General features: G+C 38.4%; 3 protein-coding genes across 4 annotated transcripts in view; 2 read left to right on the top strand and 1 right to left on the bottom strand.

The window, feature by feature from the left end:
• LOC127630882 (sterile alpha motif domain-containing protein 10-like) overlaps positions 1 to 11,753 on the top strand; it is a 17,754-nt gene extending 6,001 nt beyond the window's left edge. Inside the window, exons 3-5 of the mRNA XM_052108728.1 lie at positions 5,460 to 5,628; positions 7,388 to 7,528; positions 9,996 to 11,753. Coding sequence (XP_051964688.1) covers positions 5,460 to 5,628; positions 7,388 to 7,528; positions 9,996 to 10,018 — 333 coding nt within the window. The 3' untranslated portion in view covers positions 10,019 to 11,753. The remainder of the gene's footprint in view (positions 1 to 5,459; positions 5,629 to 7,387; positions 7,529 to 9,995) is intronic.
• A 1,988-nt stretch (positions 11,754 to 13,741) lies between these two features.
• uckl1a (uridine-cytidine kinase 1-like 1a) lies at positions 13,742 to 29,288 on the top strand. Its single transcript, XM_052108727.1, has 15 exons — positions 13,742 to 13,853; positions 17,985 to 18,169; positions 19,894 to 20,000; positions 20,567 to 20,737; positions 20,909 to 20,980; positions 22,309 to 22,498; positions 22,612 to 22,673; positions 23,050 to 23,066; positions 23,210 to 23,308; positions 26,209 to 26,302; positions 26,513 to 26,575; positions 26,672 to 26,794; positions 28,232 to 28,339; positions 28,539 to 28,695; positions 28,910 to 29,288. Exons 1-15 carry the CDS (start codon positions 13,816 to 13,818, stop codon positions 28,978 to 28,980), a joined length of 1,557 nt encoding a protein of 518 aa, XP_051964687.1. The 5' UTR covers positions 13,742 to 13,815; the 3' UTR covers positions 28,981 to 29,288.
• Positions 29,289 to 33,223: 3,935 nt separating this feature from the next.
• Positions 33,224 to 68,499, bottom strand: LOC127631191 (uncharacterized). Of its 2 annotated transcripts, none has more exons than XM_052109224.1 (7): positions 68,186 to 68,499; positions 48,871 to 49,124; positions 42,416 to 42,473; positions 41,479 to 41,566; positions 40,373 to 40,950; positions 37,319 to 37,453; positions 33,224 to 35,732 (listed from the first exon to the last, which is right to left on the bottom strand). In XM_052109224.1, the coding sequence occupies exons 2-7, from the start codon at positions 49,002 to 49,004 to the stop codon at positions 35,178 to 35,180; spliced, it is 1,548 nt and encodes a 515-aa protein (XP_051965184.1). In that variant the 5' UTR covers positions 49,005 to 49,124; positions 68,186 to 68,499; the 3' UTR covers positions 33,224 to 35,177. The 2 variants fall into 2 exon arrangements, with proteins under 2 accessions (XP_051965184.1, XP_051965185.1); XM_052109225.1 differs by having other exon boundaries at positions 41,533 to 41,566.
• Positions 68,500 to 72,089: the final 3,590 nt, after the last annotated feature.

Raw genomic sequence — 72,089 nt, 5'->3', positions numbered from 1 at the left:
CATCCATCTAAAATGTTTTTTACTTAGTTTACTAAAGAATGAGTTAGATGTTGTTAGGCCAGGGGGTAGAGCAGAGAGTGGCTTTAAAAAGCCTCAGTGGGCCTTAGGTCACATGAGCACATGGGCACTAGCTGAATGCTGATTTGAGCACTGAGAGCAGAGATATGGAGCGTAATGTGTGTATTCATCTTAATTTGATCTTCTACATTAGCATATTAATGAAGCGAGCGCTTCAAGTCTGGTTTGCAGAACCTTGTGGGTCAAAGTTAGTCTTGCCCAGCATAGTCGGTTTGCACTTGCTAATTAGGCCCAAACCTGATTCCGTTGAATTAAGATAAAATTATCTTAATGAGTTTGTGTTCTGTCTTATTAATTAATAAGATATTAATGTTATAAAAAAGGTAATTACTTAAGGCAAATCCAGTGTTCTGTGGTTATTTATATATTTATTTTATTTTATTTTTTTCTGGTTTAAATGAGTTTTTTATCCCCCTCAATGAAATTATCAGAGGTGCCGACCAGTTGGAAATTTTGTTTGTAGTGAAGGTTAATTATGAGGGTGAATTAAGATTTCTGAATTAAAATTTTACTAGCATTTTTGAAATGACGTTCTTTTCTCTGAAAATAATGGTTAGGATTTCTTTCTTAAACATGATCACACACAAAATCGACATTCTGCTTCGGAAGGATCATGTACTTTGAAATTGACCTGATTTTGCCGAATTACTGACAAGCGACATCCCCCAATAGACATTTTTGCATCAACTCAAATGTGTTCACATTTCCCCGTGGTGCTATTGATAATGTGTTGCATGAGCAATATGTGACACAAAGTTTCTATTCCAGTGTAAACCAGGAAGTAATAAACGATGATGAGTGTCATTCGGAGGTGATACACTCAAAAATCAAATATTTTACTACACTGACGGTTAGGTTTAGGGTTGTTGTTTGGGTTAGCGTAAATGGTTAATAAAATATGCATTCCTGTTGACTGGATTACATTGTGTACAACTAAAAATACTACTCACGTCTGGCACCACCTTGTGGATATTTCACCTCCTCAACAGCACTTCCAGCATCAGCCACCTGGGACAGTGATTCAAATATATGGTAAACAAACCAATTTGAGCAGCAGAATTTTCAAACTTGTGTTACCGAATTCAGAATGTGGCCAGTCTGAAAGGAATGTGTATGTGTTTAAGGAATGCATGGGAAGGAGGAAGCTGCGACTGGCTTGACAATCCACACGTCACATTTTCAGTGTGAGACACACAATAATGTTCACAAACACAGCTTTTCAGCATCATCAACATCGTCTCAAACACACACACACAGCTTTGTTGCATTTCTCGCTCCCCGTCTGCTACTGTCCTTAAACACTCCCACTGCCCCCTCACTGGAACGCAAGACCGGTGTAGTGCACAGATGTAACTTGTTCATATCTTCCGACCTCGCCCACATTGCCAAACTCCCCGGAGAGTTCCCAAGTCTGTGACTTACTTCCCTCAGTGTGACACACACAATAACATTCACAAACACTGCTTTTCAGCATCACCAACATTGTCGAACACACAAACACACACACACATTTGTTGCATCTCTCTCCCTGTCTACCACTGTCTCCTTTCTTTAAATATCCCCACTTCCCCTCTGTGGCGGTTTCCCAAGTCCCTGGCCGTTCAGAGGCTCATATCCCTTCTCTTTTCACACTTTCTCCCCGGCGCTCCACCGAGCGTTTGATCGCTTGGCTCACGGTTGGGACGCGGCTAGGGTCTTATCCAGACTGTCTCAAGGAGATAGACGTGTTTCAGATTATGCAATTGAGTTTCTCATCCTGGCTGCTTCTTGTGAGTGGAACGACCATGCCGTATGGGACCGATTTCTGCATGGTCTTTCCAGTCTGGTCCAGTTGTATGAACCTATCACCACCCATACCCTTAGTGTCACACCCCTGTCCATCATCACCCAGTCCACCAAGCCAGTCACCTTCATCTCCTGTAATCATTCGGAGCAGCTGTCCATTTACCTGGTCCAATCTCCATCGGCATCTGTAGTATCGGGGCATCCTTGGTTGGTAACGCACAACACACATATAGACTGGTCAACCAACACTGTTCTTGGTTGGAGTCCTTATTGATTGTCACACTGGCTTAATTCTGCTTGCTCCCCTGTCCAGTCTTGTGTTCCATTGCAGGATGAACCGGTATATTTATCCAGAGCCCCATTGACATGCCATGAATTGAGGGTGGTGTTCAACCGGTCCCACACCGTGACCCTTCCTCCTCATTGCCCATACAATTGTGTGATTGAATTGCTTCCGGGCACCTTGCCTCCTCGGGGATGGCTGTATTTGCTCTCGGCTCCCAAGAGGGAGGCCATGAACAGGTATATCAATGATTCTCTGACAGCTGGTCTCATCCGCCCATCCTCATCACCAGCAGGGGCGGATTCTTCTTCATGGAGAAGAAGGATTGCTCACTTAGACCCTGTATAGATTATCGGGGGCTGAATGGCATCACGGTGAAGAATTGCTATCCTTTGCCGTTGATGTCTTCAGCTTTCGAACTCTCACAGGGAGCGTCTGTCTTTATGAAGTTGGACCTACGCAATGCTTATCACCTTGTCCAAATTAGGGAGGGGGATGAGTGGAAGACATTTTAACACCCATATGGGGCACTTTGAATATTTGGTTATGCCTCTCGGATTGGTCAACACCCCCGCCATCTTTCAGGAGCTCGTATATGACGTGCTTAGAGACATGGTAGATTGTTTTGTGTTTGTTTCTCTTGATGATATTCTGATATTCTCCCAGAATATCCAGGACCATGTTCAGCACGTCAGGCAGATGCTCCAGTGACTGCTAGTTTATTGGTTGTTCGTCAAGTAGGATAAGTGCGCTTTTCATACACCGTCGTTTCCATTCCTGGGGTTCATTGTTTCATCCGAGGGAGTGCGCATGGACCCTGCTAAGGTCAGAGCCATCTCTAATTGGACAACCCCAGATTATTGCAAGGCATTGCAGATAATCTTTTATTGGAGGTTTATTACAAATGCCACACCTCTGGCTGATCTCACGTCCACCCGCACTGATTTTTGTTGGTCCCCATGGGCTGAGACAACGTTTTCTAAATTAAAGGAGCGATTTTCTACCTCACACATTCTGGTAACTCCTGACCCTGAAGTCAGTTCATGGCGGAGGTGGATGCATCTGTCGGTAACCGAGAATTGTTCACTGTCCTGTTGGCCTTGGGCAAGTGGCGTCATTGTTTAGAGGTTTCGTTGGTACCTTTCGTGGTCTGGACTAATCATAAGAACCTAGAGTACATCTGTAGCGCAAAATGCCTTAACACTAGACAGGCTCGCTAGGCATTATTTTTCACTCATTTTAACCTTTTCGTATCACCCAGGCTCTAAACACGTTAAGCCCGACTCATTGTCTCATTGTTTCTAAATCGAGGCCTCTACCGTTCCACCGGATACCATCCTGCCTGTCACTCGAGTGGTGGGCATGGTATCCTGGAAGGTGGAGGCTAAAGTCCATGCTGCGCTAAGAAACACAGCATCCCCTGCCATGTGCCCAGCGGGTCGGTTATTTGTTCTGCGATCAGTTTGGATGCACATCCTACAGTGGGTTCACTCATCCAACGTTGCTTGTCATACAGGGGTGAGTCACACCCAGACAGCTCATTAGACAGTGTTTCTGGTGGCCATTCCTTGCACAGGATGTATGCCGGTTCGTTACCGCTTTCACCATCTGCACAACTATTAACACCTTCTGTGATCCCCCAGCCAGGCTCCTCCAACGGCTGTCGGTTCTGTCGAGTCCCTGGTCGCACATAGCCATGGATTTTTTTATCTGCCCCTCCAATGGCAACACAGTCGTCTTGACTTTAGTGGACCTGTTCTTGAAGGCAGCTCATTTAATACCCCTCCCCAAATTACCCACAGTGAGGGAGACAATGGTAGCAGTCATTAACCACATTTTCCATTTTCATTGCCTCCCGGTCGATGTGGTTTCTGACAGAGGCCCCCAATTTGTGTCAAATTTTTAGGCAGAATTCTGTCAACAGCTGGGCGCTATTGTGAGTTTGTCTTTTTGGCTCCGGTGAGTTTCTCAGTTTCTTCTGTGTGTTTTGTTATTTTCTCTCCCTCATGTTTCGCAGGCAAAGCCTGCATGCATGATGAGTGTTTCCATGGGAACATTGATGGTGACGGAGGCTAACATTGGGATAGCCTAGCATCACATTTTGTGTTTGACAGGTCATCAGTTGAAACATTTCAAGCCACAAACAAGTGTAAAAATAGCAAGTCTATTATTTAAAGTAAGTGCAGTTTGCTAAAAAGATGTGCACCGTTTGACATTTTCTCAGGGTTTTTTGTCTGAATAGGGGTCCCACAGTCACGGTGACCTCTGTGTGCTCATGCTCTCCAGGAAGCATTAGAGACAAAGGGACAGCTACTAGGAAGATGTGCATCAATCCCAAGAATAGATGATTGGGACATTCTGTGATTTAGCCTATGTGTGCACACATGTATATGTGTATGTGCAAGTGTGAGAATGTATGGTTGATTTTTTTTTGCTGCTGCAAAAACACAGCAGTGAAATAAAGTAGAAAGTTTCCTCAGGAAGAGGGAAAGAAGGTGAAATGTGGCAAAACTGTGAAGGAGAATGGAAATTGAAGAGGGATGGGGTACAGATGGTGGCACATGGTTTAGAAGAAAAAACTTTTTATGGAAAAATGAGAAAATGGAGAGCTGTAATTAATGAAAGATAACACACGACAATGTGCAAAACGCAGTCACCAAAACAGAAGTAGTTAACTTAAATATTTTATGAGCAGTTATGATTCAGTCATGTAAATGTATGTAATAATAACAGTTTGTAGGTCACATACACATTAATCTCAGGTTCGTTAACTCATTATTTAAAGTGTCGCTGACACTAAATTGAAAATGATTTGCTAGAATTATTTATTTGTGAGCTTTCTAAATAATTAAAAAATAATTTGATATGACTGATCAAACTTACTTCAGTTGGGTTATACTAATGAAAGATATTTTGAAGGATCAGAGCTCACTAAAGGGATAGTTCACCCAAAAATGTACTCATGTTTACTCATAACATTGGACCTCTCAATGCAAGTTTACGGGTATCAAACGGAGGCTAACATTGGGATAGCCTAGCATCACCTTTTGTGTTTCAAAGAAAAAACAAAAGGGGGGTTGAGTGCAACATGAGGGTGAGTTAATGACAGAAGTCTTATTTTTGTGAGTTAAAAACCACACATGTTGCCTTTATAAAGTGTACAACTCCAGAAGGACAGAATGTAGTGCCATTTTGAGGTTGATTATCTAACCCTGTATTATCTATTTTTTGTTAAATGTATATTTTAATTATTTTATTTTTTCCTTTCTTACTGCCTCCTCTTTCCCATGCTTTATTTCTTTCTCCTTTGTAGTTACATTCAGGTGACTCTTACTCTGTTTACCACACCAGTCCCACGTTACCGTCTCTCTCCAGGCCAGTGGTTCTGTGGTCTCAGCAGGATGTATGCAGATGGCTAAAGAAACACTGTCCACACAACTACTTGACATTCGTGGAGGCCTTCTCCCACCATGCCATTACAGGTAGGCTATCCTATGTAATAGAGCCTTTATGACATAATAATAATGAATAATTACATTTCCATGAACTCATGTATTGCATATTAAAGAGAACAAAAGCAACAGGAAACTGCCATTATGACATCATTATGAAACAAAACACATGTATACCTCCACTGTGAAACATTCTATAACAGAAAACAACAGAACAAAACACAATAATAACAAATAATCCCAAGGCAATTCTTTTCGAAATAATTATTTTATGACATCACAATATGGGAAAGGCTATTCATAACAACTGATATACATTATCAACAATATAATAACAAGAGGCCAAGAGTTTGGCCCTATTGTTATTATATCATCATGACTGGAACATGTAAGTCACTATTCATATGAAAATATATAACCGTAAATGTGCAGAACAAAATCTTTCTGCATAGTAAAACATAGTAGAGACTACAGAGCTCAGATCAGCTGGAGAGCATATTTTAAAGGTACTGCATGCTCAGCAGTTAGACCAATCCCCTGACAATAACACAGATGACAGAAGCTATACCCTTTCAGTTGAAGGTTAGCAAACCTGTGCTCTTCTGCTGTCCCAAAAACATGCATCCACCCAGAGCGTTTACCATCACTTCTGGAGAATAACTTGAAAATTCTCTTAACATTTACGGTATGTATATGAACATATGTTAATGTGTACCAGCTCGAAGAGATGGGTTATTCCTTGCCCCTTTTGTCCTTGGCTTGAACACTGGGGTTTTGTAAGTCACTATTATTAGTAAGCACTATAAATTGACGGTTAAACCACTGTTTAACAACTCAATTAATTCCCAGTATTCTAGCAGAATGGCTCTGTTTTACCTAATAAGTTCTGCTTAAATTCTGAAGAATAAATAAATAAAAATCTCACAAATCGAATGTGTTAATGTGCTTTGTTTAAGTATAGTTAATCCACTTACTGGCATAACACATCCAATGACACTGCTCTAGGTGAAAAGTCAGAGGCAAAAGTTAAGTGCTCATTACAGCAGTATAGCATGAACCTTGATGATGTATTTCCATCTTAATTTAGGAGCCTAATTCTAGCAAACTTCAATTTTTGAATGTTTAATTTCATGTTCATTTATAACACTATACTTTGTAATATATTACTCTGCATACATTTAAAAAATATCACTGCTAAGGGGGTGTAGTCTGTGTGTAAAATTATAATGGATGTGTATATATGTCCATGTGTGTATGCTTGGACTGCTGCTCCATCCACGCTCACCTTGAGCTGTTTCCTGCCTCTCCTGCTCTCTGGGGACACTTGCTGCTTCCCATTACCAACTATAGCTAGACACAAAGCATCAAGATCACAGACATGCTGAGTGAGAGCCAGAGAGAGAGAAACAGTGAGAGATACAATACATTTATGTAGAATAGAAGAGATGGTATAGAATTAAATAAGACATACAGAGTCATTTTTTTCTGCAACGCTACAGATGTGTTTAGAGCCACAGTGTGAGGCTCAGTTGGACACAAAGTGGGGAAATAAACCAAGGGTGGCTTGTGCCTTAAGGCAGCAGTTCCACACAACACGTTACTATAGTCACACATTCCATCCTGCATGCTGAGATCACTGGGAACAGAGCGATAATAACCTTAGGGAGACTTGCGATGCTGTGACTTGTTTCTTGCTGCCAGCAAAACTGTATATACATAATGCAGAGAGTACAGAGCTCGTCTGTTTCCAAAGAGCACTTGCCTATTTATATCTTTGTCTCTCTGTTAGGTCGTGCTCTGTTGAGACTGAATGGTGAGAAATTAGAAAGGATGGGTTTGGTTCAAGAGACCCTGAGACAAGAGCTTCTCCAGCAGGTTCTGCAACTACAAATACAAGAGGAAGGGCGTAATTTACAGCTACGTAGTAGAGGTGTGTATACATATTTAGTTTGAGGACAACGTTGTTGTCAAAAGTTAGATAAATCTGACAAAACCAAAAACTGGAAAATCAATGCGTGAATGAAGCAAATGCTTTTATTTTATTCTAAAATAGATTTTTACTTGTAGGGTTGGGGTTAGTCTATAGTTTTAGTTTTTTTTTAAACAAAAGAAGTCCTCATTTAGATAGCTAAGTAAACTTGTTGGGCATGTTTTGTAAATTCCTATATCATCTACAGTATATTGTTGGGACCAGTCAAACAAGTGGAATATGATTACATAAGGGATAATGTACAGTCAGCCGGTTGTTATCACACAATAAACCCAGACAAGGTGATCAGGTCTTGTATTGCCTTGAGAGGGTTTATTTTGCAATAACAACTGGCTGACTGTACATTATACAGCTTATTACATGGCTACTAAGCATATCAATTCATGGAAATATAATTTTGATTTGCAATGAAATTATTTAATTTGAGAAGAAAGAAATCGCTGAACAGCTGAAATCAACCTCCCGATCTGTTGGTGTTTATTTTGTGAAAATGAGCATCTGACTTCTCATTATACCCTGCTAGATCCATTGTAGGTCGATCGTTCTGTTACGATGAGCAGGAAGGCAGACGAGGGGCGAGGCTCTAATTGCAGGTTCTTTTATTAAATAAACAAGAAAACACAGAATAAAACAAAACACTGCGAACAAACAAAACATCCACGAGGGTTAACAAAAATGTAAACATAAGAAACAAAAACACGGAGAACATACACAGGGAAACCGGCAAAACACGCATCCATATACATCGACGATCGACAAGGGAATGGAGAGCAAACAGGGTTTATATACACTGGAGACATGATGATGACAAACTACAATCAGGTGAGCACAATGACACAGGGCTGGCAGTGATGAGGGCCGGGGATCATTGGAAGTGTAACCAGGGCAGACAACAAGGGAATCGTGATAGATACGTGGATGTACGGTTGTTACAGAGCAATATCGGACCACTGGTTGATTCAATCAGAATCAAGTATTCCAGAGAGCCGTGCAATAAAAGTAGTTACTGTAATCCAAGGACACATTAATGCACAGGCTTTCCTGGACTTAAGCCTTGGCACCCAACTCCATTTAATTAGTCAGTAGTTAGTAGATAAAGTAATAGATAAACTTTTTAGTTAGCCAACACTACAACCACAGAGAAAACAGCTAAATAAAATTAAAAAATAGTGTTTTAATGAAAATGTTCATATTTGGCTTGTGTGAGGTTTAGGTGTAGGTGTAGGGTTTTACAGTTTAGAAAATTGAATTAGCTCAACAATGCAAGTCAATGGAATGTTTCCACTATGACTGAAAAAAAAATGTGTGAGCAAGATGTAGAACAAAAATGAGGGGGGTGAAATCTGAAAATCATTATCAGGAAAAAACATGGTGATGTGATGTAAATGCGAAAAAAGGGTCTCATTCATGACAAATTTTTGTGTAAAATGTTCGTAAAGCCGTTCTTATGCAAAATTATCGGATTCATGAAAGTTTTTGTGTTTTCAAAATGAACGAAATTTACACCTGCTATGACTACATTTTTAGAAAGTGAAATTAAATTATTAATTAAAAAAGTTACTTAATTAAATGAGGACACAATACAATGGTGAAAGAAGTTTTACAAATGATGCTGGCGATGCGTTCAATGTGGTGAACATCCTGCGTGAACTGAAATTTTCTTCATGTCAACCTCCTGGACTGGTTGTTTCACAAAAGTACCCCGATGGCAGCCAGAACATGCGATGACAGTTTCTCACTTTCCACATCAGCGTGTTTGCTAAATCAACATTTTGTGAATGAATGCACTTCATTTAAAAACCCTCTCTTTACCATTCTGCATATCCCAATTTGCATTTATTAGCGCATGTGATGCGCTCCTTATAGGGCGTTTTCATTGTCGTGGATTATGATAATTGTGAATGAACATGCACACACCTTTTATTTATGACTGTTGGAAATTCACTGAAATACACAACTTTAACTAACAAATCTGGTGTGCACGAAGTGTTATCGGGAAGGTCCGTACGTGCAAATTACTCCTAATTTACTCATATATTTATGGATGTTTCATGAATGAGGCCCAATGTAAGAAAACATACAATTGAATATTGTGAACGTCTTTTGCCTATAATTCTGTTACTGTCCCGTTATTGTTAGTTCATGTTTTTTATTTTTGTTCTTAATGCTGTAGTGTTTTATTGTGTGCATTTCTCTCTCTCTCTCTCTCTCTCTCTCTCTCTCTCTCTCTCTCTCTCTCTCTCTCTCTCTCTCTCTCTCTCTCTCTGTGTGTGTGTGTGTGTGTGTGTGTGTGTGTTTGTGCATGTATATGCAACCACTAGAGAACTATTCTGAGACATATTACATTAATTTAGAATGCCTCTTCTATCCAACTCTCACTCTTTTTCACTTTCCCCCTCTTCTCCAGGGCTATCTGGAAACTTGTCATAGCTTCAGCCATGCGTGTGGCAGTTCACCCAGGCTGGGTGCACTTGGGTTGAGGCCAGAAACATTTGACTGGAGCTGTCAGGGTCTGGGACACTTTGAGACACAGGGACAACTTTCAGTTATACTGTTCTACCCCCATATTCTTTTTACGCTTAAGAAATCTCAGACCAGATGAGACTTAAGGAGCTTTCCCACATGACTGTTGATTTACTGCATCTACCCTGTATCTGCTTCAAAATGCAAACATGATGTGCTAAGGAATCCTGAATCCTTATATCTGAGTTGGACCCAGTCTGGTGTACTAAAGCTCCCTGCAGATGACTCAATTTAAATTCTGCAAGACATTCTACAATGATCTGGATGAGTGATAGTCTTAACACACCATACAAAAACATTGTTCCACTGAAAACAGGTTTACAAACATTTTTCCTGTGGAATGTGATCTTGAAAGACATACCCTCAAACAGAAGACTGTGGTATTCATTTTCTTCATTAAACAACATCTTATGGAGTTTTTTGTTTCTTGCCACAGCCACCTTCGGTTGGCTCACTGGGGTTCTAAATACAATTATTATTTTATTAATTATTTTTATACAAGATTTACAATCATATTTAATCAAACTACACAATGATGACTAAGACATTATAGATATTACAGTTTCATTTTCTGCTAATGCATGATTTTCTGTAAAGCTGCTTTGAAACGATGTGTGTTGTGAAAAAGCGCTACAAAAAAAATGACGACTTGACTTGTGGTATTATATAAGCAAAATGTAATTGGAAGAATTCCTGCAGGTGTTGCAGGAATCGTTCTACATGAGAGATACACCCACTCAAACCTGGATTTCTACTGTGAACTCAGTCACATGACCTTAATTTTGAAGCCAATATATGGCATTAGGATGTACAGTTCTTAAAGGGAGCTTAGAATATATTTCTCTTGTAGCATTTAGTTACTTTTTAACTTAAGTTGATTCAGTTTCTGGGAACTAAGAGATAAAATGTGTCAGAACTAGTTCCCCACATGATGATGACAACAGCATTGGCATTGAAAGGATGAGTAACTTTGGCCACAAAAGGCTGTGATTATGCTGTGTAAATTACAAACCTCTGAGAATGGCAGATGACAGATTAAAGTTAAGGCAAACAGATGACGTGCTGCATCATTGTAACCTAAAAAAAAGACTCAGGTCTGGACATGCCAGAGAACCATTAAAATACCCCACCGTACATCAAAACGTCAAGATGACACAGTGTGAGGATTTTGCAAGCTGTACGAGACACACAAAAACTGTGTAAAACTGTATTTTGATGTGTTATATTGTGCAAAGTGAAAATGTGTTTTATTTAATGATGATTAAAATAATGATATGGGTCTCATTCCTCACACTATTTGGATTATAAAGTGTAGTAAAACTATAAACAATTTTTTATGAAAGTTATTATTGCAAACAAATATTGTTTTCAGTTTGTTGCAATAATAATAGCTTTGTCGAGAAAGAGTAAACAAACAAATGTTTCTTGGCCAATGATTAGATTACGCTATGTGTTTAACCCGAGGAAAGGATTGCATTGCAGCCAACAAAACATTGTACATTGCCAGAATGTTTTATGCCACGTAGAACACATTTTTCCATGAATAATTTGCATAATGCCACACATATTTGTATGGTTTCCAAACAGTTACAGACTGTTCTAACTGATCACAAATGTTACATACTTACTTCATTTGTGATAACAATTTAAAGCAATGATGTGCATATACATATTATTATACAGGTGAAACTCGAAAAATTAGAATATCGTGCAAAAGTTCATTAATTTCAGTAATTCAACTTAAAAGGTGAAACTAATATATTATATAGACTCATTACAAGCAAAGTAAGATATTTCAAGCCTTTATTTGATATAATTTTGATGATTATGGCTTACAGCTTATGAAAACCCCAAATTCAGAATCTCAGAAAATTAGAATATTGTGAAAAGGTTCAGTATTGTAGGCTCAAAGTGTCACACTCTAATCAGCTAATTAATCCAAAACGCCTGCAAAGGGTTCCTGAGCCTTTAAATGGTCTCTCAGTCTGGTTCAGTTGAATTCACAATCATGGGGAAGACTGCTGACCTGACAGTTGTGCAGAAAACCATCATTGACACCCTCCACAAGGAGGGAAAGCCTCAAAAGGTAATTGCAAAAGAAGTTGGATGTTCTCAAAGTGCTGTATCAAAGCACATTAATAGAAAGTTAAGTGGAAGGGAAAAGTGTGGAAGAAAAAGGTGCACAAGCAGCAGGGATGACCGTAGCCTGGAGAGGATTGTCAGGAAAAGGCCATTCAAATGTGTGGGGAGCTTCACAAGGAGTGGACTGAGGCTGGAGTTACTGCATCAAGAGCCACCACACACAGACGGGTCCTGGACATGGGCTTCAAATGTCAAACGTCTTACCTGGGCTAAAGAAAAAAGAACTGGTCTGTTGCTCAGTGGTCCAAAGTCCTCTTTTCTGATGAGAGCAAATTTTGCATCTCATTTGGAAACCAAGGTCCCAGAGTCTGGAGGAAGAATGGAGAGGCACACAATCCAAGATGCTTGAAGTCCAGTGTGAAGTTTCCACAGTCTGTGTTGGTTTGGGGAGCCATGTCATCGGCTGGTGTTGGTCCACTGTGCTTTATTAAGTCCAGAGTCAACGCAGCCGTCTACCGGGACATTTTAGAGCACTTCATGCTTCCTTCAGCAGACAAGCTTTATGGAGATGCTGACTTCATTTTCCAGCAGGACTTGGCACCTGCCCACACTGCCAAAAGTACCAAAACCTGGTTCAATGACCATGGTATTACTGTGCTTGATTGGCCAGCAAACTCGCCTGACCTGAACCCCATAGAGAATCTATGGGGCATTGCCAAGAGAAAGATGAGAGACATGAGACCAAACAATGCAGATGAGCTGAAGGCCGCTATTGAAGCATCTTGGTCTTCCATAACACCTCAGCAGTGCCACAGGCTGATAGCATCCATGCCACGCCGCATTGAGGCAGTAATTAATGCAAAAGGGGCCCAAACCAAGTACTGAGTACATATGCATGTATATACTTTTCAGAGGGCCGACATTTCTGTATTTAAAATCCTTTTTTTTTATTGATTTCATGTAATATTCTAATTCTCTGAGATTCTGAATTTGGGGTTTTCATAAGCTGTAAGCCATAATCATCAAAATTATATCAAATAAAGGCTTGAAATATCTTACTTTGCTTGTAATGAGTCTATATAATATATTAGTTTCACCTTTTAAGTTGAATTACTGAAATTAATGAACTTTTGCACGATATTCTAATTTTTCGAGTTTCACCTGTATATGTGCTCTCCATCCAAATGATTTAGCTTTTTTTCATTTTACATTAAAATTATTTCTAAGATATTATACATGACAGGTTGTTTAAGATCGCTTTGAAATCTGCTTTTTTCCCCTCCTTTTCTTTTAATATTTAAGCTACTTTTTTGTTTGTGTGTGAGAGAGAATTGGTGTGTTATATAGGAATTAGTTCTCTGATCACAATACTCAAAACAATTGTGACAATTCAGTTCGAGCTGTGTTTTTGTGCAGTTTTTGTTTATTAAAGAAAGCCTTTATAACTACTTTACGGTACATTTAAAAAGAATGTGTTTTAATGATGTGTTTGGATATTGAGACTAATAGGTAATAGAAGACAGAACATTTACTACATTTCCCATAATGCTGTTCTCGTGGAATTAACAGCTGATCGTCCTGATTCATGGCGCTGTTGGGTCGGAGTGGATATTGCTTGAAAGATGGAGTGCAGGAGGAAAAATTCAAGCCGATCAAACAGGTATCACAGTACAGATTTATCCTTTATCCTACGAAAATATATAATTAAAAGTAGGAAGAATATTAGTCGACGCGTCTTGACGCAGGTGCACCTGACCTGACGTCAACGCGCATCGTTTTCATTGTTGATAGGTTTTGGAGTGGAGGGATAGCGCAACCTTAAACCATAGAGGCCCTGATAGTCAAGGACCTTTGGGCACTGACCCAATTGGCCCAGTCGGTAATACATCCCTGCTCCTCCTGAGTCTACATTTATTGCAATTAGTGCACCCCAATATTACATGGAAGACTGAAGGAGATACTCCATCCTCACTGGTTATTACCACGCTGGATTTGACCTTTGAGAATGCCAATTTAGATAATCTGTTTTCTTTTTAAATAATTCTTTATATATATATATATATTGGGGTGAACTCTTTCGTTGATATCATGATTGTTTCTCAAAAGCCACTTTATGATTAAATAGAGAGCAAATGGAGTCTGTCGCTTAAGCCTCCCGCTTTATTTAGACTGAAAACAGTCAGTAATCTCATGTGTCTCCTCTTGCATTTTAGAAGAGATCTCAGTAATGTCACATACTTAATGTGCTCAAATTTGCCAAGATACCAGAACCTTGCTTAAAATGTCTGAGGTTTAAACATAAAATAAACATTCCTCATTAAATTCTTCCAAGAACAAAATGATCTGACCTATGCTATCCATACATTTTATAGCTCTTTTCTTATGTTGTATGTTAACAAATGTCTCTGTTTTTTTTTTTCTATATTTATTTTTTCAATAATTTTTCAAAGAAACATTTGAGACAACATTTAGAACATTTAAGCTTAAATGAAACATAACTAAGAGCTCCATTAAGTATTCTGGCCTATGAAAGAGCAAAATCTTGAGCAATAAAATTTGCCTTTGAGCTCTCTCTCTCTCACACACACACACACACACTTTCTCACTGTCTTTCCTGGTGCTATTAATACCTTGTCACCATTAGAGTTGATCCTCTTACTCGAACAAGCCCACACATTAGACAAATGAGTAGCCATAAATAAAAGTGTGAGAGTTCTGCTTCTTCTAGTCATTAAAAGCAATTGCGAAGACATTAGAGGACATTGAATGTTCACACATCAATTGTTATGCTGATAAAACTGAGGCTCAGATCCAGGTTGAGTCTGCAGATCTGACCAGTTATGCTGGTTTGGCTGCAGCAGGTGTGTATTTTTGTCCCGCTGTTCAGAGTGGTTTAATGTCTGACCTCTCCATGACCCAAGCTTTGTACTTCAGCTGTGATTATTAGCTGGTTTATCTGTGTTGGGCCATTTGAGATGCACTGAGAAAGTGACCTTTATTGCTCATATGGAAGGTGGTTGTCAGGATTTCTCAGGAGCTGATATGAGCACTCTTCTCGGGTATACAGGGGCCATAATTTCAGGCTGCTAGGCTCTGTGCACAAATGGAGGGTAAAATGCTCATTTATTTTGTAAAAGGTTAATTAAATGACATTTTCTCCACTTGTTTGAGTATAATCGGAACACATGCAGCTAAAGAGTAAATCATTTAAAACGGTTCAAAGAGATGAAGATGTTTTTTTGCCTCCAACCCTCTAACTGAAATCAGCTTATTAATGGGGCGACTGTGGCTCAGGTGGTAGATTGCAGGGTTGGTGGTTCGATTCCTGGCCCACACAACTGCACATGCCGAAGTGTCCTTGGGCAAGACACTGAACATCAAGTTGCTCCCAATGCGACAGCATTTGTGGCATAATATTGATTACCACAAAAATTTATTTTTACTCCCCCCCCCCTTTAAAAACAAAAGCACAAATCTGGGTTACAGTGAGGCACTCACAATGGAAGTGAATGGGGGACAATTTTTGAACATTAAAATATTCACTTTTTAAAAGTATAGCCAGAAGACATAAACAATATGCGTGGTCACATTATTTTAGTGTGATGAAACCACTTACTAACCTTTTTCTGCTTTACAACTTAGTTGCCACGACGATGTAATGTCAACAAACTAAAACCCTAAAATGACTGTAAAAACTTTACAGCTCAAATAATCAGGGGTGGAAAGAATACAGAAAAGTACTACTCAAGTAAAAGTACTGTTACTTCTTAAAAAATGTAGTATGAGTAGAGTAAAAGTACCTGTCCTAAAAACTACTCAAGAGTAAAAGAGTAGCTCATTTAAAAGTACTCACGAGTAGTGTTGCGAAAGCTATGCCCCTTTAAATTAAAACACTATTCTAAATGTTTCTATTTAAAAATGTTGCACACATACCGTACATTCCCTTTTATGACCGTTTGCCAGAAAGAATAAAAATATAGGTATTTTATAGGTGTTTTTGACTGACAACTTTTAAAATACATCACTTATCTATGATAATGTAAACACTACATGAATTTGATGGAAAAAAATACAAATAGAATTACGACGTGATTACAGAAATTAAAAGATGAAAAAGTTATTTTCAATACAATGATCCGCATTTTATATCATAATGTACGAAACAATTACATTCAAATCAGTTTATGTGTAATATCTAAATATACCTTAATGTCGACAGAGTTACTGTTGTGCATAAAACATGTTCAAAACAATGCAAGGAATGCAAAACAAATAAACACTAAAAAGTAGGGTCACTTGGCATGTCATGTCCAGTACAGGGGCCACATCGGGCTTCAAATAATCACATAACGTAAAAACGTAACCTCGGATATGAAACAAGTCATACGGGATGTGTTCATTAAATAAAACTTGTTGTCTTTCTTCGGCACTGTGGTTACACTGAAAAATCCAGTCTCTGAATTTGCATGCTCCAACTCCCTTATGCATTTGGGAGACAATTTTATCTAAAGCAACTCAGTGTATTCAAGCTACATTTGATCAGTTTCAGTACTACATTAAAAAAAAAAAAAAGGATTTTTGCATGTTGTTCAGTTAACTTAATAAAAAATGAACTATAAAGCAACACAATTCTGGATCATTTTGTCCTAAATTGATTTAATTACATTCTGTCCAATTACATTTGTAAAACTGAGGTTTACTTAATTTGAGTTAGGACTACATTAATACTTTTTGTAGCATTAATGAAACTGGGCAGGGGATTTCCATTTCCCAGCACGCTTTGCAGGTGACTGGATGGGGTGAGCAAATGTTGAAACTGAGGTTTATTTAATGGATTTTTGAGTAAGATAAGAATAGAAGGAGATTTGTTAATGGTTAATGTTTTTTTTTATAGTGACATTTACAAGGATTGTTTGTTAGGCTGGAATTTTTGGAGTTACCATTGTGGTGAAGATTGGCACTTGTTCTTAGATTGACAATGGACTTTCAGTGAAGTTTGATATGAGTGCTGCTTAGCTCATGTGCAGTTGCTGTCAAACTGACAGTGAATCAGTTTCACAAATGTTTCATTTGCTAACCCGGCATATACTAATGATTAATAAAATGAATTTAGTTGGATCAACTTTAGATAATTATTTAGATCTTATCTAGTTGGTCTGAAAAAATTAATTTAAGTTTGTAAAAGTAGAATAAGTCATTTCAAACCAATTCATGTTTGTTGGAAAAAAAATATTTAATTGGTTTAACTGGGTTTCTATCTAAATGATTTGCAATTTTAAAGCACATTTCTAAAAAAAAAAAAAAAAAAAAAAAATACATTTTTAAAACAAATATATTGTTTCAAATCAAATCACTTTATTGTCACACGACCATAAACACAAATGCAACAGTAGGTGAAAGTCTATAAAGCAACATAGCAGTCATGACAGTGACGAGACATATACCAATTACAATAAACAACATATTTACACAACAAAATTTACATATCAAATGTACACATAATTACACAATACAATAATAATATACAATGTACAGTAAACAATACACACAATATAGAATACACATACAATAAAAAAAATAAAGAGTAAATGAAAAAATATATATATACAGTAGATGTATTGTGGAGAATATAATTATGACAGTCCAATGTGAGATAATAAATGATCCATCACCAACCTCTAAAAAATCCACCTCCGCCTAGCACATCAACTTTTAAGCAGACAATGAGTTTATGTGCCTTTTACATTCAGGTTTTCTTTCTAATGTTTGAATATTGTTCTTTTTGGTGCAGTGGGAGTGGTGAAGACTCTCTGGACAGGCTCCTTCCTCCGGTCAGTGCCTATCGCAGAAAGAGCAGCACTTTGGGTAAAACAGAACCGCCACTGCTCCGCACAGGCACAAGAACCATCTACACAGCGGGTAGACCACCCTGGTACAATGAACATGGAGCCCAGTTTAAAGAGGCCTTTGTCATAGGTACGACTAGAGGGGGAATCCCCATACTGAAAAGATTAAATAAATCAAACATTCGAAAATAAACACAGCACTAAAAGCACTTCCTCACTATGTACAAACGTTAACACATTATTGTATGGTATCTTGTTTGAACTATGTGAATGATTAAATTAACTAATAATGTTACTGCAGATTCGAAAGGCCCAATTTCACACCCCACATGCACTCAGACCTTCACTTCACACAAACATTAACACCTCCTGCAACCCCCCCTCCTCCCCCCTCCTGCTACACAACCTGCACTCAAGATCTGTGAAGACGATGTGTGCCATGTCTTTCGGAAGCACAAGTCAAGGAAGGCTTCAGGCCCAGTGCCTGTACTAACCAACTGGCCCCCATCTTCACACAGATCTTCAATAGATCACTGGAGCAGTGTGAAGTCCCATGCTGCTTCAAACGCTCAATTATTGTCCCTGTCCCTAAGAAACCAAAAAGCACAGGACTTAATGACTACAGACCTGTCGCCCTGACATCTGTGGTCATGAAGTCATTTGAGAGACTGGTGTTGGCCCACCTGAAGGACATCACTGGACCCTTTCTAGATCCCCTTCAATTTGCTTATCGAGGAAACAAGTCTGTGGATGATGCAGTCAACATGGGATTGCATCATGTTCTGCAACATCTGGACAGACAGGGGACATATGCAAGGATCCTTTTTGTGGACTTCAGCTCGGCTTTCAACGCCATCATCCCAGCTATTGTCAGGACTAAATTAAACCAACTCCCTGTTCCCATGTCTATCTGTCAGTGGATTACCAGCTTTCTGACGGACAGGCAGCAGCTTGTGAGACAGGGAAAATTCACTTCCACCACCTGTACCATCAGCACTGGTGCCCCCAGGTATGTGTGCTCTCCCCACTACTCTTCTCCCCTACACCAATGACTGCACCACCAAGAATCCCTCTGTCAAGCTCCTGAAGTTTGCAGACGACACCACTGTCACTGGTCTCATCCGAGATCACGATGAGTCTGCCTATAGAAAGGAGGTTGAGCGGCTGGCTGTCTGGTGCAGTCAAAACAACCTGGAGCTGAACATGCTCAAAACGGTTGAGATGATTGTGGACTTTAGGAGGAACACCCCAACATTGTCCCCCTCACCATTCTAAACAGCACTGTGGCAGGAGTGGAGTCATTCAGGTTCCTGGGCACTACCATCTCACGGGACCTGAGACCCTCTCGGCGGGGTGCGCGAGACCCATGTGTAGGACCCCCAGCGCGCTCTCGCAGGTCACGTCGGCTACCTGGTTGATCCTGAGGAAGTTCAACCTGCCACAGGTGCTGCTGATACAGTTCTACACAGCAGTCATTGAGTTTGTCCTCTGCACTTCAATAACTGTCTGGTTTGCTGCAGCTACGAAATCAGACATCAGAAGACTACAGAGGACAGTTCGGACTGCTGAGAGGATTATTGGTTGCCCCCTGCCCCCCCTTCAAGAACTATCCACTTCCAGAGTGAGGAAAAAGGCTGGTAAAATCACTCTGGACCCCACTCACCCAGCCCACTAATTTTTTGAACTGTTGCCTTCTGGCCGACGCTTCAGAGCTCTGAGCACCAGAGCTCTGTTTTTATATTGGTTTTGTATTGGTGTACACTGGAAGCTCCTGTCACCAAGACAAATTCCTTGTATGTGTAAGCACACTCGGCAATAAAGCTGATTCTGATTCTGATTCTGGTGTTGTTGCAGGTCTGTGTGGTGGCAGTGCCTCTGGAAAAACTACTGTAGTCAATAAAATCATCGAAGCTTTGGATGTTCCCTGGGTGGTCCTGTTGTCAATGGACTCATTCTATAAGGTGAGATGTTTGTATTTGGAGAATGAGGCTGAACTTTTGGGTGTTTGTGTGTGTTAAGGTGAAGTCCGAATTAATTTCTGGTGTGACATCTGAAGTTAATCTTGTAAATCAAGTGCTTCTTCATAATCCCTCTCCTTCCTTCTTTATCTCTGTGTGCATCAATCCGTTCCAACACAAGACCACATGCACATACTGGACCTCCAGTAATTAATGCACTTATCAGTTCAGCCATTCACATTTCATTTGCACATACTCTATAACTACAAAATAGCTGCTGAGGAGATTTGTTTGTTCAGTGTTCAGCAATATCCATTCTCACATATTTTGTTTTCTTTAAGCTGCTGTGTGCAGTTTTGTTGATGTTAAAATACTTTCTCTTATTCCAGATTATTAGTTACCTATTCATGTCGGGTTCCCCCAAAAAGTGTGAACAACAGTTAAACAGTCATTTTTTTTTACATTTAAAAAACTAAAAAATTTTAACATACTGTACATTTACATAATTTAATTGCTATAAAAGCTCATCTGTCAATCAAACATGCAATCTTTATGTTACCCATCTACAGATTCTCTCTCCAGATGAACAAGCTCTGGCAGCTAGTAATGACTATAACTTTGACCATCCAGGGGCTTTTGACTTTGAACTGCTCGTGACCACACTACGGAAACTTAAACAGGGAAAAAGTGTAAAGATCCCAGTGTATGACTTCACTACACATGGACGCCAGAAAGACTGGGTCAGTATGTGAGGCAGATGTTTTACATATTTTCCAGAAGTACATTAAAAAAATATTTACCACAGGTACAGCGGTCATATTTTATAATAATCCCATGCAAAAGGCTTTTGCATAGGCAAAGTTTGTTTGATTGTCTTTGCTTTTTCACCCCACATTCCCAAACTCCTCCAGAAAAACGTCTATGGTGCCAGCGTCATTATCTTTGAAGGCATCTTATCTTTTGCAGACAAAGAGCTCTTGCAGGTATGATGGTTAATTGTTTCAGTTTCTAAGGTTCTCAATATTTTGTATATACTGGTAGACAGAAGTTCAGAAAACAATTAAAGAAGAAGTTTCTGTTATGAGACAAGGGAGAGGGACCATTTATCACAGTCCATCTTAGGGCACAGTCTGGAATCTCCAAAACACACAGCATCACAGTGCATTATAGTCAGATAGTGTAGATTAAAGGAACAGTTCACCTAAAAATTCAAATTTACTCATGCTCATGCCATCCCAGATGTGTATGACTTTCTTCTGGACACAAACAAAGATTTTTAGAAGAATAGTTCAGCTCTGTAGGCCCTCACAATGTAAGTGAATGGGTTCCAAAATGTTGATGCTCCAAAAGCATATAAAGGCAGCATAAAAGTAACCCATATGACTCTAGTGGTTAAATCCATATATTTTATATATATATATATATATATATATATATATGTCCTTTTTTACTATCAATCCCCACTTTCACATTCTTCTTTTGTTTTTGGCGATTCACATTCTTCATGCATATCGCCACCTGCTGGGCAGGGAGGAAAAGGATTTAAATATTGATCTGTCTCTCACCCACACCTATCATATAGCTTCTGAAGATATAGTTTACATTGTGAACTACATCTGCAAATCTGATATATTGTTTTAAAAATCTTTCTTTATGTTCAGCAGAAGAAAGTCATACACATCTCGGATGGCACGAGGATAAGTAAATGATTAGAGAATTTACATTTTTGTGTGAACTATAACTTTAAAGTTAGCAGAAAACCATTGTTTTTTTTATTTTTTTTATTTAATTCATTAATTTATTTTCAGGTGCTCTCAGTAATTTTAATGTTTGCCTTGCGCTTATGCAGACACCTAGCGGAGTGGAGGAAAAAGCATACATTTTCCGTGTACCAATTCCCATGTAAAAATTTGCTGTTCATAGTCAGCCATCATTATTTTATTTCACAAGTGAAAATGTCAGCTAAGAGATGGTTTACCAAGATAAAATTAGTAGTATTCTGCTGGTCATGAGATCTCAGCATGGCAGCCCTCATGAAGTGACCCGCTCCATGTACAATAAACCAGTTTTTATTAATCTACTGATATTATTGGAATCTGTATCTCTTGTGTACATGATTTTAAACATAGTTTTAAAAAGTACTATTCAGAAGTAAAACTTGAAATAAATTGGACCTTTTGCATTAGTGCAGTAGATGTAAAAATATCTTAAAGTGCATCACTAGATGTTAGAATTAACAACACACCACACCTTCTCTACTCAACTCAGTTTCCTGTTGAATATTTGTAATCATCATATGTTTTCCCTGCAGCTCATGGACATGAAGATTTTTGTAGATGCAGATTCAGATATTCGGCTGGTACGGAGGCTGAGGAGGGACATCACAGAGAGGGGACGGGACATTGAGGGTGTCATTAAACAGTACAATACGTTTGTAAAGCCAGCATTTGAGCAGTACATTGAACCAACCATGAGACTGGCAGACATTGTAGTGCCACGTGGTGAGATTTACGTTATGTAGAGATTCTACCATGAACATTGCAGTAATGATGTAAAGTGGACTGTCACTGTTGTTGTCATTTTCTCTTTCTCTCCTTCACACAAATACGCACAGGTGGAGGTAACATGGTAGCCATTGACCTGATCGTTCAACATGTTCACAGCAAGTTAGAAGAGGTGAGTGAAAAAGGGCATGTGGGAAAATGTGTCCTCTGAATTAACCCAAAGCAAATTAGCCAACCTTCAAATTTCCAAACACTACATAAAGAAACGGCGCCCTCTGCCTGTGAAGAGAGGTTGTGCAGATATTCTTGTTTTATTTAAATATATGTGGGGACAGTGAGGTGAACAATTATAAAATGACTTACATGTTGAAATTGTTAATGGCACTCCATACTTTTGTAGTTCGAGTATTTATACACTAGAAAGAAAACTTTTGCGCTTTTGGTATCACCTCTTATTCTTTCACTTTCTCTGACTTCTTATTCTTTCTTTTTCACTGGTTTTCGCTTACCTTTCATCTCTGTCCTGTTGCATGCTTTCTCTTTGGCAGCGTGAGCTTAGTGTCAGGTAGAGAAGCTTTGTTGTTCACCTGTGTTCTGTTGGAAATGTCATGTCCTTTTCAGGTGGTCTTAATTTGTATTTGAATCCTCTTTTTGTCTTTGACAGTGCTGATTTGCTTTATTTCTGCTTCTATGTTCACACACACACAGGGCGCTCCTGGCAACAGCTCATCAGTCCCAGCCTCTCCCTCAGACTCTCAGTGTGTTGGAGAGCACGCCACAGGTGCAAGGCCTTCACACTATCATGAGGTGAGCAGCAGCTCTCATAAAAAACGTACCTTAAAGCCAGGGGTTAAATTGGAATTTTGGAGGTGGGGAAGCCCTAAGATTGGGTGATAAAATAAGAAAGTTTGAAAAAAAATAAATAAATACTTGGTTGTCTAAATATGGACTTATTATTATGCCTGTATGGTATGTCATTCACAGAAGTTTTTTCTTTCAGAATAATACATTTTCCTGGAATGATGATTTGTCTGCCATTATTTATGCATGTCATTATTCAACTTGTGAATTGTGAAATTTGTGAACTTTTGAATTGTGAAAATATATAATTACATATAAAAGTTTAGTGTTTTACAATGTCAAAAAACTTGATTAAGAATGCCATCAAATATATTTTATACATTTAAAAAAACTCAGATGACAGCTTTGGATGCAAAGTGATTCCGGATTCAAAACCCCTTTGTGTATACAGTTTTTTAACATGTAATATTATAGTAACCATGTGTTTTTGGCATAAGCTATAGTTTTAATCAAATTAACCACAGTGTACATACAGTAACATACAGTAATATGGTTTTAAAGGAGTCATGACATACTCTTTATATATATATATATATATATATATATATATATATATATATATATATATATATATATATACTATTATTATCTTTGCTGAGATCCACTTATAATGTTAAAGTTTTTTTTTAACCAAAACAGTCCTAATTTAGTAATATATAATAATATATATATTTTAATAACTCTTCCTTTGCAAAGCTTGATTCATATATAAATACGCAGGTGTAATACAATCCATAATACAATGGTGATGTTTCATGCATCAACAAGCCAAAGCAGAAACGCTGGTCTTCACAGAAGCGACATCTCACACATTTTCCGTGTTTGTTTACACACAGAATTGCATGTGATTCTCCCAGTCAGTGGCAGCATCAGATTGAGACGAATTTTTGAAAAGTTGCGTACCGCTCTTAAAACGTGCCGCACATCACTGGAAACAAAAATAACCAAAGACATCCATATAATGCACATTTACAAAAGACTAACAATTAAAAATAGCACAAATGGGTGCAAAGAAATTGTCCAGGACGTCTTTAAAACAGCACAACAGAAAGACATTATTAAGAGTTCGTCTTTTTAAAACTGTGCAAAATGTATGATAATGCTCAAAGCCGTTCATCTAGTACATGTTTATGTAGATAGCATTTAAATCCAGATAGGCACATGAAGGTGTCCTGTGTAAGTCTCCATTGGATGAATCTCCCATGAGAGGCCCTCTGTCCCTCTCTCCTCTTCACCTGTGTGACTGACTGAGCACCAATGTGCGGGACCAAGGGTATACAATGACGAAAAATAGGTGTTGATGTCTTGCTGAAGAGGCAGTCAAATGCAATTGTAAAATAGTTAAATTAAACAAAATTGAAATCTCGTAATAATCAATAACAGTAATAATGTGTTATCAGGTTTCTTTTTAAATCATGGTGGTATTAACGAAAATTAACCACAGGTGCCTTTTACCGGCACTATAGCAGATCAGGAGCTGATTCTAATTGCAAGTGATCCTTCCTATGCCCTACTCGTTCCAAAGTGCGGAGCCCTTGAATTGGGTACTCTGAAGGGAACACGGAATTACTGTATGAAATTACTTCGTCTTGTGGATGGGCATATTCATGTTCTCACTTTTGTTTGGAACAAGCATTCAAGTGGCAACCCCTCCCTTAGCAGTGCCCTTTGAGGGAGCAAAAATTTTGTTTGGATTTCCCCCGAAAGCATCCAACTGGCGTCACGGGGAGTCAGCTGATTTTTTAATTCTGTTTTTGTTTCATGAATTTACAAATGCAACAGAAGATATCTGTTTACAGCAGATAAACTCTAAAAGCTTTTTTTCTCCAGATCATTACTTGATATTAATTTTCTATGTGAGTGAAATAATGTATTGTTTTCTACTTGCAAACTTTCCGATCGGCACAATAATTTGACCATATGTTTGAAAGTTTGTGTACAGTAAATAATCATATTTATTAAGTTATGGAAATGGAACACTTCTAATTTGTCAGCTAATTAAAAAGCATCTAAGAGTTGGTTATGTTGCCAATATTCATTGTAAAGTCTTTAAAACGACACCAATTTTGTGTTGAGGAGAGTAGTTATAAATTATTCTTTTTCAGCACAGAACATCAAAAGCATGCCAAAACATGTTTATGTATTATTATTTAAGCAACACAAGCGCAAGCATACAATAATTTTCTCATTTATTTTCTTGATGAATATGAATAAATAATATGTAAAAAAACAACATGTTAACATACTGTGAACTAATTTTTTTATACTACAATACTTTAATAAATACATTTGAATCCAGAAATTTAATTTCTTGCATTGCTTTTGGTTATTTATGAAACATAAAGTTAGCATTTTGGCTGTGTACTCACAGAACAACGCAGATACACCAACACAGAACTATAAATGCAAACCAACACAGGTCAGATAAAATGTCCACTCTATGTTATGTTGTAAGTTCATCAACAGATTTCTACTCATTACTGTCATAGTACTATATATAGATACCATGGTTTTACTATGACACAAGTCAAAAATACAGAATTATCACAGACCTTGCCTGAAAAAAAAGGTGTAAAATATGGTGCTTTTTGTTAGGAATGTAACAGAATAGGCTATTATTTGTCAAAAAGGAAATAATGGAAGAAAATTAAGTTCCAGAATGGCTAACAACTCTTCCACGCTTGTTGCTGAATGGTGCTGGCTGTTTTGGAATTCTTTCATGTGTCAGTGTGAATTCTCCACATGAAAGAATGCCTTGGTGTCATAAAATCAGGATAATGAGTCTGTTTGACCTTTTCTTTGCATCTCCTTTGCACTCCTCCTCAATTGTCTGTTTGTTTGTACAGGAACAAAGACACCAGCCGTGACGAGTTTATCTTCTACTCAAAGAGACTGATGAGGCTGCTTATTGAACACGCTCTGTCTTTCTTGCCCTCAAAGGTGTGTGTGTGAGTAGGTGATTTGTGTGTGCAAGATGTATGTGTGGTGCTCATTGGGATGCTTTTATCAAAGTTTTATATTATTTTGGAGGTCAAAGCAGATTTTGTTGTGCTTTAATTATATGTTCATGTTTGCTGCGTTTTCATTCATTGCACCTCAACATTTCCTCTTCAGCTTTACTATGTCATCACACAAATGTCTCTTTTACAGGTGTGCACTGTCCAGACACCACAAGGCCAAGAGTATGAGGGACGCAGATTTAGTGGCAAAGGGGTACAGTTATTGTGTGCATATCTGTGTCTAAATGGTTCATTCTCAGTATTTTGAAATCATGAAAGTTGTGAAGCAGCTCCTGTTTTTCTTTCTCAGATCACAGGTGTGTCTATTCTTCGGGCTGGTGAAACCATGGAGCCTGCTCTGAGAGCCGTGTGCAAGGATGTCCGTATTGGCAAGATTTTGATCCAGACTAATCTGGACTCGGGGGAACCAGAGGTAATATAGGCCTTAAATCATGGCACACAATATCAATAATAGCATCAAAATATCTTTCTATTGGTGAAAGAGCTTTTCTGTATTGTGTAGACTAAATTAAATTCTGGGCTACAGGCAACTTTTTTACCCTGAACACAGATTAAGCCTAGCACTTGACATACATATAATGTAAACTAGATCTAGGCCTAAAAGAACACAACTACAATGCATGCAAAATATGCAACACATAGGGGCACTACTCAAAGGGGGCACCAAATCATCAAAAAATTGTGTTCGGATGGCGAAATGCTCAAATATTAAATACAAATATTATTAAAAAAAAAACTATTATTTTGTCAGTCAATTAAATTTTACTTGAATTTGATATACTACCTTTCCTATCCAAATGTATTTAGTTCGTTTTTAGAAAAAAAAAACAAGAAGACAGCATTTAACAAATATGTTTTCTTAAGATTTTCCAAACAATGCCTTCTACAGTATAAAGAGAAAAATGCACTAAAATAGCACTAATTCAAGTAACATGAAACGTTTCCCAAATTCTAGGAAAGAAGGATATTGACAAATTGAAAGAACTAGTCCTCCTAGGTTGCGTATTCATTGGAAATGGCCTGATCATTGCCACAGAATCATTGAGTGTGTGTTTGTAGTGTGTGCGCATACTCTGAGTGAATGACCCCTGACACATCGCAACGGTTCTGCCCTATTCCAACCTCACGCTGAGCTAAATAATATGTCTAAATCTAATGTAAAATTGGTACATGTGTTAATCGCATAAAAAAATTAAACGTGTTAATTTTGTCTGTCCAAAAAAATTTTTTTTTTACCTTTTTATTTTTTTCAATTTTATTGTGACTTCATTGAGATGTGGAGAAATTATATGTAAGTTGCGTTTGTTTGTAAACGGTAGTTTGAGGGGCTAAATCTTAGAAATGTTTTAATATTTTGGGTTAAAATTTGATGCATAGATTTACAAAAAAAATATTAATGTTGAATAATATACTGAAAAACCAAAGATGAAAGGCTATAAGTGGTTCCTCCAATACAATTGATATTTATAGCATGTTATTTATTGGGACAGACAGACAAGACAATAGAAGGGTTTAACTATGACCAGAAAATTGCCTCTTTTTTCAGCTTGTAAGGATCTTGGCATGAGACTGGATTGGTTTCTAGATAAAAACAAGGATGTGTGTTTGTTTGTTTGTTTGTGTGTGTGTTTGTGTTTGTGTGTGTGTGTGTTAAATTATACTTATGTCAGTTTGTTTCTCAACTCCCCTCACACCTCTGTTTGTCCATTTTACATGTTTGTCTCTGTCTCCGTGGTAACAGAGATCTCCTGACTCCTCAGTTAGATTTTTTTGTTTTGGTGGCTATGGTTCCCTCTTCCTCACTTCATTTCCGTGGTAACTGAGGCTTTCCCTTCCTCCTTCCATTCAGCTGCACTACCTGCGACTGCCCAGAGACATCAGTGAGGATCATGTGATTTTGATGGACAGCACTGTTTCCACAGGAGCGGCAGCCATGATGGCAGTCAGGGTGTTGCTGGTATGTGGCTGACAACCTCGTTTTTGCAATACGTTAAAAAACAAACAGCATGAGCCTTCTCCCTTATCAATGTACAGTCCATGTAAATAAATGCTGAACATTACAAACTTAAAGCGTATTTAACAGATGTCAGGAAATGTGCAGATGTGTCAGGCACAAAAATTTTTTTTATTTGATTAGAAAATGTGTGTATCTACAGGACCATGATGTCCAGGAAGACAAGATTGTGTTGGTGTCACTGCTGATGGCAGAGTTGGGAGTTCACTCAGTGGCTTACGCCTTCCCACGAGTCAAAATCATCACCACTGCTGTTGACAAGAGCCTGGATGATCTTCTTCATGTCATTCCAGGGATAGGTGAGTCTTTCCTTTTCCATGCTCTTGCTGCCTGTTGTTTCTTTGTACTAGATTTTCATAATGATTTGAACTCCAGTGTTCCCACAATTTTTGACCAAGGTATTTACAGGTTTTCCATGAACAATGAACAGATGATTTCTAATGGAAATAAATGATAGAGACAGAATAGTAATTTATGAATATCTCAGTTTGTCTATTTTTTTTGCCCATAAAGGTGATTTTGGTGACCGTTACTTTGGGACAGATTGGAGCGATGCAGAAGAACAAGAATCTCTAAGCTGCTGATTAATGCTTTAATGTTTGTGTAGTCATAAACCAGAAATGTACACCAGTTAATACAGTTAAGTGTGCATAATATTATGGTCAGTGAGGAACAACACTAGATTTCATAGTCAACCAGGACCAAAAATAGTTTTTACTGTACTCTCTGTATGTAAACAGAACAATATGATTTGATGTTTTTTATGTTATAAATGACCTTCTCACTATCACAATAGAGTTCACTTTATATATTTCTAAGTACTAGTTTATATATTTGTGTGAATGGTTAGAATAGCTAAACCCATTTGGCTGTTTTCTGGTTTTGCAGATTCAGTGTGAAATAAATACAATGTAAAATAAGCCTTGATGCCTCTATTTTTAATAGACTCTCAGTTACCTAGGAAATCTGGTTGCCTTTTGCATTTACATTTATGCATTTGGCAGATGCTTTTATCCAAAGCAACTTACTGTGCAATTATTACAGGGAGCAACCTGGAGTTAAGTGCCTTGCTCAAGGACACAATGGTGGTGGCCATGGGGATCGAACCAGTGACCTTCTGATTAACAGTTATGTGCTTTAGCCCACTACACCACCAACACTTTTTTCTCTTTTATACAGACAAACATATTCAGATATAAAATACTGTGCAAAAGTCACATAAGATGTTTCACAAAAAGATTTGTCTTAAGATGGTTAATTGATATCGTCAGCTTTAGTGTGTCAATAGGAAATATAAATGTTAGTCTCCCAAACATTACTTTTGCAAAAATAATAGAAAAGAAGAACAAGAAGCCCTGCAACAGATGTCATGGCCTCCACAGAATCCCCCACTTAACATCGAGTCAGTCTGGGATTACATGAAGAGACAGAAGCAATGGAGACAGGCTAAATAGAAGCTTAGAACATCCTATCTGCCAACAACCAAGATAAACTGTGTTCAGATGTACCTAGGAGAATTGGTGCTGTTTTAAAGGCAAAGTTGGCCTCACTAAATATTGATTTAGCTTTCGTTTATGTTTACTGGACTTTGTATGACATTAATTGATCAATGAAATCTATTAATGGCATTATATTTGAAGAAATCATCACTATGCAACATATTTCACAAGTGCTTAACACTTTTGCACAGTACTGTATCTCCCCCACTTTTAGACATTTGTACTTGGCAACACAGAGTGAGTTTTCTGTGAGCAGGTTACAGACATTTTTCCAGACAGCCCCTGCAGCTGCTGCATCCTCAACACCAGGGGGAAGTATATCACCCCTTCTCTCTAATCATGCTTTTGCAGGTTCCATAAGGATACAACGTTGGAACCAAAATGTATGAAACATTCATCAATGTAACATATTTCATTTGTGGAACTAGAAAACCTGAAAGTGATTTAGCCTTTAAATACACTCAGCTCAAGGACCTGTTCATAGCTGTGGGTGAAGGAGTCTTTATTGAGTGAATGTAAATGAAAAAGTTCCATTCGGGTGAGAGCTTGATTGAGATGGAATAATGAACTGCAAAGGTAGGAGGACATGTAAGGGAATTAAAAGACAATTTTGAGATCTGGGAGGAGGAAAAAAACTATATCTATTTTCTTGCAATATAGGGTCTAAAACACCTGGCAAAAATGATGAAGAAATGGTTTGAAGTTTGGAATTTTAGAAGTGCAAAGCACATGCAGACAAGAACAATTACTGCTGTTTCTAGTGCTAAAGCTCTGTGGACACAGTATTGACATGGAAGGAGTAAATTATAAATATAAAGCTTTCATTCAACCAAAAAAAATTATTTAATTTGATTTTGTGGTAATATAATAAAAAATAAAGACACATTATGGTGTTTAATTTGGTCTTGTGATCATATAATTTATATTCAAAATCGTAATTTTTTTAACATTTGGAAATCAGGGCAGGACCACTTTTGTTACATCGTCTGACAGGAAATAATATATAACATTGCCACAACAATATGTAAGAACATATGCTTAAGGCACTGTGCATTGCTAAAATTGTATAGGAACCTGAATGATATAGGCTATAACCCTAACTAGTTTGCCATAACATTAAAAATATAGCTTAGCAGAGCTCCTCGTACATGCTGGATTCACCTAGACAACAATCTGGTCTGTGACTGCAGCCTCAAGGTTAACCTGTTACTATGGAAACAAGGCAGCCAATAAAAAAACAGCAGACGGTTGCTATGTTCACTTCACCCTTTTTGTTTTAAGGATGACCTAATTTTTTTTTTTTTTTTCAGAGCAAGTCAGATACAAGCTTGTGACACACACACACACACACACATTAAGAGAGGTAGGTAAACAAGCTACATTTTTACAAACACAAGTTCAGATGTTCTAGTGGAGGACTTGACTCAAATTAAAATCCATGTGACCTCCATCTGTCTGTAAAGTAGTCTTTCTGTATAATGTAGGAAGGTTTTGTCTCAATGGAGAGGAATTCTTAAACACCATACCATGACAGAGATGCAGTTGTCATAGGAACGGAAAATACCACAGTGAAAGGCAGATGTGACTGCAACTTCAATGGCTAATTAGGGTAAACAAAGAACACTAATGCGATCCCTCATCTACCTGAGCGTATAAACTAATCAAACCTGGGTTTATCAGACACTAATCTCATCTAGATTTAGTATCAGTGAAATGTCCTCTAGAAGATTTGGTCAACCTTTTGCATTGATGCCTACATACATCACAGAATAAAAATCAAACACAGATGCACATTCTGAGATGCTGTTCTTCTCACCACAATTGTACAGAGCGATTATCTGAGTTACCGTAGACTTTGTCAGTTCAAACCAGTCTGGCCATTCTCTGTTGACCTCTCTCATCAACAAGGTGTTTCCATCCACAGAACTGCTGCTCACTGGGTGTTTTTTTGTTTTTGGCACCATTCGGAGTAAATTCTAGAGACTTTGAAAATCCCAGGATTTTAAAATCCCAGGAGATCAGCAGTTACAGAAATACTCAAACCACCCCACCTGGCACCAACAATCATCCATGCGATTATCTAATCAGCCAATCGTGAGGCAGCAGATACGGGTCAGAAGCATCCGTTAATGTTCACATCAACCATCAGAATGGGGAAAAAAATATCTCAGTGATCTGGACGGTGGCATGATTGTTGTGGCCAGATGGGCTAGTTTGAGTGTTTCTGTAACTGCTGATCTCCTGGGATTTTCATGCACAACAGTCTCTAGAATTCCTTGTTGATGAGAGAGGTCAACAGAGAATGGCCAGACTGGTTTGAACTGACAAAGTCTATGGTAACGCAGATAACCGCTCTGTACAATTGTGGTGAGAAGAACAGCATCTCAGAATGCTATTCTGAGATGCAGGTTGGCGCTGTTTTGGCAGCACAAGGGGGGACCTACACAATATTAATCTGGTGGTTTTAATATTGTGGCTAATCGGTGTGTGTTTAGAAGTTTAGAAACACTTACTCATTCTTTATTATGTATATACTGTACATATATTCACATGTTAGAATAATAGTAAAGTCATCAAAACTATGGAATAACATAAATGGAACTATGTGAACTATGTTGTAACTAAACAAATGTTGTATCCAAAATAAATCAGAACTGTGTTATATTTTAGCATCTTCAAAGTTGTCACCCTTTGCCTAGAATTTGCAGAAATGTACTCTTGATATTTTCTCAACCAATTTCTTGAGGTATCACCCTGGGATGCTTTTTAAACAGTATTGTTTTAATCTATGTTGGGCACTTATTGGTGCTTTTCTTTATTATTTGGTCTAAGTCATCAATTTCAAAACCTTTTTTTAATTACATTTTAGTTTTATAATGAAATAAATTATTATTTTAATTATACATTTGTCTACAAAACTAATTTCAAACCTTTAAGCATATGCCTTCAGATCAAAAGATTTGAGAACTTTTCTGTCAAGTGTTTCAAAACCTTTGACCGGTAGTGTGTGTGTGTGTGTGTGTGTGTGTGTGTGTGTGTGTGTATATATATATATATATATATATATATGCAATATAAAATAAATTTGACTAAGACAGAAAACAAATCAACCCTTGAAATGTTAGATTATGTTAGATTCTTAAAGATGCAGTCTGTAATAATGACTATGAATTTAACAGTTTTAAACAGTAACGCATCCATACACATTACGTTACCTTTCCCCCTTATGTTTAGACCAAAAAATACTGTTATACTTGTAGGTTTTTCAGCACATACGGATTGTTTTTTAAGTGCTACTTTATTAAAAAAGTATAAACTTGACCCGACATTTTTATGAATAGTCATTTTGATATAAAAACATTACAATCTTTTACACATTAGAACTTAATTACACAGCTTTAATACACACCACCCTGCTGTTTGATAAGCAAACGCACAACATTAGCTGCCACACTAAACTCAACTGGTCTTTGAGATACACAGTATAGCAAAACTGATGTGAAAATAAAAAAATCCCAAAGCACATAATCAAAACTCACAGATATACTGCTGAGATCATTTTTCACCAGAGAAAAAATCATTCCAAAAGGATGACCAGAAAGAAACAAATACTTTCAGGAACACCAAGAGCAAATCCCCCTCCCATCTTTTCTGCATTTTCTGGTTTGTAACATATCCTCTGCGGGGATCTCCTTTACTGACTGCTTCTGTAAAGGGGAAAGGGATTGTCTATGATAAAATTATTCTCATCAATTGTGTTACATTTTCCAACTGTTCAGCCTAGGTTTTAGAATGTCCTCCTCAAGTCCTCATTGGTCTACCTAGTTTTGAAGCAAATCACTTTGTGCTCTTTCTTAGATGAAGAAAAAGGGGTAAAAATCAAACCACTGACAACAGCAAGAAATTAGCCATTCTCTGATACCACACAACAGTGCTAGTGTTTCACTTTTCTTTCTTTTCTTTTTTTCCACTTTTGCAAAGGTATTTTTTTTTCTTCTTGAAAGCATGCATCTTTTTTTGTCAGGCAAAGTGCATAAACAGTATTGACAAAGAAAAAACACTTATTTCACCACATCGAAGTGCTGTGGTCGTGACAGTTTGAATTGATGTTATGACCAAAACATAAAATAGCATGAAAAGACATTGGGGTCTCCAGTCAGATATGTCAAATCTATTTGTGTGCAATTATTTATTCAATTTCTATCAGTCCCTGAGCTTTTGCTAATACTTTCTATGATTCAAGATTCAAGCTCTTTATTGTCATTGTACAAGTACAATGAAATTACTGATCTCTCTTTACTTACCATTAACAACCTCTAAATTTGTACTGATTTTAAATTTGCTGTTTCAATTTCATATGGGGACTGTCTTTGACAAACAGCATGCTAAGCATGTGACATTTGTGCTTTGTAAGAAAATACTTCCTTTATTTACTAGAACTGCTTGACCCATCAAATGAGAATCTCTGTTTGAATATTTTTTTTACAGAAATAGAGGCTTAGACATTACAAAAATAGGGCCATGTATTTTCTAAAGCTTTTAGATAATAGATAGCTTTTAACATTTTAAAATAGGATCCACTTATCTATGAACACATTAAATATAGACTTTTTGTCAATATATCATATTTTGCTTGGGATTTATAAGGTCCACTTCTTGTAAGTTCATTTTTGAAATAGGGGATCGTGCTTTGCTAACAGTACCTAATCAAAATACAATTTTCTCATTGCAGAGAGCCGCAGGAATGGAATTATATTCTGTGCTTTAAATTATTTTTTGCAATAGACTTTGCAATAAATGTTGCTCATATATTTGTTTTCTCCTTTGGGATTTTCTAGGCATCAAATATACGTCTGACCCGCAATTCCTATGGTTACTTTGCCATAAACTACAGCATGTTATGACAAAAAAACAAGGATTCCATAATATTCCTATACAGGAATCCCCAGTGATGCTACTATCTGTTGTGATATGTTATCTGTGGTGATATGTGGTGGCTGGTGAAGGATTCTCTATCACTATTTATGTATGTGATGTAGGTATGTGAGTAATCATTTAGTCAGATTTTCATGTAAGCATTCTATCATTTTTGTTCTGCAAGAATACTGACCTTTAACTAGACTTACAAAACTCAATTAATGCTTAACTAATATTTGGGACCCATGTAAAACACATAGCAGTGGTGCAATGTCTGTACCCCGTTGGGCAACGACACATGCCTGTCCCCATTTAAGAGTCAAGCTCTGTTCACTCACTATAAGAAAAGTTCCCCAGACCTCCCTCTACAGGCCAGTGACATACATCTCCATGCCATCATTGAAGGTAAAGATGGTGGTTGTGCTGGAGGTGGCCGAGCTCTGCTTTAGGTCGGGTATGCTCTCGTACAAGCACTCCCCGGGAATCAGCAGGGCTTTGGCAGGGAGATGTTGCAGTTTGGGAGTCTGCTGGGGGGGTGGAGGGGGTGGGGGTGGTTGTTGCAAGGGCTGCTGGGGCCTCTTCCTCTTGGGTCGCAAGGTGGCACTGGCATTAGGTGGAGGTCTGTCATGCTTCCAGCCTCCCCCACCCTCCATGGTCTCATAAGCCAGGTCTGACTCCTCTGTGCTGATGGCTTCGTAGCAGTGGTCCTCCACGCAGGCAGGAGGCACTCTAGAGCCTTTGCCCTCCTGCGGGGCCCACGTCTGGGGTTTGACTACCACGCTAAAACCCCCGTCACGCTCACCACGATCACCCCGAGCCAAGGTCCTAAATCCGCTGATGTCTCTTGCAGCTGTGGGCGAGCCAGGCATGCCTCGCTTCTTTTTGCCTGGTTTGCAGACTTTGGAATACATCTCAGCGATCTACATGGTAACAAAGAGACAAACCATCAAAGGGGTCATTCACACAGGATGCGTTAGTGTGTTCAAAGTAGCATAATGCATCAGATGGTAATAAAATGCTGGTGTATCAAAAAACACTTTTAAAGGCTGAACTATTATAAACTTAACACAGCATCTTTAAGGAATAGTTCACGGCAAAAATGAAAATTATATAATTATTTACTTATGGCACTCCAAACTCATTTGACTTTCTTTCTTGCATGAAACACAAAAGGTGAAATTTTACTCATCATAATGTAAGTGAATAGTGAATCTGGTCTGTCAGGCTTGAAGAAGGACCCCCACTACAAAACAAAGTAATCGATAAGACGCAAGCATTCCGAGTCTTTTGAAGCAATACAATCACTTAGTGTGATGAACTTAAGACATTTTTCCACAGTGAAATCAAATTATATTAATAATAAAAATTTCAATAATAATTAGAATTTTTAGACTAAAAATCTCATTGCATCTTTTGACCAAATGTGCGACATGACATCATGCCGTTTGGTCAGGAGACAGATTTGATGTTATAGACATAGGTGTCATTTTTTATTGTATTTCACATATTTTATGTGAAGACTTTTCTAAAATTCAACAGAACAGTTTGGAGCAACATGAGGGTAAGTAAATAATGACAGAATTTTGATTTTTGAGTTTTTTTAAAAACAGGGTACTCATGACAAGATTGACGCTGAAAAGCAGCGAGACATGACGCAATGGTAAAAGACGTCCATCTAGCGAAAATTTACATAGAAAAACTGAAATGGAAAAATACAAAATATTAAAGAACAATCTGCAACAGAAATATTACCTCCATACAAAAGCAAAATTCATAAGCAAACATACAGTTATTTTCAAAATGTCAAACTTTGAACCACTGAACCCTTTTTATGTCTGTTAATTATGAAAATGTGTGTATATATCTTTTACTCTGAATGTTTGCTTTTACAGTTCCTGCTGTCTGGTGTTCTGCAAAAACACTCTTACCCTTTAAGTATATGCATTGGTGCATTTCCAGCTGTTTCTCGTTAACTTTGAAACACTTTTTAAATTAAGGGCATCTGTAATGTTTTGAAGGTTACAAGGTTTGAAGGGCTCTGGGTTCCCGCACAGTGGACAATGCGCCTAGGTCAATAATGCAAGCATTTTTGACTCAGGGTTTAGTCAATGGTTTTTAAAAATACTTTTATAGAGATTACACTCACAAAGAGCCATTTCTAGCCAATGAATTATTTTGGCAATAAGCATAACAAGAAAAATGTATATGTACATATATGCGTTTAGCAGACATTTTCAAGGCAACATTTTAACAGTATGTGTGTTCCCTGCAAATCAAACCATGACTGTAATGTTGCTGGTGCTATGTTCTACAAGTAGAGCTACAAAAGTTATATTCACTATAGACATTTCCATGACTTTTCAAGATTTTATTCATTTCCATGATTTTGAAATCATCATTTAGGACATTTCTAAGTTTTCCATGACCATGGGAATCCTGTTGACTGCATTTAAGGAGAGGCAGAGGATGTGTCTCTGATCTGTGTGTAAACTAAAATCATGCTCACCCCTGCTGCTGATGCTGCCATGTTCTCTTCAGCGTGAGAGCCCGGAATACCCATCTGCTTGTGCTGGAAGATGATGTCATCGTCTTCTGGAGGTTTCCAAATGTACTGCTCGCCATTTCCCATAAACACTGCCTCCTGAATGTACAAAATAATGATTGACTAGATAGAATAAATATTATATTACAGTTTAACAAGGCACCATCTCAAACAATAAATACTGGAGAATACTGCTGCGTTAAACTTCATGTATTAATGTGCTTTCTGATTACCGGTACATCAACATTACACTCAAAGCAAAGTTCAAAGTGTGGTTGGCTGTTTTTATGGTGCTTGCAAGACAGCCATGTATTGATGTTACTAAAACATTCTGGTTAGGGTTTGTTCTAATCCCTTAAAGGATTAAAGGAATAGTTCACCCAAAAATGAAAATTCTCTCATTATTTACTCACCCTCATACCATCAAAGATGTGTGATGTTTTTCTTTCCAGAACACAAACAAAGATTTTTAGAAAAATATCTCAGCTTTGTAGGTCCATAAAAGGTGACCAAACCTCAGAAACTCCAAAAAGCACATAAAGGCAGCATGAAAGTAATCCATCAGACTCCAGTGGTTTTATCCATCTTCTGAAGCAATCTCTTTTGGGTGAGAAAAGAACAAAAGTTATCCCCTTTTTTACTATATATCTTGACATCAGCAGTCTTTTTGGTGATCGTGATTTCAAACACTTCCTCGCAAGATCTACCGTTCTGCACATGCGTCAAGTACTAGGAAGTTTAATCAAGTTTAAAATCATGATCATGCATTGAGACTGCAATGGCAAGACACTAAAGTCTTATGGATTACTTTATCTGCCTTTATGTGCTTTCTAGGAGGTTCAAATTTTGGCCACCATTCACTTACATTTAATGGACCTACAGAGCTGTTTGTTTGTGTTCAGCAGAAGAAAGAAAGTCATACACATCTGGGATGGCAAGAGGGTGAGTAAATGATGAGAATTTTCATTTTTGGGTGAACTATTCCAGTAAGTATTAAACATCTGCAATGAATTCAGCCAGAACTGCTTAAAGGGATAGTTCACCAAAGAATGAAAAGTTTGTCATCATTTTAAGTAAGGGCTGATATCTCTTTTTGTGTTCCATGAATGAAAGAAATTCAAACAGTTTTGGAACAACATAAGATTGACTTAAATTATGACAGAATTTGAATATTTGGGGTGAACTATCCCTTTAACATACAGTCATTCAAACTTTGGTTTGCTATCTATTTTGGCTTCTGAAACATTTAAACTCCTAAAGACTTTTAAGATTAATGTTTGCAACATTGATGTTCAGCATTCAAAATCAAATAAACTGATGATGTCAGCGTAATATTTGCATTTAGAACACCAATTGGTATTTTTTCTTACAGCTATTTGCTTTTGGATTTGATTGGTCTTTTGTATAACCATCTATAGCCAGTAATGGCAAAAGAGCAGGACCAAAGCCTAAAAGTGTAAATGTAAATGTAAAATGTAAAACCTTAGCTTACATCAAAATTTGACTGTTATTTGACTGCTTTGCAATAAATTACATTATCTTCAAGAAATGCAAATCTAAGTTTAGTTTTGAGGGACAGTTCAAATGAATCAGAACAAAGAAAAAAGATGATAAAACTCTTTAAAATGATGTCATGGTCACACACAATCAACAAGCTACATAAGAGAAATCCACAAAGACATGACAAAGGTCTGCTGAAGAGTCACTTCAGAGACCTTCTCCCTGAACAATAAGCCATGTAGCATAATCAGGCTATAATCCCCATGCTTAATATTAGCCTCATGTCTAACCACTCAGTGTATCTAATGATATTAGCTTTAAAGCGTTTCCTGTATGGTGGCTGTAAGGGAACAGGCCGGTGCATGCTGTGCACTTTCTCCTCATTGTTATGCAGAGGAAAACGGAAGTGGGGTGTGCCATAGTGTCATTTTTAAGGCAAGGATTAGCATTTTATTGAACATCTTTCATTCACATTTCAAATTCACTTTGTCTCACATTAGCACTGGCCCATTTTCTTTGTCTGGCTGTTTGCCAGGGTTTGAGTGATTGAGAGGTTTCACTCCATAGTGTTTCTACATGTTGTATCATTCTCACGATAAAGGACATCTAAGTGAGCAGCACATCAAATGCTGTGGGTAGACTTCCAAACACTTGTGAGTATCATTGATTTGGACAGATTTCTCATGGAGGCAATAATGAAGTATACTTAATATCTCAAGTCCACTCTTGTGCTAAAGGACACAAAAAAGAAGAAGTCATTGCCTGCATGCTTCTATTTTTAAGATATTCTTTATTATAGATGGTTGAAGGCCATTAGTTGTCGTATAACATCAAAATACCTTCAATCAGCAACAAAGGTCTCACATACTGCAGTACTGCTTTGAATTTGTAACCTAAGCTAATTCCCAGCGATTATGGTGTTTCATGAATTGTGGAATTACATGAGTGCTGACTGAGTGTATGAGAAGAATATAGATACAGTAACATTTAAAAGTGTTGGGTTGTCATGATACCAACATTTCATTAGTCAATAACAAGACCTTAACATGTTCAAGATTCACAATACCAATTTCGATACTATGGTATTGAAAACACTCTATTATTTAAAAAGTGAATTATTAAAGTAATTTTATTTTCAATCAATTATTCAAGTAAGGCAAACCAGATTTTTCTATAAAGTAATTTATGGCATTACAGCATTCAAAGTAATTTAAAGGAATATTCTGGATTCAATAAAAGATAAGCTCAATTGATAGCATTTGTGGCATAACGTTGATTATCACAAAAATGTATTTCGACTCGTCCCTCCTTTTGTTTAAATAAGCAAAAATATGGGTTACAGTGAGGTACTTACAATAAAAGTGAATGGGGCCAGTCCATAAAAGCTAAAATGCTCACTGTTTCAAAAGTATACAAAAAAGATACACATCAGCTATGTGTTATTCTTGTTCATTGCCCTAGGACAGCGTATTTATATTCTCATAAAGCTGATGGCATCTCCCATTATTATCTGCCTACCTTAGGGAAAGATGGAAGGTTAAAGCCCTCCATATTTTTTCGAGGAATCTTCTGACTGTGTGGGTGGGATGGAGGTGGGGCTGGGTGAGTGGGAGGGGCATGCCGAATATCCCCACTGGTGTGTGGTTGTTGTTCCCCGAGCGCCTCCTCTGTCTCTGTTCCATTGTCCCTCTTCTGGGCTGCTTTGTCCACTCTCCGGACCTTTCTGATGCAGGCGTACTCCACTGACTCCTGGGGTTGAGGTTGCGTGTTTATCACCTGGGGGATGTTCTCTGTCTCTGTGATCCCACCCTCCATGCAGTCCCCATCAGGATCAGGAGGAGCTGGGGTGTTAGCAGGGACCGCCGGTGGGGCGGGAGTGTCTGTCTCTCCTGCTCTACCTCCGACTCCGTAGCGGGCATCCTCAGAACGCCGCGTGGGAGAGGAGCGGCGGCCCACCTCAGCATATGTGTGTTCCCCGTCCTCACCGGAGGGGATCTGAGGCAGCTGGCAGCCCTGAGAACGTAGGTCGGAGTTTGAGCGACGGCTTGGGAGTAGGAGAAGATCCATGCTGGCGGGACGGTTCTTCTTAGAAGATTCTACAGAGAGCAGCAGATCAGTTAGCCGAGATTAAGAGTATTAAATCTGACAACCAATATTATTAAAAGGATGGTTCACCCAAAAATTTTAATTCCTGCCACCAAATATTCACCCTCATGTTGTTCCAAACCCAAATGACAGCCGCACCTTTTGCTATCACTGTGTGAAAAAAAAATGCAATGAAAGTGAATGGTGATCTTTCATGTTCCACAGAATAATGAGAGTCATACAGGTTTGGAACAAACACAAGGATGAGTAAATAAAGGCAATATTTTTGGGTGAACTATTCCTTTAAGATTTTTCAAATAGACAATAAAAAGATTTGCTCGAAACTGCAGAGGCAAAGGGCAGCAGACACATACCAATCACTATAGAGTAAACCCCCTTAATTACATATACTAAGGTGGCAATAGAAACTTCCAAAATGCAAGTTGTTACCGTGCCAACACTTTGCCCCCCGAACTATAGATATGTGTAAAGAACTAAGGACTATGAAGCTTTAATAAATGTGATTGTACAGTACATACTCTTGCCATTGCAGTTGAGTCTGTTCATCTCATGAAGCTTGGTATCTGACTTACTGATGGAGCGCAGCTTGGACTGCCGCAGTATGCCCTGCAAACAGATTAAAAGAGAAATGCTACATTTTACTGTATGTAAATATTCAAATAAAAATAAAATACAATGTAAACCAGCATTTTTTGTTTTGGATGCTGGTGATACAATCACTTTGGGTGAGAAACAAAGCAAAAATTCAGTCCTTCTTCACTAAAAGCTTGACTTCTGAATAGCTCTCTTATCATGAGGGAATCTCGATCATGCATTACTACTCCTTACCCAAAGGATTAAATCATTTGAGTCATATGCATTACTTCTATGCCTTTTTGGAGTTTGAAAGTTTTGGACCACATTGATTTACATTGGATGGACAAAAACCTCACACATCCTTCAAAAAATCTTTGTTTGTGTTCCGCAAAAGAATGAAAGTCATATGAGTTTGAGACAGCATGAGGGGGAGTAAATGATGAGAGAACTTTTGGGAGAACTATTCCTTTAAGAGTCAGATTGGGAAGAAATAGCTCTTTGATGTAAAACATTTGCACAGTTTTACTTTTTACAGTGTGCTGGTGTTGTAAGATTAGAGAGAATGTTTTTATTTTAGGTCCAAAGCTTCAAAGATCCATCAAAATGTTGGCACAGATCTATTTCCATTGAGCCGATTAAGAAGATTAATTTAATTCAGGATGTGCCTTCAATTCTTTACTTGAAAATTAGTGTGAGGAAGAATTTAAATCCTGAAACAAAAACTTTAACTGGTTGAACTGACATGGAACTGAGCCCAAACCTGGGTCCCTTATAAACTGAGGGGAAAGAGAGGGAACAGTCTGAGAGAACGAAGAATGAGTGAGAGAGGGGAAAGAAAGAAAGATGCAAGTAGGAGAGAGGAGACTGAGAAATGTTCACCATGTCCATGAGTCTGTGTTTCCTCTCCTCCCCAGGCCCATTGTGTGTTTTCCCTTTCCTGCAGGACACAGAGAGAGACGTAAATCGCACACTTTCACAAACGATCAGCAGGAATCTATGCATTTTAGCATTTCAAATGGATTCTCATAATCAGACACCACCAAGGTGTACAGTTTTAAATGTTCCATTTGTGCAGTGATTTATGGAACAAGAATAGCCTGACTCATTTGAGCTCCTTTATTTAATGTGCTTTTGTACCAATTGTTTATCATGTACAGGAATAAAACACAAACACAATTTTAATTACTCTAAGCATTCGATTCAGTTGTTTTTCATAACCTTTTCAAAGGGATGGTTCACCCAAAAATGTAAATTCTGTCATCATTTGTTCACCCTCATGTTGTTTCACACCTATATGATTCAAAACAATAGGAGATGTTAGGCAGAATGTGACTGGCAGCCTCAGTCAACACTGAACATACAATGAAAGTGAATGGTGACTGAAGCTGACATTCTGCCTTATTTCTCCTACTATGTTCAATGAAAGAAACAAAAGGTGCTTTTCTACCATCGGGCCAAATGGTTCTGAGCACGGTACGGAATGGTTACAGAAGCATTTCCACTTGAGCACGGTTCAGCATGGTATGATTATAAACTGTTCTCGGCCTGGAATTCTTAGCAAGTTTAGCTAACCATACTCAACAGTGCTCAACCGTGCTGGTGGAATGCCTTTTGTATGTTCCAGCTCACGATTGCAAATTTTTCAACGCCAAGGTAACTCAAAGCGCTTTAAGTTCTTTCTAGCTTGCCATGTTTGTTTATATTTGGGTGAAGTTAATAAAAGTTAATAAAAAAATTGTATGTTCAGTGTATCTTCATGATTTTATGATGATGGTTTGACTAGTATTGTAGCCTACACTTAATTTCTACACGCCTTTTTCATCAGGGAAGTAGATTACTCATTAAAACTCAAAACACATAAATATGTTCTCATATACTATTTCCATAAAATACTAATATATAATCATTTATCAATAAATATCCTTTTTAGCTACTTTGGGTTCTTCACATTTCTGCATGTTCGCATCTGCGACCAGTATCGTTCCTCCCTACACGCAATATGCGCAAGTTACGTAGGGCCCCGTAACGTAATAAGCAGCAGTCAAGTACTAGTATTTGTTGCCATGCAAACAGGAGAGCTTTGTCTGAAAAGTGGAAAATGCTGCCTTTGGAGATTGTATACAGAGGTAGGATGAAAATAAGGTATTTTTTTTTTATAAAGATGTACTGAGGCCAGTTTCCTTAAAAGTTCCATTTGTTCAAAAATGTGGTCAGTTAAGCCATTAACTTATTAGGCAGCAAGGAAGCATAACCGTCAAAGTTAAAAAATAAATAACATGCAAATATAAATGTAATGTCAACTGTAGTGTCATGTGATGGTATTGGTTGGGGGGTTATTATCATTATTCTAAAAAATTATTTCATGAAATGGAAATTTCAGACATGCAGCAGGTAAAATGAGATGCATAACCTAATAGATAGGGATGGCTATGTTTACTAGACATCAGGAGCTGAAAAAAGGAGAAAATGACATTTAAATGTAAAATGATCAAGCAAGAAGGTATCTGCTTTTATCATATTTAAAATTCTCACTTAATCTTTACATTATCATTAGAAAGCTGCACCGCACTGCATCTCTCTGTTTTTTCAGTATCATTTTTAGACACAAGAACTTCAGGTTTCAAAACGCATGTCGAGACACTTAAGTTCTGTTTGATTCATTGCGCTGCATCTAGACTGTTTTTAGCACATGTGTCACAAAGATTTAACATTCAGGTTACAAAGAGGTGACTGTTACAAAGTTTAACAGTATTTCTGCATGATTGTTCTGCACCAAGCAAAGTTTCAGCGGTAAATGGCAATGTTTTTCCCCTTCTCTCGTGTACTGAGGGGCCGCCATTCTTGTGTGTTTACTGTTACAGTTATGAATGTCGCCTACGATGCTAACAAAAAATACAGCCTTTTGCAACATGGTGAACAATATACTGCAGCATCAGAGTATAAGATCCAGCAGAAAGTAAAGTAAATAAAACAGAAATATAATACTAATGTATAAATCATCAAAGTAATAATAATAATAATAATACTGTGTCTTGTTATAATGACAAACTAGACAACAATACTGTAATTGATGGGTTATAATATTAATAAATACCAAATAAATTCCAGTATAAAAAATAATAACTAATGTTCCTTAGAATTAACTCACTGTATGTTGTTTGTTCACAACGAAACCGTTTTGGGGGTTACAGACACACCGATGGGGGCCCCCACACAAAGTTTTGCTCAGGGCCCTCAAAAAGCTAGGAACAGCACTGCCGGTGGCATACCCAAGTCCTTAGCAAATAAACCTCTCGCCTTTTCCTCTTTGCTTTCCTTTTCATGACATGGAACGTGTCTTTCCTGTGTATTTGCCTGAGTAAAAACAGCGAAAAAGCAGTCCTAAAAACTGGAATATGCAATCATCCTCCACAGTGCATTCGCTCCAATGCCATTGCCAAAATACAGATATGTTACATTAATTCTCCTTATTTCACTGTGCCACAGTGAAAAAATAAGCCGTAACCATGCCAACTGGCCTAGAACAGCATGGATTTCTGACGAGAACTGTTTGGTCCGATGGTGGAAAAGTGACTAAAGTCATACAGGTTTGGAACAACTTGAGGATGAGTAAATCAAGACAGAATATTCTTTCTTGTATTATAGATGCTTTATTCTCAAAATCCACATTGGATTTCTTTATCATAAAACACAAACAAACAGATTGACATTTAAAACAACAGAAGGCTTTCAAAGATGGGAGGATGATTAGCAGCCCTCTGAATAATTCTTGCCAAAACTGAGCCACAAAAATGGAATTCAATCAAACAGTAATAAAATAGTATCATAAGCGCTAAGGATTATTGTCCTTATGAGCACACAAGAAGTGACAAAGATGACTACACAGTGAGTACAGTTTCTAAAGTAAACTTACATCAACACACACATACACACAAGTGATGTGTCAAGATGGTTGACAACTAGTTCAACAGTCGAGTAGTTGACTGGTGAGTTCAACTAGTGAGTTCTGGATTTAGTGATTGCAAAAGTTGGCAGCAATCTGTTTTGCATTGAGTTTGTTCAGTTCTCACAGTAGATTGTCAGTCTCAAAGTCATTTTAATTTAATTTAAAAAGCATTTGGCAATTTCTTTTCTTAAGCCATTTGCCAATTGCTTTGGATTTCCTCCTCTTTTACCATTTGTCAGACCATACCAGCTGAAGCCCAGGAGTGTCAATTAAAAAGAATAAAGGAATAAATTATCAATCCATTTATTTTCTAAATAAAAACACAGATTTAAATGTGTTTATTTAATTACTGTTTAAAAATATAATTATATTTAATAAGTAAATTGTGAAAATCTTAAAGTGCTTGAGCTTGGCCAGTGCTTTCAGGCATGTGTATGAATGAGACCGAGAAAAACAAGTAAATTTATACTCTTACCTTGTTTTACATTCTATGTCTCACTGTTCTGTGTGCACTTGCTTGTTTCTCCATTTGCCCAAAAAAATAATAAAGGCAATAAAGCTCATTCTGATTCTGATGGATGACAATCGTGAAACATGGGGTGCTTCTCAATCAGAAGGCTGCAGCTTTGTTAGGCTGGATATCTCGGTTGCCACATCATCAAGCTTCAACGAAGGCCATCTCAATTGTGAGGACACTTGGATGGCAGCCCGCTTCATGGCCTTCATTTGCCACATTTTGGAGGATGCATAAGGTGTATTCTTCGTGGCCTTCAATTACCCACAATCCCCTGCACATATCCCAAATTATTTTAAAAAAGGGCAGATTTAGCTGTCTCATTTCGAAGGCTGCATGCTAGCTAGGATGCATCCTTTGAAGGCAGCAGTATCCACCTTTTTCCTGGGGAAATGAATGTGGGAGGAACTTTCGCCAGAAGTTGTTCTACACTACAGCGTTCCCTTGCTCTGGCTGCAGTCATTTTAAGACCCTGTTTACAACTAGTAATAAGACGTGTTTCGGATGATCCGATTGCAAATGTCAGCGCTAAATATAGTTGTAAACAGGGTGCAAAATATTTTGTGATTGGATCCCAAAAAACACATTCAGAGGTAGTTAAAAACCGCATCGCATTTGAGGTTTAAAACGGTGCCCTGATGCGTCCCGGACAGCAGCAAAGCACCACCTCTCATCAGTCAATCACCAACTGAACAAATGTTTAAACGTACAAGTGGATTTAAAAGGAAATAACTGTTCGATCAGAAAACTTGAAAAAGCAATTACATGAGAACTTCACAACTCTTCCTTAGTGTATCTGTCTGATGCAGGGTGACAAGATGACAAGCACACACATCTGAAGCTGAACTAACACTGGTACTCCACTAAAACAACCAATAATTTTGCTCAAAATGTTGCGTTTGTGCTTAAATTAAATCGCAACTGCATCTGGAAGAAACAGCACGCTGGTTTGCACCCATCTACTGAGGTACTTCAACTTGGGAATTAACATTACTTGTGATTGAACATCATATTTTCAAGCAAATTGGTTTAATTTTTTGGACAAATGATGTTCAATTGCATTGAAGGAAGGAATTGTGGGTTGTGAATGCCCACGAAGGATGCACCTCATGCATCCTATGAATTCCAGTGATAGAAGGTCGCAATCGAAGGCTGCATTAGGAGTGTCGCACTCACTTTACTGAAACGAGACAGCCTCAATGAAGTATGCAGCTGACAAATGCGACCTACAGAGGACGCAGCCTTTCAAACGAGACACAGCCAACACACATGGTGACCACGGAGGCGGAAACCTTAATGACGCAGCTTACATTTTTCTCTCTCTTCAATTTTGTATTTGCATTTGCAGCTATTACAATATGTAGAAAAATAACAAATGCAAGTAGTTTAGACAATACAACAAATTAGAAAAGACAAAGCACCAAAAAATTTATTAATTAAATTAATAAAAGGGCAATTACATGAATTTGAAAAGCTTTAAAAATGGAATAGTTTTTACAAGTGTAGGGTTCCATTCTTTTCATTTTTGAAAGGATTTAAATATAAATTGTAATATCAGTGTTGCAAAGCGTATTATATAAAGGCTTTTAATAGTGACTCTAGCTTTGTGAATAACACATGTTGCCAAAATAATTTAGAGATTAAAGACATTTTTCACGTTTTCTGAAGAGTATGGGTTTTCTAAACAAAGTAAAATATCACATGGTTCAAAGCATATGTTTTGCCATGTGCACTTACTAGACCGTAATGCTGAATCCTGTGGAGGAGTCTAGCCTACAGCCTCAGGAGGACTGGTCTAGGAAGGACTAGGCTGCAGCCTTCCATCTGCAGCCTAGGTTGCAGATGGAAGGCTTGGGTTGCTAGGGTGTTGCTATTCGATTGCATGACTGTTTTATCTGAACTGAACTTGAGATAATTTTACTTCCAAGCTTCAGTTCCTGAATGCAGGTAGTGCAGGAGGAGGAAAGACAGAGTTGACAAGGGTGTTGATGTGAATGTGAGTGTCATCAGCATAACAATGAAGCTAAACCCATGGTGTCTGATTATCTGCCCAAGTGGCAGCATATAAATTGTGAAGACAAGTGGGCCACAAACTGAGCGTTGAGGGACACCGGAATTGACAGGAGCAGTGGAGGACATGTGTTTTTGCAAAACAACAAATTGCTGACTATCAGTAAGCTAGGATGTGATCCAGTCAAGAGCTGTGCTAAAAGCAGAGCATAGGTCCAGATGGATAAGTATATTTAGTGCACATAGAGATCATAGAGATTGTTAGCAATTAGATAAGCTTGAAGCTAGGAGGCAACAACTCTGCTCAAAACCTATATACAGCATTACCTACATAGAATTTACAGTTCCTATGGTGTTTTAGGAAGCTGCCAGGGGATTGCTAGAAGGTTGCTAGGGTATTATTCATATCCGTAGCACAAACGGTATGAGACTAGTTAAGCACCAAAGTTTAATATTTCGAGTAAGGGGCCTGGACAAGCAAGCACTGGTAATGAACTAAAACAAATGAACTACCAAACAAATCTGCCCTACAAAGGCTAAGTGCAGTAACTACGCAAACAAAGAAACAGAGAAAAAGGCCTTTAAAGTTTTTATACCAGCCAGTCAAACATGTTATGGGTAGATTAGTGGTAATGCATTTATCCCGAAACGGGACATAATTTAACCCAGATATTTTTTCACAAGACAGAACATGTCATAAAGCCCATTAGAAGTCTTAACTCATTTTTGACCAAATTTGTAGTTACTGCACTTAGCCTTTGTAGGGCAGAAATTCTGTGCTAATTTCTGGATGAGAAATCAGAGGAGCAATTCACAGATGAGTATGTGTTTGTGTTTGTGTGTGTGTGGGTGGCTGAAACTCACCTCTGGCAGCCCACACATAGCACAACGATGAGGATGGTGACAACAAAGGCTGAGGCGGCGGCGATGGCCCCCAGCAGCAGTACTTTGCCATAGGGATGAGCAGAGAAGTTCACTCCGTCCTGAATGGAGGCCATGTGGAGTTGCAAACACACACACTTTCACTCTCTCCCTCAAAAACACATATATACACACACACACACACACACACACACACACACACACACACACTCAAACAGTACCCCTGTCCTCAAGATCTGAAAGGGAAAGGTTGAGATGCTATGAGTTAGTTCCTTTGCTTTGTAAAAGTAATGGGAGATGTTTTCACCCATCAGAGTGATAACAAAAATATGAATCATTTTCTTTCATTCCTCTCAGTCATTCTCTGGACTGTGAATGAATGACAGAGTGTGAGTCTCCCCCACACTTCCTCTTGTTCTCTCTTTTGCACTTTATTTGGGCTTTTTTTCTCTGGGTAAGTCTGCCTGTGGCTCACTCTCTCTCTTCTATCTCTCAGTGTGTCATTTTATGCCCACTGACTGTCACTCTGCACTTGTGTAGAAATAACTTACCCCCAACTGGCGGACACTTTACATCCTTTCATGCGAAGATTCACAGGCATCAGGTACCTCAACTGTCAACAACGGTAGATGAACCTGAAGCTTTTACTCCAAAGTTCCTTAACTGTGAAGTTCCTTTTTAAGCAGATATGATATCTGTTTGAGTTGTCAAAACCACTAAGTTTACATTCTGCTCTCTCTTGAATAGGATATACAGTACACGTGAAGATTTTTCACTGGTCCTTTGCAATATCTCAGATTCACCCAAGAACGCTCCTCTTATCAAGTACTCTCTTTCTCTGTAAAAGTTAATTCCATCATTCAGGAAAACTATGAACAAAACAATTCAAAGAATAGAATACAATCTATTCAATAATAATGCAAATTATTTGTGTATTATTTGAGGCGAGGCATACGATTTGCTGTTTTTTAAATAAGTAGCTTTTCAGTAGCGAGGCTATTTTATTTGTATTGTCGTAAACCTAGTGTTTTTTGTCGCCAGGTTTGAAATAAAGATATCCGATTAACAAATAAATCCCTAATTTGAGTCGGATCTTTACATTGAATTGGTCACACGTGATAGCAAAGCGATCTGAATTGGTTTGTGATTCAATCGGAATGACTAAGAAAGCTCACGTGCATGATGTGGAATCGTTTGGAGCGTTTTGTCTCTCACCAACAAGCTCTCCCGAATAAAACATGGAAAACAATAATAATGCTTATTGCAGTAGATTTTTTATCTTCAGTCATTGAATACCAAAGCTGCAAATGCATCCTATCATTTGCCAGTGATGAAGAAGGTCTTTATTAAGTTCAACACTTGTTCAACTTGTGAAAAACTACTGGAGGTAAACAAACACATTTTCCAAACAAATCAGTATCAAAACACTTAGTTGCCTACACGAAAACACATAAAAAGTACCATGGAATTAACAGGGTTTTGTGAACATCTACCATTACCTGAGAGCACCATGTAAAAAAATGGTATATGAAAATGGTACTAATATAGTGAAGTACCATGGTGTTTTTAAATACCTTGAGGCACTATGTAAATATAATAAATATGGTAACCATACTTCAAAGTACAATGGCAGAGACATGGTATTCTTTGAAGTATTTTGAAGAACTATTTAAATACAGAGTGGTACATAAATATGGGTATATCTAATTGAATATCAAAATGCCATGGTGTTACCCTCTCATACATCAGATAATGGACAGATTTTGCAAAGGCGTTTTACACACACACACACACATACACATAAACACAAAGACACACACACACACACACACACACACACACACACACACACAAGGAATTTGGCCTCTAAACATAAACTTCCAGTACATACAGAAATACAACAGCTAGACACAGAATTACAGAATAAGGTGAATAGTACATGTATGTAGACATGTTACAGGAATGTTCCAAGGAAATCATGTAAAAATGTTTTCGTAATGGTAGTTGTCACGATCCCCTGTTGTCTGCCCCGTGTTTCTTGTGTCACCTCTCACAAACTAGAGTTCCCATGATTCCCGGCCCTCATCACTCTCTCATTGTTTTCACCTGGTTGTCATTTAGTCTAATTACCTTGTGTATTTAAACCCTGTTTGTTTTCCAGTCCCTGGTCGATCATTGCTTGTTTGTTAGTGTATGTTCCTGCCTTGTATATTCTGGTCTGTGTTCCTGCCTTGTATATTCTGGTCTGTGTTCCTGCCTGAGCCCGTCGTGGATGTTTTCCCCCTGTTTGTATCTTTTGTTTTCCCATCGTGGATGTTTTATTTGTTCCAGTCTTATTTGTCTTCATCTTTTACAATAAAACCACATTTAGATCCCCACTCCTCGTCTGCCTCCTCTTGTAAGTCATAACAGTAGTAGTAAATGAAAAATAAGCTGTAAAAAAACAATGCATGGGTTTGTATTGGTAGCATGTATAAATATTAATTTGTATTTTTTTATTATTGCATATACATTTTACCAAATCAGGCTTTCATAAACATAATTTTAATATGTCTTTTAGAAGCTTTGTCAATGATAGTATGTTCTGTGCATCTGGTTAGAAAAAAAATTAAGTAGCTTAAATGTAGCAAGCTACATTTTGCATGTGGTTTGCAGTGTAATTTAGAATGCATGTTGTTAATGTGTTGTGGCTATACTTTTGAAACAGTGAGTATTTTAATATTTAAAGATTGCCTCCGGGGGCCTGGGTAGCTCAATGAGTATTGACGCTGACTACCACCACAGGTGTAGCGAGTTCAAATCCAAGGTGTGCTGAGTGACTCCATCCAGGTCTCCTAGGCAACCAAATTGGCCCGGTTGCTAGGGATGGTAGAGTCACATGGGGTAACCTCCTCGAGGTCGCGATTAGTGGTTCTCGCTCTCAATGGGACACGTGGATCACAGAGAGTAGCATGAGCCTCCACATGTGGAGTCTCCGTGGTGTCATGCACAACAAGCCACAACAAGCTACAGATATAATGCACGGATTGTTGGTCTCAGAAGCGGAGACCAGGGAGGTATACATAAGGAGTGACGAAAACGATTATTGTGGTTATCAACATAATTAACAAATGCTGTTAATTGAGCTTAACGTGTATTGATCCAGGAATATTCCTTTAAATGCTTAGCTACAAGAAAGCCATAAAACCTTTTCACCAATATTGCCCAGGACAAAAATACAGTTCATTGAACACATGTTGACTTCTTGTGACAACATTCCCATATAGCAGGGCATGTTGACACACTATTTGGGGTAAGTTGTTACCGTTGAACCTACAATAAAACCACTGATATTTTGTGTGAACAATGAGAGGGGACATAATGCCTCGTCATGACACCACCACCCAAACATAGGTACAAAAAGATTTATAAAGCAACACATCTGGAAAAGGTAATGTACAAGAATATCTAAGCATTGATTTGGATAACAAATATTGTAATTGATACATTTATATCATTTAAAACACATATGACCAGCCCTGGTTAAAAATGTGACAAGCTGCCCCATCCTGATATTAATGAAGAAATATCTTTGTCCTAAAAACACATTTAAAACTTTCAGTAAAAATCAGCCTTCATAACATAGCTGACCCTTGCCTTAATATATGCCTGTGTGGTTTGATTATGTGGCAGGCAGCTGCCCATGTTGCCCATGCCTAAATCTGCCACTGCCTCCGATGGACTTCCAGTTTCAATAAGGGATATCGCAGAAGACTGTGCAAGAGAACAGATGTGCACTGAACTTACCCCAAGTGAAACAAATCTTCATTGCGTTCTTGTGAGTGCCTCTCCAATTGTCCAATGTTCTCCATTACATCAGTCATTGTGACAGAGATCTCCTGAATGGGCCAGTGCTTCTGAATGAAGAGTCAGCCCTGTAAGGTTCAGTCACCTCTTGTTTGCATGAACAATCCTGTCTTTTATTCTTCATTATGAAAACTTGCACTGCTGATGGCAGTACATGGAATTCTGGGGCTATTTCTGACTTTCACCTCACAGGCATCATGCATGTGCTGGATTGTGTGGATTTCGTCAGATAAAGAATTAGCCCAGATTTTATTATTTTGGCTGGTTTAGTACTATCAGGGACATGAGTCATGATCAGAATAAGAGTCTGTCGAGGCAGGCGATACAAGGAAAAAAGAAAATGCTTTTTCTTGCTACTACTCAGCTGGAAAAAAATTATGTTTACTACGTACAATGCAGTTTTACATATATTATAACACTGCATCAAGAGGCTTCCACATGATTTGAGTGAGCATTGCCGAATACATTGAACTCTATAAAGTAAAGCATTGCCCCTGGTGCCCTGTTGCGTTTCTGTCAAAGCATTGTTAAGTGACACTCAAAGTTCAGACAAGTTTTATTTTGACCCTGTTGCCGCTGACCTTTCAGATGATGTGACATTTCGTGGGCATTGCCAACGCTAGAATCAAAACAAGACATTCTCTGCAGTGCTTTTTATGTGGAGATCAAAACAGCGCATGCCACTGGTATAGAATGGTGCGCTGATGCCCTGACACGAGTCATGTGGAAGCTCTTTAGGGCTGGGTGATATACTGAATATGATATGTTGAATATAATCCATTCGCAATGATTTTGATGCCAATATAACATTAAGCATTTTATTTGCTCATTATGTTGCCTAAAGAGCTTAATACAGAGATGTTTTAGTAGCATTAAGGTGGTTTTACATGGGACACGGTCACTGCGCTTTGTTGTACACAACTGCTTGTGGCGCACACCGCGCAAGATAAAAAAAGTGTATCTTTCCGCAGATGCAGCCTGTCACTGACCAATCAGAGCTAAATTTATTCACAACCAATCAAATTACACATAGCTTTTATGTAGTCAAAAACAACATGGAGACGAATATACTCGCTGTTGCTGAATTTCCTCTTGACAAATAACGTTTCTTTGAGCGTTTATAGAGACATAAATAGGAAAACAGCCTTATGGAAAGCTGTGAGAGGACGAGTCGGTGTACCAGGTGAAAATAGTCTACAGGAACATGTATAGCTTATGTTTGGAAAATAGACGATTGTGCAATGTATACAAATGGGCCATGGACCGTATACTTAAATTTTCTCTTCTGCAACATTTTATTTAAGTGCAATCACTTACATGAAAACTAATAAAATATTTACAGTAAAAACCTCATATGGACACATTTACTAAGATGAAGCAGTGGATGGCATTATTGCATTATAAACCACTGTACAAGCGAGAAGTGGCAAAGTTGCAAGCAAAGCTTGCTGCCTATCACAGACCATATCACAGACCATGTCTGAAAATAAACAAATAAACAAGTTTTTTATCCTTCCACCCCATCCCTGCTAAGGTCTGTGTACTGCCAATGGAGGCTGTATTTTAAGACATCACAGTCAAGCTCCCAACATGACGGCTGTTCCAAAAGGTGGTCAACTTAAATTTCCTGGCTTCTAAAATATCTTTTTCTGGCACAATTACATGTATCAAGCAACATATTTTATTCCCTAAATTTGTTCAGTGCACCATGGTGCACTGAACAACAGTGGTGGTGGCGTAGTGGCTAAAGCACAGGTCTGCTAATCAGCAAGGTTAATCAGCAAGTTTGAACCCCACGGCCACCACAATTGTGTCCTTGAGCAAGGCACTTAACTCCAGGTTGCTCCGGGGGGATTGTCCCTGTAATAATTGCACTGTAAGTCGCTTTGGATAAAAGTGTCTGCCAAATGCATAAATGTAAATGTAGTGCAATAAAAAAAAAATATTTTATTCAATATTTGTGTGCTATGCATTTTAATACATTTACTCTAAAGCGTTTCACAGCGTTAGCTTAGCAACATGCTAATGTCAAACTCTGTTAATAATCAAATGAGACTCTGTGCAGAGTGGTATTTGTGTGGCCTGCATAGAACCGATGTAGACCCAAATCAGTCACTTATGAGGCTCCTGCCTTAGTAGGCACCAGCCTATGTAGACAGTGGACAGCTTTTTAGAAGAGAGCCACTATGTAAAGAACAGACATGTCTGAACTTATTGTGGTTGATTGGAACCAGATGAAGCCTAGTCCAGCTAAAGCTTGGAGCTGAATATTTAAGCCAATATATCCAGCAACAAACCACAGCGGCAGTAAATGTTGGCAGAATGCGGACAAATGCTGCAAATACAACCCATTTAGACATTGATAAAGATATCAGGTTCCTGCATTTTACTACAATGCTCAGATCCACAAAGAAAAGATGTCAAAACATGACACAAAACCAACCCCAAAGTTACTAACCCCAAAGTTTAACATTGTGTGTTTTATCTCACAATATTATCATGTCCCCAAGTATCTCTGTGTTTTTATTGTTAATGAAGCTCTCTCAATCACCTCCACTTTCTAAATCCTTCCATTCCGTCACTTGCAGTGCATTAATAATCTATTTTAACAGGATCTCCTTAGTGTTTGAGTTGTAGAAGAGCACAATAGTAGGAGTTTTTATATTTTTAATGTCCTTTATTAATTTTCATAGATATTCTGAATTGTTGACTGACTGAGGCTGAGTTCACTATAGCATACCATGCTGCTCTTACTATTTTTCCCATATAAAGATATGGCAGAAATCAAGATTTGTTTGAAAGTATGCCATACCGATCTGTCTGATTGAGTGATCGATTGAGAAGGTGAAAGGTGACAAAAACATCACATACAATTTAAATGCTTAATCAACTTTAAATTAGATTAAACATCTGAGCAATGCTCCTCTTGAGTTCAAGAGAAGATCAGAGGTGATTGCTCATCTCTTTCTCTCTGGATGGGCTTGTATTCATCGAGTATATATCTTGTGCTTTTGCACAAATCGAAACTAAAAATTGTTCAGGAGATGGAACCAATATTCACATCAGTATGTAAAAGAGTGATATTACTGTATTTGGAAGTTAAACTAAAAGCAAAATGTTCAGATGTGCTGCTTATTTAGGATGAATTAGTCTGATAGAACTTGGTGGTGTTAGCCTTATGGTTCAGATATGGGCTTGCAATGCAAAGGTTTCTGGTTTGTTCCAATGTGAGGGAAACCAATGTTAGTAGAATACTTTTTCATATTCTTCCATGCTGGATGCTGGTGCTAGAGATTCCATTCCTCTTTGACAAGGAAAATGACATAATGTCTTTCTCTGGGGAGTGTCTGTTGTCCTATGAGGAAAGTGAGATTCATGAAAAAGAGTGTTCCATTTTTCCATCACAAGCACATAATTTGTCTGAGGCCAGATGGAGCCTGATGTGACTGTGTTTCACCTCACCGAACGGCCAAATCACATGTTGGTCTTATTGATTTGTAAAGTCAATCTCTATAATGATGTGTTTCATGCAGAGACATAGGCAAGCATGAGCTGTGTGGATAAAATAGTCCCTGTCAATGTGTGGATGCTTTTCAGTGCATAAGTGAGAGATTGAGACCACGCACAAAGACATTGTGGGATCCAACAGTCTGAGAACACTGATTCTATTTCACATTATTTTCTAAATAAATGCTACATTTTGCACTATACAATTTACATTAATTTACATTATCAGCATAACAAACTGAGTGAAAAGTTGAATTTAATAATTTTATATGAATTTCAGAACTTCTTAATATTTGGTAGGTCCCCATTTTGCTTTAATGACAGCATGAATTTGAGCTGGCATGGACTCCACAAGTTTCCACAAAACCTGATGATCCATGTTATCCTTGCATGACGTTCCAAAGAGTATTTCATATGCTTGAATGGAAGCAATGACATCTGATATTTTGTACAAAGCAGTTAACATCACAAATCTGCTTACATTTGATTAATGATCCAGAAAATGTGCAGAATCTTAAATATTTTTTATTCATTTTCTGCCATGACTCCTATTAGCTTAAATGTTTTCAAAATCCAAAAATTTTTCTTACAAATCAATTAAATACAGACTTTTCTGCTGGCATTACTTGCTATTACTAAGAGTTCAGTAGTGTTACAACCACAAAGAGCTGCTAGCACAATGTTTGCACAAACACCACTTGCACTCGCTCAATAATAAATTACTGCAACTTCACCCCATTCATATCAGTTTCATAAGCTAAGAGCCAAATAGACCCATCATTCCCCTTGTATTACAATAATGTTGTGAGACTAAACGTGCAAGGACATTTTTTAAATTTTTAGTGCAGTCTCCAGGCCCCTTATCAGATCTGTAAGTCTGCCAATCAGTCCTTTTACTGTCACCTTCTTCTTTACAGATGTAAATTCCCCTGTAATTCAAAGACCAGACAGACTGACTGGGGCATTTCTAATCCTAACACAGCAATAGCAATATCACACAACAAGAGTGCTGTAGTAATACTGTATGTTAGTACAATTTCTGCTATCAAAGTTCAAGTATAACTCAAATTTTGGAACAACCCAAGAGGAAAGAAGCAAAGATTGAACGTGTTAATGACAGGCTGAGGCAACCAAGAAACAATATCACAACTGATGGTTAAACTACACTCACATCACAGTTTCTGGACTAAGATAAGACTGGGTAAGTGAGAGGAGTGTGAGGCTAAATCTACATCTTGTCTTTGCTGGGCTAATTAAACAGTAAAGAGTTTGTTTCCTGTGTAATTACACAGTTAGATACTGTTTGGGAAGGAACAGAGCTCTATCTCTGATACACAGTCCCTGTCTTTAATTTTGGGCTTATTAATTTGCCATTAGAGTAAGACAGAAGTCTGTTTAATTGGTAAAATCAGCTAATGCTAAGCAATTATTTCAAATACCAAGAGCAATCCTCTTAAAATGATTACTACTTCAATATTGATTAGTGTGACCAAGTAAAACTAAAATATGTTGTTCATACTTAATTGAAGTCTGTAGCATTTAGGCACACATCGTACAGTCCAGCACACAATATCAATTAAAATACAAATTAATTGAAACAACTCCTTTAGTCTTTAGAGCACCAAATAGAAGTCATAATCTATTACTACAGTATACAATTCATAAACTCTATTATTACAATATAAATGTAGCCAGCAAAGAATGTGTAACAATAATGTTGTTAAGATGTGCAAAAGATTTCAATAGCAGGCTAATTAAGATCTATCTGGCATACTTGATTCTAATTGGTCAACATTCTGCAGTCAAATATTTCTATAATTAACTGTTGTCCCAGGCAACTAATTTCCTACATAGCTGTGTTAGGTTAATGTCTCTCATATCACTCTATGGATTCTTTCTTCTTTCTTCATGTTTGTGTATTAATTTATTTGGTAAGAAGCTGTGTAATAACAGCATAATGTCTAGTCCAAGGAGTTCAAATATACATAGAGAAAGCTTTCGGTTAACATTCCCATTCATCGAAATGTCAGTTGTTCATCTGGTACATGCCACCCCAGAAGTCTGCAGTTGGGATGCTGCTATATTTGCTTCAAGGGCACTTAGTTCTGGAAACATTTATTTTTGAGCCAATCAGCTGAGCCGTATGTATCATGTGACTGATCACTCTATATTGGAACTCCTTTCAGCAGTCAGTGCATAGTGTATAGTGTGTTATTTGGGACACACCTTATGTCACACTGTTAATGCGATTTATATGTTACTTACTAAAAATACGAATTTTGACAAAATATGTAGCTACTTTTGAATGGCCATCAGTGGAAAAACATTTTCCAACATTTTTAACATAATGTGCAAGTTATGGCATGTACCAGCAGAAGCTAACCAGCCAAACCTTGACCCTCTGGATCCACCCAGCATGCACTTCTATAACTTCAAGGCTTAAACTACTGCTCCCTAGTGATTATTGTTTGCAACTACAAATGCATCAAAAGATTACAGGTCCCACTTAGATTCCCCCAAAGCATCAGAATGTCCAAACTCCACTTTATGTGGCCACAACGTCATGAATAATACAAATTTTTTCAGTCCTCTATCTTTCTCTTCTTCATCATTACTGTATTTGGAGGGGATTTGGAGGAATCAGAACACATAACAATGGCAGATTTATTTCCCTCCCTATCTCAAACACCAGCAACTTCCAGTCAATTACTTCCCCAGAGAAAGAAAAAGACAGAGTGTGTGTCTGTGAGTGATGAGGTGAGGAACCAAGAAAGAGTGAGATTGGGCAATGGCATGTTTTCATTACTGTGAAGCCCTAGTTTTCAGTTAGAGAGAAACTGGCACGTCCCCCCAAACCCCCGAGACATGACTCTCTCATCTCCTCCCCCTCTCTTTTCTCTCTTTCTGTCCATTCAACATCAGCAAAACTATTGGGGGAATGGTTACACGAAGAAATGCGAGGATATTAACTACAAAAATGATGTAAACAAACAGCTAAATTTAAAAAAAAAATCAAAAAAAAATCAGAGCAATAGGGGTTTAAAGAGATGATCCATCACCCAAATAATTTTGTTGTTTACGCACCTTCATGTTGTTCCAACTCTGTATTACTTAGTTTCTTCCATGGAACAAAAATATCAGACATTAGGCAGGATGTTATTCTCAGTCACATTCACTTTCATTCATCTTCTTTCTATACAATAAAAGTAAAAGATGATTGAGGCTGTAATTCTGCCTAGCCTCTCATTTTGTGCTCAACTCGAACAATATGAAGGGAATTAAATGATGACATGATTTACATTTTTGGGTGAACTATACCTTTAAATACCTTTAAAGTGTCCTCTGAGCAGTGTGGCTGTTTATGCCTTTGTGAAAGATGTTTAATGATTTATTAGAGAGCAACTGGTAAAAGAGTGTCCTCTGTCATCTTCTCTGATAATCTTTCCAAACCACCCAGCACAACCTTTACACAACTGCTTTGTTCTAAGAAAATTACTTGTTTCAGAAATTTAAATAGAAGTTGGAACCATTTCAGTACTTACTGCTACAATACTACTATTTCCATCCAATTACAACACTAAAAGCAAAAAGTAGCCTACTAAAACCCACTTCAGACAATAAATGTAATGATATATAATTAAAAGTGATGCGTGCTAAGGCTATTGCTATTATTATTGCTTATACTTAAAATTATTTGGAATTTGAACAAACCTCTAATCCTACTGTAACGCTTGAGCAGAGAGGCAGACGAGGAGATGCGGATCCAAATGCAGTTAAGAATTTATTAAATAAACAAGTAAACACAAAGGAACAACCCTCAATGGGGAAATAAAACATAAAACTGAAAACTAAACACAAACCGAGAACTCAGGCAGGGAACACATACCAGGCTAACAACATAACTCCATTAACAAACAACAGCTGACACAGACTGAACAAACAGACAGGGTTTAAATACATAAATGTGGGACAAAGGGGCCAATGAACAAACAGGACTCAAACAAGATAACAAGGAGATTAACAGAAACCAAAGGCAAATTAACAAGGGCAGGTGAAAACAATGAACAGTGAACACGAGGGAAAATAAGACTGTGGAGCTACAAAAGGGACAAAAGTGAAAACTAAGGAGTACAAAAGTGACAAAAATGGTAAACAAAAGGGCAACAGTGGAACAAGACAGGGTATACATAACACCTACATATAAAACATGAGTAAATCCCACACAATTTGTGCCACATAATGTACATGGAAGAGGTGAGGGAGAGGGGAGATTTATGATATCAAATTTTTTCTTCTTTTTTTATACTTGTCTTCTGATTATCTTGTGATTTTTGCCTGACAGAAAATAAAACGGTACAAATAAAACCTCAGTAACTTACACTGAGGGATAGACCCGAGCCATTTATAGTGACTAGAATATCACAGAAACATGGGGTTAGGCTCTTATGACTTAGGCTTAGCAACTACCTAGAAAAACCAAAGCAATGATACAGCAACCACCCAGAAGACTCTAGCAACAGAGTGGCAATGTGCTAAAAACCACTTAGAGCACCTTAGCAACTGCATAGCAATGCACTTTTGATCATCAAGACAAAAATCAAGCCTCCAAGGGATGACTAATCATCTCTGTAATCAAAGACAGAAATGTCTCATATTATTGCAAGAAATCGCTCTCTATTACATTTAGAGGAAGTCCAGAGGAATCATTTTAAAATTATATTCAAAATCTTTTATGTTCTCTTAAAAAAAAAAAAAAAAAACACAAAACACCCATTTACTGTGCCTTAGAGCAACATAGCTCTACTCATGAAAACCAGATTTGTTGAGTTTGTCTAAATGGGTTACAGGAAACAACCGCCCGGTGCAATTGAAATGCTGGAGTGAATTCACTTGCGTATCTCTCATACTGTGTATCTTGTGCTATGAATAGAAGACACCCAAATAATCAGGAATAATTTCCTAATATCAGTCTGCATTTACAAAGCCAGGATGTTTGTACATCTCTCCTACAAACCACTATTAATCTTAGGAAATACAATTGTAGAAAGTAGTTGAAACTGCAATTTTTTTTTCTTATAATTCCATTTGTCATTTAAAAAATATACAAATATATTAGTTTACAGAAAGAAATAGGGATAAATTAAATTACTGGTGCGATGAATAGCCTGCAATGCTGGACTGTGGACTAAAATGCAATGACTGTAACTAACAGACTGTAGGGTCACCAGAGATTCCTGAACTTATGACCATTGTCTAGAGCAGACAAGAACTCTTTGACCTCTCTATGAGCCAGTGGGTAGTGGTGGATTTAGGCATGGATGACATGAGCAGCTGCCTGGGGCAGCAAGGAGAGATGTAGGCTACAAGTTGCCTCCTGTGCCTTAAGAGAACCAAGAGCTATGACCACTCATCTGCTCCACGATAAGGCAGAGAAGGAATTCTTCTGCAGTTTACATTATCATCACCAGAGCCTCAAGTTTAATGGATGTCTGCTTGCAGGGCCTTATCACACCTCCACAGACCTACAGCTATTCTCTGATGCCCCTCTCAAAATCTGCAGGCTTTGTTCACTTGGTAGGCCACCACAGGATAAGCAAGATGCTGAGGAACTTTAGCACTGGGAAACACATTTCAGATGTGTGACAAAATGAGGCATGTGATTCACATAACAGGCTTCCCAAGCAGAGGATGACTTTCATGTACTGCAACTGCATTTTTAAAGGGATCATTAACCTAGAAAATTCTGTCTAATTCTGTCATCATTTACTTACACTCATCACGTTGTTTAAAAACTGAGTATCTTTTTTCTTCTGTGGAACACATGGGGAGAGATTATGAAAAATGTTGATGCCGCATTTCAACATATTATCCTGCTTCAGTGACATCACTTTATATGCAGCTGCCATATTTGTGACCATCAGCAGGAGGAAGCAATGGCAGTGAATGGAAAAACACCTGAGAAGCGATATCAAGAAAAACATCAAAAATGTGCCAGGAAATGTGTATACAAGGCTGAATTCAGTACAAATATCACCAAATTTGACTTTCGTGGACATTTAAATATATTGTATCTACAATTCATCTCCATAAGCCAGTTAGTCTGACGTGTGACCAGCGAGTACACACTCCTACCACTACATCCCCATAAACATCTCTCATTCAGGATTTACAAATATTTTTGTGTGGCTTTCTGGTTTGACTTGGTCACAATATTACAAAACGTTTGTGATGATCCCGTCTGTATGAATGTTAGAACTGCTTTTAACTCATGAAGAATACACAGAAAGCAACAGATGCATATTAGTGTAATGTATATGAATAACATGTTTACATTGAAGTCTTTTGGTGTGAATAAAGTATGTGCTTCATGTTGGGCCTCATGTACACAAATAGGAGACAAAGGCTGGATTACATACAGTCATAAAGCCTGACTGCGGCCTATTCGAACACTCAAAGCCTGATAACAACAATGGTGCCAAAATCAAACAAAGGGAGTCCACAACAGACTACAGATCCCATGAAGCCTTGCTCACTTTACACCTATGTGTGAAATTCTGAAGGATTGAACTATCAACTCTTATTGGATGAAAAGCATGAGAGTATAAAAACCTTGGAGATCTTTCCGGGCATTGCTTCCAGCGACAGCATGTGCTTTTTCTAGATGCAGCCCTGCTGCTACCAGGTGTAGCCTTGTTGCCCAAGGAAGTAACGTACGTACCTGAACTTTGGCCATACAATCTCATCTCTCTGGACGAGCCGAGATTTCCACAGAACATGCTAACGGATCTGAAGGAGCATCTCACCCTTTTGCTTGCAGAAGTGAAGAAAGAAGATTTCTCTTCAACCGAGTCGACTTCACTGATTTCTCCATCAGCCCGCCAAGAATCAGCCACCGTACCGCCCGCCGACAGAGCGAGGAAACGGCCTCCTGTTATCACCCGAGAATTGAGGAACCGAGTCGGTGTCAAATAATGGACAAACACACATTCTACCCGAGTCCTCACGCGACTCAAGTAAGAGGTTTACGTCTGGGCAGAGATAGATTATTATAGTGTGTTATTCTTGTGTATCAAGGTTATTGCTTGTTCAGTTTACAGACCACCGAGTCCGCTCATTGCTGCTGATAATTCTCAAGGTATTGTAACTTACTTTTACCATGAATGAGATTTGCTGTGTTGTCGGCAAACCACGTTGGACTGTTTGTACATTTCCGCCATCATGGGTGAGACCGGCACACTGAGTTTATCCATAAAAGAAACAATGACCGCAGTGGATAGATTAAGAGACATTCACCGTGTTTCTGAATGATAAAATAACGGTTGCCTTCTCTCCCACGATCGCTAAAACTGGCTTCGGTGTTGTCACTCGGTTCTCTCTCTCTTGTACTAACCGCAGACACGTGACCCCTCACAAACATACCCGCACACACATTTGGCAATCAGAAAACTTGATGATAGAGCCCACTTTGTCCCTAAGTTATTGTACCAGCTGAGACACGTGTTAAAATGGGCAGATGCCATTAACTAGTCTCTCTGCCCACATTTGCGTGATGTACTCTCCACGAGAGCTACGTCCAACATTTTGTGCCCTCCTTCTCTCCTTACACACACTCACACACACACTTTCCTCTCATGTATTATAGGCTTATTAGTTACCATATCTAATCATGTTACTGTTTAGTTTGTAGATGGATGTCAGAAGTTTATTGACTGCATTGTATTGATTATTAATTGATATTACTGCATTAATAAACTTGTGTCAAGGGCTGATAGTGGATGTCAGTGCTCGGATTCAAGCTTTCATTGTTATCCTTTTGAATGTCGATGTTCTCCGGATGTCGACTTTCCTAAGAAGATAATCTTATAGTGAGACTGCTATACTGTCTGGTTATTGGTCCCTGATTCCAGGGTGGTGCCCCGGCTATATTAATCCTTATTAATATTCTATTGATTTTGATCACTGATAATTATCTTTGATGATTGTTGATTTGAAGGATCAATTATCTAATGTTAATTCTAATCAGTGTTTTATTGATTTTAATCATTCATAATTATCTTTAATAATAATTAATATTCTATTAAATTTGATAATTGATGGTTATCTTTGATGATTGTTGATTTAAAGGATTAAAAGCAAATGTTGATTCTAATCAATGTTCTATTGATTTTTAATAATTCATAATTACTTTTGATCATTAGTATTTATTGCTAATATCCAAACCCATTCCTGAACGAAGCGCCCAACATTTATAATCTTGTGATGTGTTGTTTATTGACTAACATTAGTACATACACATGAAATATTTAGGACTATATTCACACTATAGAGATTTTTATTTATTTCAATGTGTTACAATCATGACATATCTTTATAGTATGGGTTTATGAATTTAACATCGTCCCATATGCATTTTCAGTTTAATTGTATCCAACTCAATTATGTTATAAATTGAATTGGCACATGTAATGGCAATACATGTCTGAATAAATGTGCAAAACCAACAAGTGTTTCATCACTGCTCTTCCCCTTCTTTGCTTGACTTGGGTGAAACCAGAGAAAGCGTAATATGTTCTGTTTTGTCGGTGTCTTTGGACTCTTATTTTGAAAGTTTAGTTCCTGTTTCCTATGTGTCATGTGATTTTCCTTGTTTGTCATGTGACCCTCATGTTTCAGGTGTTTTGTTCTCATTGGTTATAGTCATTGTCTTGTTATCATGTTCATTAGTCTTGAGTCAAGTCAATTCAAGTAAAGTCTCTTTGTTCTAGTTTATGTTGGTTATTCACTTTGTAAATAATAATACACTTGGGTTCTCACATCATCATCATCTTCGTCCATCCCTGTCTTCAGCCTGTCTCTCTAAGTTACAGAATGCACGACCGACACCATGAACCCAGCAGTAAAACTGATGCGTTTGCATCAGGGGAACCAACTCATCAAAGATTTTTTTTCATGAGTTTTGTGGACTGTGTGACCAGGTTGATTTTCAGGAGGTCTCCTGGAAGCATTTTTTTCATGCAGGATTAAATAAGCCCATCTATTCCTTAAAGCCTGCAGGTTAGCTTAGACAATTAAACAGTATATTGACTTTGCCCTGTTATTGAGCGGTTCAGCCGTTACTGTTGGAGTGGCAGATGAGGAAATCAGGATTCCTACATTGACCAGCACATTGGAGTCTTCAGCCACCCTAATAATACCAATGACTGAGTCCACCATGCCAGACTCCACCACCATGACAGAGTTCACCGCCATAGCCACCACACCTGACATTGTCCACAAGCCAGCAGCCACGCCTGGAGCCTCATCCATCCCAGAGCCAGCGCCTGGAGCCTCGTCTCTCCAGCTGCCTTGATCTTGAATCTCTGATCTCCTGGTCCACCCCGGTCTCTGGGCCCTCTGTCCTGGTCTCCTGGTCCACCCTGGTTTGTGGGCCCTCCACCAGCTCCACCCTGGTCTCCTGGTCCACCCTGGTCTGCGGGCCCTGCCCCAGCTCTGCCCTGGTCTATTGGTCCACCCTGCTCTCCCAGCCATCTGCCAGCTCCACCCTGATCCCTGCCCACTCCTGATTCCCCAGATCATTTTTTCCCCCTTAAATTTGGGGATCTGTAACATGTTTTGTTGTGTCTGTGTCTTTAGACTCTTATTTATTCAACTATATGGTTTCTAAATGAGTGCAGCCCTCTTGCCTCCTTAAAGAACCATTTCTCTCCAGCTTAGAAAACAGTTTTTGAGTAACCATCTAGAAGAAACAGTTATTTCAGTTAACTCTTTAGATGTTACACCTAATCACCTGTGATCCCATGTGTGAATATCTCATTCACTGGACAGTGCAGACTATTCTGCTTGAATACTCTGTCACTCATGGTTGGGAACACCATAGCTGTTCCATTCTCCACCAATCAAAAGGAAGCTTATGTGATTGAGCAGCTTGGCCCCATGGTCTGATTCACTCAGCCACTCAATGAATCAAATGCATGTATGGCACCCTCAAAACCTAAATCTGTCTGCATATAAGTGCATGCACTGACAGGTAATGAGTGGTGAATCATCACACACTGTGAGCCTGAACTGACAAGCGTTCCCTCTACACTTGATACAGAGATATACTGGTGTTCGTTCAGTTATCTGTGATCTGTTCAGTCTATGTACTTAAATGCTAGACTCAAATGCTGCACACAGGCGAAAATAAAACAACTTGTTCCATGTGCTTATTAAGGGAGGGTCCCGTTACTCTTCTGGGGGTCCACACTTAAAAATGTTTCCCAGATTTTTTGGCTTTTTTTTTAAGAAGAAAATAAAATTCCAGGGGACTGGGTAGCTCAGCGAGTGTTCACCACAATGGTAACCCCCCAAACTCCAGCCAAACAAACACTACTTTTAAAAAATTATAAATCAGAAAAGTAAATATATTTTGCTCAAAAATGCATAAAATAACACTTAGTTTCAACATTTGCTCACACCATCCAGTTCCCTGCGAAGCATACTGGGAAATTGAAATCCCCTGGCCAGTTTCATCAATGCTACTCTAATGGTAGCCAGCTGGTAGGAAGCTGTGCAATGTGTACACCTCCACACCTCAAGAGACGCACTAGAGATTGACACTAGGCACTGTAGCCTGTAGCCTTTAGCCTCCTCGTTAGTACGCCAACCTCCTACGCCAAAGACACTGATTCGAATCCCATTTGTAGCGGGTTGAGCAGGACCGGTTACAGTGGTGCAGTGACCCGGATGGGATTGAGGTTTAGAAGTGTGAGTTAACAGTAGCCAGCTGGTAGGTAGCTGTGCTGTGTGTAAACCTCACTCCTCTGGCCTCAAGAGGTGCACTGGCGACTGACGCTAGAGGCTGTAGCCTTTAGCCTCCTCATTAGTGCACCCGATTCCCATGGTGGAAACACCAGTTCAAACCTCGCTTGGAGTGGGTCGAGTAAGACCAGTTATACTACAGCCGCCGCCTCGTGCCACCCTGCCACAAGATGCCACCCTGAGCGACTGCACATGCCTAAATCGAACACTGGGAATATCATGCCACAAATGCTTTCAATTGAGCTTGACTTGTATTGAACCCTTAACATTCACTCCACCTGTGCCCAAATTACACATCTTCAAATAGCCTGCTGAGCATTTTTGCACACATATGTCCCAATAGTAAGGTGATCAATCCGTTTGAACAGCGTCTACAGTGGTTTCAACAGACACACAACCGGAGAAAAATCAAATCCGGTCTTTATTTGCCTGAACTTTAAGATGCTGAATGCTACAACAGAATTCTGGCAAAATGTTATTCAATGCCAGTATGCAACACCATTGTTTTCTTGCCATGGTGATATGTAGCCTAGTGCAATCGTATTAATATGTTATGGCCCGCAGCGGTCGACCTCTTATTTAGCACGGGTAATTCGTTGCTCCCGTGGGTATTGTCCCGCCAATCTCCGATGCGCTCAGGAAATAATCTCGCAAAATCAAAGTGGAAATGCACGCGCAGTGCAGGCGTGTCCTCGAGGCCGGCTCCCACAGCAGACAGCTTGAGGTTTCCATCGAAATCCCTTTTGATTGGAAGGGAAACAAATAAATAACCGGGTGTCATGTCGCTGTTAATTGATTCTATAATTCACGGTATTAAATCTGATACCAAACAGTGCTCGTTTCTGCTGAGTGAGAGCGTGCCACAATCTAAAACTCTGCTCATAAATCGTTTGATTAAGCGTCGAATCACAAAGGGTAATTCGGCTACATTGAAGCTGTTTCACACGTGTCGTCTCATCTATTTTATATGAAGCGAGTCGTTAATCTTATATGAACGGGACGCATATTCTTCCTTCCTCCACACGCAAATGATTATGTTCTACATTCTGATATACGTTTAATACAGCATTTCTTCCGATTATGTTGTTCCATAATGCCAATGAAACACGTATAGAGTGATGCTGCTGAAGGGCTCGATACTCACTCAGTTTAGGGATTCAGCGGGCGCGTCGCCGCGCAGCATACACCTCGCTGGACTCTCGGCAGCTGCTGAAATGTCTGGCACCCGGTCGGACCCCAGAACACCGCAAGCATAATCAATAACCTGCGTTGAGCCTGGTTTCGTGTGTTAGGAAGGACATGTGTGCGGCATGGCATTTGGCGTCCTCATCGCAACCTCTGACCATTCCCATTGTTCCTGTGCATTTTGCGTCGCTTACAAGGCAAAAGTGGCAAACGCACAACTGGGTTATTCCAAGTCGAGGTTCGGTTGTGGTATCAAGAGCACGTCACAGTTGCCTCCAGCACGTCACAGTTGCCTCCGTTGAGTCTCAAAGCCTCTTGAAGCCTCAGTACTGTCTCGAGCATCGCTGACAGCAGCATATGACAGCACGGTGCCCTCTCCATTGGCATCTGGAGATTGCGTTTTGCGCCGCTTCGTGGCAAGTCTGTGAATGTCAGGCAACATTGCTAGTAAAGCGAATAGAACGGGGAATTATTAACCCAAAAAAACGGTCATTGGTTGAAAAGCCTCCTTTTTTTCCCTTGCAAAGGCACTGTGACTGAACCATGGCAGCAATGATTGCATCAGATGTTAACAACATCACTGTGCTTTGATAAACCATTGGTCCTGAGTGATTACCATATTGCCATGTTGGCATGCATGGTGTTAACATTAACATACACCACATTTACAAAGATACTTCAAGGAAAAACATACTTAAAACTGTAAAAAGTGAAAATGTGCAGTTGTTTCCCAAGAGCTAGGCTATTTCTCTGCGATTTTACAATTAAATTGATAGTTCACCCAAAAAATGAAAATTCTATTTTTATTTACTCACCTTCATATCCTCATATACTTTCAAACTTGAATTACTTTCTTTATTCCATGGAACACAAAACGAGTTAATAGATCAAATGTTAACCTCAGTCACCATTCACTTTCATCACCTCTTTTTCCACACAAAAAAATTGAATGGTAACTAATGTAAAAATAATATAATTTTGTGTTTTACTACGGAAGGAAAGCCACACGAGTTTGAATGACACATGAGGGTGAGTAAATCGTGACAGAATTTTCATTTTTTGGGGTGAACTATTCCTTTAAAAAATACTTTTGTTAGTTTAGTTTAATTCTTACCTTATAGCTATATTTGACTTTAATAAAACCAGGTAATTATGGCTACCTGAAATACCTTTTTTCTTTTCTTTTCTTTTTATCCCCTTTTCTCCCAATTTGAAATGCCTTATTCCCACTACTTTGGTCCTCGTGGTGGCGCGGTTACTCACCTCTATCCTTGTGGTGGAGGACAAGTCTCAGTTGCCTCTGCTTCTAAGACCGCAAATCTGCGCATCTTATCACGTGGCTCGCTGTGTATGACACCACGGAGACTCACAACATGTGGAGGCTCATGCTACTCTCCTCGATCCTCGCACAACTTACCACTTGCCCCATTGAGAGTGAGAACCCCTTAATCGTGACCACGAGGTTACCCCATGTGACTCTACCCTTCCTAGCAATTGGGCTTAGGAGACCTGACTGGAGTCACTGAGCATACCCTGGATTCGAACTTGCGACTCCAGGGGTGGTAGTCAGCATCAATACTAGTCAATAAATCCCCAAAAAAATGTTTGCTATGTTATATTGTACCATGGAAAAAAACATAGTAGTGCAATAATACTTTTTGGGACTTTTTTTGTGAGTTGAAAACATGAAAAGATTTCTTTGTTCCAGTCACTTGCTGTAGTAAAAACAAAGGTATCTATGAAAGATTATGAACACTTTTATGTCTAACTAAACTGAGTGTAAACACAGGAAATTTGTCTCCGGGATACTAGTAAAACTAGTTAACAATGTGAATGTGTGTTTATATAGAACATGTACATTTAATCATCAATATTCCTTGAAATATTCTTGTCAAACTTGCATAACTCAATTACCACAAAAATAAATTAACTCACCAATCAAAATAGGTCTCTCTAGATGGTAAATTTGTTTATCAGCACATATACTGAGACACACGGTCTAAACCCCTGCACCCTGCTGTTAATCACCCATCTGTAGGAACACTGACTGGGCCAGTAAGCATACTCGCTGTAGCAGGCAGCTGTGTTCAGGTGGGTAATGTGAGCTGAACATGGCTGTTCACGGCAGGGGCCATTCAGGGGGGTGTCCAAAATATGAAAAATGCCACCTCAGGACTGACATCTTAATTACTGCACAAATATAGCTGAAATACTCACTCAGTAGCCCATATACACATAAATGCTAAACAGTTTTTATCATTACTGCCTAAGATGCAGTTTTGTACAAGATGTTCAAAACATTCAAGATGTGTGTTTGCCCTCATCAATTATTTGCACAACAAAATACAAGCTCTAAAATATCTATCATGGTGTGCTAGTATACTGTTAGAAAGGGCTGTCATTCATGCATCAGTTACAGCTGGTGCAGATTCTTACAAAACCTTGGGATGCTGTGGTCTCTCAGTACAAGGTCAACCTCACTGTGGATAAATGTGAGCTGAATGTAACTAGAAATCGAACTCGCTCTGGAAAGGAAGCCTGCACCCAGAGGCCTCCATTCCATAATGGAGAGGCTCTATCTGAATCTCATGTTTGAGGTGCCCTATTCTGACAGCACTGCTGTGGAACTCGCCAATGTGAGCAAATCTGAGCCCCTTTCAAATGACTCTGGCACTGAGGAAGAGAACTGGCCTAGAATATGAGTAGTTAGGGTTTTTATAGCCACCCCTAAATTTGCAGTCAAATTAGTCACTGCTGTGTCAGGGTGGCAATGGGATATGCAACAGGTTGTTACTGTTTCACACTTTTATGCAGACCTCTGCTGTTAGAATTCGTTAATCAGCTCCAGGAAAGACATCGTTGATCCGACCTGCTGGCCAGAGAGCTCTGGATGTGTCCAACTGACCTGGAACATGTAATGTCTCCATGGCAGTTTAAGAGTTCTGATTCATGTTAAACCGTTTGAAGACACTGAAGTGCCGCATGAGAAGTATATTTGGTGGGACGAGATTGGGGTCAGTAACATCTGCAGGCATGTACCCAATAAGGACTGTACTCAACCTTTTAAAATAATGGCATACTAGACAGCCTTAATAGGTCTAAATTCTAATTTCCAAGATACCCCAAAGTGACTACTGGGAGGGATGAATTTGATTGCTGCCATGTTTTACTCGATTTTAATTAAAGAATAGCCCATTCCAGTGAGGAGACAATCTATATCTATATCACCTAGCAGACTTGCATTTGGAAATATCCATGCATGCAAAATGTATATAATCAATGCAACATCAATTGGAGTCACCTGTAAAATAAATATTCCAGGTTCAATGCAAGATAAGCTCAGTCGACAGCATTTGTGACATAATATTGATTACCACAAAAATCAGTTTTGACACACCCCTCCTTTTCATACAAAAAGGACTAATCTGGGTTTCAGTGAGGCATTTACAATGGAAGTGAAAGGGGCCAGTCAGTAAACATTAAAATACTGTTTCAGAAGTAGGCCTATAGCCACAAGACGTAAACAATATGTGTGATAACAAGGTTTTAGTGTGATTTTTTTTTCTGTGTAATGTTAGCCTATAGTCAATTTTATAACTTTGTTATCATGACGATGTAACGGTGTAAACACAAAACCCCCACAAAGATAATAAAAATGTCAATTTAAACAACTTTACAGCTCAAATCACAAACAAGTTTTAACAGAAGAATTAAACTAAGTGCTTTTATAAAATTATAAGCTTCACATTTCTGCTTTTAAGCCCACTAAAATTGAGCCCCATTCACTTCCAAGTGTTTGTAAACTCGATTTTTTAAAAAATCTTTTTTTTAAAAAAGGAGGAACGAGTTGAAAATATTTTTTG

Source organism: Xyrauchen texanus, chromosome 37, assembly GCF_025860055.1.
Source record: "Xyrauchen texanus isolate HMW12.3.18 chromosome 37, RBS_HiC_50CHRs, whole genome shotgun sequence".
Classification (NCBI taxonomy): domain Eukaryota; kingdom Metazoa; phylum Chordata; class Actinopteri; order Cypriniformes; family Catostomidae; genus Xyrauchen; species Xyrauchen texanus.
The sequence above is the reverse complement of the archived record's forward strand: the minus strand, read 5'-3'. Positions and strand labels throughout refer to the sequence as shown.

Bases quoted from the DNA above. Each gene is read 5' to 3' on its own strand.
- LOC127631191 (XM_052109224.1), bottom strand. From the start codon at position 49,004: ATGGCCTCCATTCAGGACGGAGTGAACTTCTCTGCTCATCCCTATGGC. The intron at 42,474-48,870 runs GTGAGTTTCAGC...TGTGTCCTGCAG, and splicing joins CTATGTGTGGGCTGCCAGAG to GAAAGGGAAAACACACAATG. The intron at 41,567-42,415 runs GTGAACATTTCT...ATCTGTTTGCAG, and splicing joins AACACAGACTCATGGACATG to GGCATACTGCGGCAGTCCAA.
- uckl1a (XM_052108727.1), top strand. From the start codon at position 13,816: ATGGAGTGCAGGAGGAAAAATTCAAGCCGATCAAACAG. The intron at 20,981-22,308 runs GTATGATGGTTA...TTTTCCCTGCAG, and splicing joins CAGACAAAGAGCTCTTGCAG to CTCATGGACATGAAGATTTT. The intron at 26,795-28,231 runs GTAATATAGGCC...CCTTCCATTCAG, and splicing joins TGGACTCGGGGGAACCAGAG to CTGCACTACCTGCGACTGCC.